General features: G+C 45.5%; 3 protein-coding genes and 1 long non-coding RNA gene across 9 annotated transcripts; all 4 read left to right on the forward strand.

The window, feature by feature from the left end:
• The first annotated feature begins 782 nt into the window (after positions 1-782).
• On the forward strand, positions 783-19,050 carry LOC142908269 (uncharacterized). The gene is made up of 4 exons (XM_076058746.1): positions 783-1,305; positions 3,655-3,729; positions 5,921-6,559; positions 16,784-19,050. Exons 3-4 carry the CDS (start codon positions 5,949-5,951, stop codon positions 17,736-17,738), a joined length of 1,566 nt encoding a protein of 521 aa, XP_075914861.1. The 5' UTR covers positions 783-1,305; positions 3,655-3,729; positions 5,921-5,948; the 3' UTR covers positions 17,739-19,050.
• LOC142908256 (uncharacterized) lies at positions 11,556-40,300 on the forward strand. 4 transcript variants are annotated; one of them, XM_076058721.1, is made up of 3 exons: positions 11,556-12,089; positions 13,883-13,956; positions 20,164-22,346. In XM_076058721.1, exon 3 carries the CDS (start codon positions 20,174-20,176, stop codon positions 21,167-21,169), a length of 996 nt encoding a protein of 331 aa, XP_075914836.1. In that variant the 5' UTR covers positions 11,556-12,089; positions 13,883-13,956; positions 20,164-20,173; the 3' UTR covers positions 21,170-22,346. The 4 variants fall into 4 exon arrangements, with proteins under 4 accessions (XP_075914836.1, XP_075914834.1, XP_075914833.1 ...); XM_076058719.1 differs by lacking the exons at positions 13,883-13,956; positions 20,164-22,346 and adding exons at positions 35,092-35,166; positions 37,861-40,300 and having other exon boundaries at positions 11,737-12,089; XM_076058718.1 differs by lacking the exons at positions 11,556-12,089; positions 13,883-13,956; positions 20,164-22,346 and adding exons at positions 32,167-33,427; positions 35,092-35,166; positions 37,861-40,300.
• Positions 40,301-45,169: 4,869 nt separating this feature from the next.
• LOC142908260 (uncharacterized) lies at positions 45,170-52,401 on the forward strand. Of its 3 annotated transcripts, none has more exons than XM_076058736.1 (3): positions 45,170-45,347; positions 47,667-47,741; positions 50,449-52,401. In XM_076058736.1, exon 3 carries the CDS (start codon positions 50,477-50,479, stop codon positions 51,344-51,346), a length of 870 nt encoding a protein of 289 aa, XP_075914851.1. In that variant the 5' UTR covers positions 45,170-45,347; positions 47,667-47,741; positions 50,449-50,476; the 3' UTR covers positions 51,347-52,401. The 3 variants fall into 3 exon arrangements, with proteins under 3 accessions (XP_075914851.1, XP_075914853.1, XP_075914852.1); XM_076058738.1 differs by having other exon boundaries at positions 45,170-45,305; XM_076058737.1 differs by lacking the exon at positions 45,170-45,347 and adding an exon at positions 45,360-45,510.
• An 11,074-nt stretch (positions 52,402-63,475) lies between these two features.
• LOC142908273 (uncharacterized) lies at positions 63,476-67,836 on the forward strand. The gene is made up of 3 exons (XR_012931668.1): positions 63,476-63,620; positions 64,016-64,079; positions 67,297-67,836. It is a non-coding gene; the product is annotated as an uncharacterized LOC142908273 (long non-coding RNA).
• The last annotated feature ends 4,253 nt before the right edge of the window (positions 67,837-72,089 follow it).

Genomic DNA, 72,089 nt, shown 5'->3' on the forward strand with positions numbered 1-72,089 from the left:
TACACACACAGTGTACACACACTGTGCACACACACACAGTGTACACACACAGTGTACACACACAGTGTACACACACAGTGTACACACACTGTGCACACACACACACACAGTGTACACACACACACAGTGTACGCACACTGTGCACACACACACACACAGTGTACACACACAGTGTATACACACTGTGCACACACACACACAGTGCACACACACAGTGTACACACACTGTGCACACACACACACAGTGTACACACACAGTGTACACACACAGTGTACACACACTGTGCACACACACACACACAGTGTACACACACACACAGTGTACACACACTGTGCACACACACACACAGTGTACACACACAGTGTATACACACTGTGCACACACACACACAGTGCACACACACAGTGTACACACACACACAGTGTACACACACACACAGTGTACACACTGTGTGTGTGTGTACACACAGTATACACACACACAGTGTACACACACACAGTGTACACACACACACACAGTGTACACACACTGTGCACACACACAGTGTACACACACACACAGTGTACACACACACACAGTGTACACACACACTGTACACACACAGTGTACACACACAGTGTACACACACTGTACACACACGCACTGTACACACACACAGTGTACACACACACATTGTGTACACACACACATTGTGTACACACACACAGTGTACACACACACAAACAGTGTACACACTGTTTGTGTGTGTGTACACAATAATGTACACGTTGTTGCTGAGCTCACACACCCAAGGGGTCTCTGTTCAAGGGAGGGAGCAATGGAAAATGAATCTAAATCAACTTAAACTCCAACCACGTTCTGTGACGTCACCACTCAGCATTACCTCATCGGCGTGAAACGCCAGGGGGAGGTGTACCTCGCTAGTGACGTAATGTCACCAAGGCGTTCACCCCACCCCATCCAACGTGCCCTTGAGCGTGACGTCACTCTTGCCTGGGTCACTTTCGTTATCTGTTTAAGTACAATCCTTATTTGGGCACAGCTACTCACGGTGACTGGCGGCTCATTAACATAATGTATTCGTGAAAGCCGTTGCGAGTTTATTGCGACGAGATCGGCACCCACGCCCAATCCCTCCACTTATGGGCCAGGCTCATTAACATAAATTATTTAAGTCCCAGAGCCGCTGATTGTGGGAGGGGCGTGTCTTGTTCCCCGCAAGTGACGTCATGTCACCGCCTCCTGCCGCGTGACGTCACGAGGTAACCGGAATCTGCCGCTCCGCGCGTAAACTGAAATCCGAGGTGAGAAATTCTCATCGCGGTTGTGGTGATTGTTGTGTTTGTGGTGGTTGTTGTGGTGGTTGTTGTGTTTGTGGTGGTGTTTGTTGTTTACCGAGGTAGAGCCTCGCTTTCTCTCTCGTAGGGATGTCAATTGAGTAGCAGCGAGCTTGGAAGCGATGTCCAGGTTGGAACTTTACAGCGCTGGGCCTAAGCACGTGGCGTCTTGCCTCCTACTCTCGCCTGATCGCGTTTGTTCAATTCTCTCGCTTAGTTGAGCAATCTTCGTAAGAAAGTAATCAACCAGGCTATGCGTTACTTGTGTGTTGACCGACTCTCTGTGTTGCATTGCATTAGATTTCGTAATTGTACTCAGTTTCGATTTAAAGCTTTCGTGACTGCAATGATTCATCTTCTTTGGTTCTTTCGGTAAAGTCATGTAGAATGAGAATAAAATAATAAATTGATAAAATAAAATAACACAATAATATTCTCACGACGTTTCGGCCACAACACAAGTGGCCTTCATCAGGTGAAGGGACGAGACTGTCTGGTAGGACAGCGCTGGAGTGAAAGAGCCACGTTCAGATCACGACCTTTAAGCTGTGTGAGAGGAAACAAAGCGCCTTGACAAAGGAATTAGCATATAATTTAGCATTGAAATGGCTGAGTGATTAGCTTGTGACTGCGGATGTGTATGCTTTAACTTTTAACATAGCTATTTCTGTGACCAGTCACAAGCTAATCACTCAGCCATTTCAATGCAAAATTATATGCTAATTCCTTTGTCAAGGCGCTTTGTTTCCTCTCACACAGCTTAAAGGTCGTGATCTGAACGTGGCTCTTTCACTCCAGCGCTGTCCTACCAGACAGTCTCGTCCCTTCACCTGATGAAGGCCGCTTGTGTTGTGGCCGAAACGTCGTGAGAATATTATTGTGTTATTTTATTTTATCAATTTATTATTTTATTCTCATTCTACGTGACTTTACCGAAAGAACCAAAGAAGATGTACTCTGTTTGATTAAGTGTGCTTTCTCTCTCTCTCTGTGTGTGTCCTCGTGTTATTATTATTTACTGCAATTACCAAAGCTCCAAATCTCTCATTGACACAAGGCCGTAATTATAATATATTATAATATATATTATTATAATAATATATATATTATAATAATAATTATAATATATTATATTAATTATTATATATATTGGGGGACACAACCCTCCCAATTATCAAATATGCTCAAAATGTCCCCCCCCCCCCCCAATATATTGCTATAGCAATATACAATATATAATATTGCTATAAAAATGTTTTCTAAATAATAATTGCTATGCTATGTTAATAAAAAGAACAATTTGCTAAACCTTGGCCACAAAATCTGGACTTGTCTTCATATAACAATGCATAGATTTCTGTTTATATGATTGCTTTATGAATCCCTAATCTCTGCCATTACATACTATGAAAGAAGAAAAGGTGTAAAAAGTAAAAACAGAGCAATGTAATACAATACACTCTTATACATTATTGTATCAAGTAAAATAAATTCCATCCCATGTGTTGGTGAATTTTAAAAATATTTTATGCAGGAAAATGGCAGGAAATTAGTTTTCAAATTTTTATTTTTTTCTGGGGGGGGGACCCCAGACCCCCTGGAAGATTTGGTCCCCCCCAATGTTGACTCCATGACTACGGCCTTGCATTGACTTGCTAATTTCTCTACCCTCCCCCTCTCTCTATTTAAGGCCTCGACACAGAGGCGTTGTTTCTCTGTGTGCCTATGTGTGTGTCTCTCTCTGTGTGTCTCTGTGTTATCTCTCTCTGTCTCCGTGTCTGTGTTTTGTCTCTCTCTCAAATTGAGCAATCTTTGGAAGAACGTTATCAACCAGGTGGGGTGTTGTTGACTGTTACCTTAGCCGACTCTCTGTGTTGTTATTGCATTACGTTTCTAAGTTTAACTAGGTTTAATTTCTCTTTCACTTGTACCTGATGATGATTGCTTGTGTTGCAATCGAAATGTCGCACGCTATTTGCGCACAGCGTTGGTGTACGGTGCTTTTTGTGGAATATTTTGCTGTTTTTCCCTGGGTTTTCTGTTTGCAGAGTCACATTGTCACTTCAAGATGTTTTCTTGTTCATGTTTAAGTTTTTTGATTGTTGCAGTTGCACCCGATTCAAGAGCCGAATGGCTCACAGGGCTATACCAAATAAATGAAACTGAAACTATTATTTAATTTATTTATTTTTTCTACGTGACTTTACTGAAAGAACCAAAGAGAATCTTGCTTTAGTTTAAATTTCTCTTCACCTGGCTCGCTACTCTGTAACTTTGTTTTAAATATTCACAGTCTTATTTTTATTTTTTTACCAGGCCACGCCCACGTTGAGCTGGTGAAACCGCTCTTGTTTTCAGAAGCGACCTGCCCACAACAACAATAACAACAAGGTGGGGCTTGTCAACAGCGTGGCGGTGTTCACTCTAGACGTGTGGCGGTGTTCACTCTGGGCGCGTGGCGGTGTTCACTCTAGACGCGTGGCCGTGTTCACTCTAGACGCGTGGCGGTGTTCACTCTAGACGCGTGGCGGTGTTCACTCTAGACGCGTGGCGGTGTTCACTCTAGACGCGTGGCGGTGTTCACTCTAGACGCGTGGCGGTGTTCACTCTAGACGCGTGGCGGTGTTCACTCTAGACGTGTGGTGGTGTTCACTCTAGACGTGTGGTGGTATTCACTCTAGATGCATGGTGGTGTTCACACTCTACATGTGGAGGGGAAACCCGGGTATTGGGTAGGAAATCCACGCAACCACGGGGAGAGAGAGAGAGACACGCAGCCTCGGCTGTGTTGATTGATCCTCAATGAATTACTTGGTGGGGTGAGGAACCATTAATACTGAGCAGGTGAAGGTGGCCAGGCGTGGGTCTGGACACACCACCACCTGTGAACCATGCCAGTGTGTGACAGTGGTGGAGCCAGTGGGGGTGGGGTGGCACGTTCCTCCCCAACAATCCGATTGAAATCCCTAATTTTGATAGGATCATTGGGGTTTATTAGTAACTAGCTTCACTTCCCAGCTTCGCCCAGGACTCGGATTCTTGTCTTGGATAAATTTTAAATTTCATATTCCCTTATCTTTCATTGAAAAACCCTGAAAAAATTGATGCTTGCAAGAAAGAAAAAAGCAGAAACAAATCAGGTTTCCTAAATCGGATGTTTTCACTCAAGGAAATTCAACCTTAACCCACTTCTACGTGAGGTCGATTTTGGCCACTCGGGAAGGGAATGACGTAGCGAGCTGAAAATAGTCGCGTTCACTTAGAAATTCCAAACAGCAGAAGCTGTGAAAATTTCATGACGCCAGATCTCAGCGTTGGAGAGGTTTTGCTGCTTCACACAAACAAGCTGATGTAATTTCTGCTTCATATTTAAGATAGCAGTTCTACCCGTTCTTCGCACGGATTTGTATTGAGACTCCGAGAAACCAATGGCTTCATCGGCCAGGAGCGAAGCGCCACCTAAAATCTCCCGGTACGCTGTTAACAGCTCTAGAAGTACGGCGCGCGAAGAGGCATATGGAAGGGGTAAGCATTGCAGAGCGCTTAACTCAGGTGTGTTGCGGGTTGACGTCACACACTCCATGGTCATTTCCCCCACTCCTCCCCCAAAATGACAAAGTTTATTTTCATACTTTTTACATTGTGTACAGTATGGAACCTCGCCACATGCCAAATTTCAAGTGTGTAGCCTGTTGGGAAGTTTGCTAAACATTTCGAACAGACACACGTATCCACACATTTCCCTTTTATATATAGATAAATCAGCATTTTGCGACCCCCACTGCCACCGTGTGACATATTATTACGTGCCAGGACTCCATAATTGGCAATAATTAATGGCAAAGCAGTTACAAACGACTCACAGAATTGTGCAGTTGCGTCTACAGTACACGACTTCCCTGATGACAAACACCTTCAGCGAGCGCGATGCCGATCACCCGCGTTGAATCAAAAGCAAGGGACAAGTCCTTACTTACTAACAACTCCTTACTTACTAACAACTCCCAACATTTTTCATTGCTGAAGGGGTTGCCCCATCTACCTGAAAATCCTGGCTCCACCTCTGAGTGTGTGACAGGGTCAAGTTTGTATTTGCATTAAAGTCTTTGTAAGAATGGAGTCAGGAAGTTATCACATAACACGTGCAGCTGAAGTCGGAACTGTTCATCCCAGCATTCAAGGACATCTGTGCCTGGCTTCACACCTCTAAGTTGCGATTGAACATTAATTTATGCATTTCTGCATAACACAAATAGTATTATTTTCAACACCCTTTGCTATGTCAGCTGAATTTAGCTTTAATAAATATTCCTTTTGAAGCCAGAAAGCCGAAATTGTTTGCTCGGAGTTTTGGGTTAACATTCATTTTGAAGATACGAGGGCTTCCAGGCACGATTGTGACATTTGCCCACTCATTGTGTGCCATAACAGCCCGTGTGATGAATTTGGGACGCTTTTTCACTATATCATGAATATATGAATAAGTATAGACATGTAAGTCACGTGTGACTGTGTGTATGCATTCCTCTGTGCATCGATACTGACGTGTAGATGGTGTGGATATTTTTTTCTCTCTCTGCAGCTGTCGCTTCCTCTGCAGAATTTGTCTGATGGAGCAAAGGCACTCGGCGCGGCTCGGTGCAAAAAGGCAGCAATGCGACCGGCGTGAAAACAGCCCGGATCGTACTGGAGATTTGACACGGCACCAGAGAACTCACACAGGAGATGAACCCTTCAAGTGCAGTGTGTGTGGGAAGGCGTTTACACAGTCATCAAATCTTCATGTACACCAGAGAACACACACGGGAGAGAAACCCTTCAAGTGCAGTGTGTGTGGGAAGGCGTTTGCACAGTCATCTACTCTTGTAGCACACCAGAGAACACACACAGGAGAGAAACCCTTCAAGTGCACTCTGTGCAGGAAGGCGTTTTCAAATTCATCTACTCTTGTAACACACCAGAGAACACACACGGGAGAGAAACCCTTCAAGTGCACTCTGTGCGGGAAGGCGTTTGCACAGTCATCTCCTCTTGTAACACACCAGAGAACACACACGGGAGAGAAACCCTTCAAGTGCACTCTGTGCGGGAAGGCGTTTTCAGATTCATCTACTCTTGTAACACACCAGCGAACACATACGGGAGAGAAACCCTTCAAGTGCAGTGTGTGTGGGAAGGCGTTTGCACAGTCACCAAATCTTAATGTACACCAAAGAACACACAAGCATCAGAAGATCCACAAGGAGTGGAGTCTGAAATCATCTTGTGGAAGTCAAAGTGCCGCAATGAGCCCACCCCTCATGAAACAAGAACCGGAAGAAAATCCCAGCCTGGACACTTTTAAAGGTATCGAGGTAAAATATGAAGAGGTGAAGGTGAAATGTGAAGAAGTGATGGTGAAGAGCGAAGAAGTGAAGGTAAAATGTGAAGATGAAGATTCAACTCCAAAATCGGACCTTCACATCGATGGAGGCAACGTGAAGCAGGAGGAGAATTCTGACTGTGAGGCAGAGCGAGGCAACTCCCAGCAGTTTGTGGAAGTGGAGGTGTGGGTGGACTTCCTCCGAGACAATACAAAGTCAAATGGAGACCCGGTAGATGTGTAAGCTGGAGACGATGTCGCTCCAATAGATGCACCTTTGTCACAGGCCTTTAATGACAAGAATGTGAAGTTGAACACTCAATTCCTAGGATCAACCTGCAGCGTAACAGTGGCCAGTCTTTGTGGACCTGTTGGTTGGATAGATCTCTAACCAGGAGCGAAAGCCAATAAGCTCTGAAGCGTTGACTATGTTATCATAATTGCATTTATATGGTGCTTGCTTAATCGCCTCGGCAACTCGGAGTTTTGTGTCGTATCTCGTCTCAAACACTCGAAGAGCATCCCCAAGTAGCAGCTGCCCCTGTGTGGCACAAGGTGGTGGTCCTGCACGGGCCTGCATGTGGACAAGAGCCTGTCAGTAGGGGGCGATGGTTAATGTGGCATCTCAGTTGTGGAGTTTGTGGGTAATGTTTAGAATCTGATCAATTTTGACCCAAACGCCAGCATGCAATGGCCTACTCGTTTTGAATGACACAATAATATGTTGTACATACACTGTTAAGCAGACGGTGTGTATTTTTGTAAATATCTTCATGTTCATACGATGTAACCTGATACAGCATATTTCAGTGCAGTAATACAATTTAGTTAAAATGACTCAATAATTTATAATTAATGCTTGTCTGATTGAGTGCCTACATGTAACATTTTGTCTATAAGGATCAAACATTGAATAAGTGATGTTAGGACAAATTGTTTTTTGGAAGTAACCTGTACAGATAACTCAGGTGAGACTCATTGTTCTTGTGATACAGGTCAAAGGGTATTTTTGTGTTTTCAGGAAGCATCTCCCTCTGGATGAACTCATTGTCTTTGAAATAGGGAGCACACTCGGATCATTCATCAGTTACAAGGCATACCACTCAAAAGTTACGTGTAGAGGAGATACATTCTCGACAACACGAATTATAATTTTGTATTACGTGTTGACGTAGATTTTGTCTAACTAGGACAAGAAATGGTCCTTGCTGATTAACGTCTGGATGTCCGTAACGGTTGAAGCAAGCCCGGCTGCTGTTGAGACGCTGTGCACCAATAAGGGTCCACATGTGGCTTGCACTGAATCAATGATGCACTCCCAGAAGGCTGTGCTAGTTATAGGTTGTGTAAAACATTCCTTTGTTCCGTGGAGAGATCAATAAATGAAAGATGTCGTGTCTGTTGATCTGCTTCATAGCAAGGAGGTAATTTTAAGAGCACATTTGGAATGCATTTTTGGTACAGATTTGTATTCGGTTACAAGGCAGAGCACATCCAGTAGATACATTCTCCACAACAACACTCATTAGAATTAGATAATTGTATTTCTTCATTGAAAGCTTATTAATTGAAATGGACATTTCGTGTGAATTTCCTCTCGTCGTTAAGTAGATGGCCTTGCCGGGGGTTCGGTTCGATGCGGACTTTCACCTGGTTGGGATCGCGGGATCGAGATGAGGCGACACAGAGCTGGCCGTGTGAGAAGACCGCCGTCTGCAGATCGATTCCAGCACGATCGAACGTCTGTCCCTGCGCCTCCGTCATTCATGCAGGGGGCGCGTAGGTGTGCAGCGTTCGTCACGAAGTTGTGCGTAAGCGCCATAACCAGGTGCTGTAAGCTGACCTGCCACCACGTTCACGGGTCAACAGGGAGCAGCCGAGAGAGAGAGCGAGGTGCGTAGGGGTCGACCAAAGGTTAAACCCCTGCTCCCCCCCCCACCCCCCGTGACCGGAGACTAACACCCCTGACCCCCCACCCGTCCCTAAGGCCCCTTAAGATAAGACCTTCCAGAAGGTTCTGAGAGGGGGGGTCAGGAGGGGATGGATGACCTTGACCTGGGGTTAAAAGCCCACCCCTTTGGACGGGCTGGGCAGTGTTCACCAACTCAAGCCTGAAGACATCCGAAGACCTGAAGACTGGACCAGCACCTGGGGACCCTCAACCGAGGCTCTTGTTAGAGCCGGGTTGTAGCGGACCAGAGGTGAGCTCCCGTACCCTGGCTGGAACGGGTCGTCCAGTCTTCCCTTAACGCCGGGCTAAGGGACCCGTGGGTAGCAGAGCCCGGAGTGTACAGGCTGCGATAGAAGGGAGGCTTCGATTTAAAGCTTTTGTGACTGCAAGGATTCATCTTCTTTGGTTCTTTCGGTAAAGTCACGTAGAATGAGAATAAAATAATTGATAAAATAGCACAATAAAAATTCTCACGACATTTCGGCCACAACACAAGCGGCCTTCAAAACGAACAAAATCATCTAATTCAACAGCATTAATTGATCAGACCAAAGAGTTATCGTTGAAACCCTCTGCTGCCAGACCACCAAGATTATATGGCCTTCCAAAGATACACAAAGAAGATACACCCCTTCGTCCCATCGTCTCTACTATCAACTCCCCCACCTATAAACTGGCACATTTTCTTACTGATATACTGCGACCTTTCACTGGAAAAACCACCTCTGCGGTACTAAATTCTACTCACCTGGTATCAACAATCAAAGGCATTTCCCTGTCCCCAGACGACCTGCTTGTCAGTTTTGATGTAGTTTCCTTATTCACCAAGGTTCCTGTACCTGACACCATTGCAATCATTGAAGACTTGGTTCATCAAGGACTAAACACTGAGGTACCCCCCCTGGTGAGACACTGTTTAACCAATACATACTTCACTTGGAATGGAACTTTCTACAAACAAACTGAGGGCACCCCAATGGGCTCCCCCCTTTCTCCAGTTATAGCTAACATTTTCATGGAGAAATTTCAGACTGACGCCATCCAGACTGCCACTCTGCGCCCAACCTTATGGAAGAGGTACGTGGATGACACGTTTGTCATCTGGCCACATGGCCGGCCTGCTCTAGACCAATTCTTCGACCACATCAATTCCATACACCCAGCCATCAGATTTACCATGGAAGTCGAAATAGATGGCAAGATACCTTTTTTGGATGTCCTAATTAAAAAGAGACCTGATGGTTCAATGAGCCACTCTGTCTACAGGAAAGCTACCCATACGGATGCTTATCTGAAACCGGATTCCCACCACCATCCATCACAGAAGAATTCTCTCATCAAGACTGTATCATAGAGCCCAATGCATATCCGACCAGGAACACAAGCAGTGAACTCAAGCACGTACACCAAGCTCTTAGGGCTAATGGTTACTCCGACTATACAATCCGCAAAGCTATCACTCAAACCATGAAGAAGAACCCTCTTGAGGAGCCTTTCAAAACCATCACTTTACCCTACATTGCTGGGATCACAAAAAAGATCTCCAAAATCTTGAATAAACACAAGATCCAGGTCCGTTGCAACACATTACATAAAATCCGTGATCTGGTTCCGTCTGTAAAAGATGTGATTCCGGACATACAATACCCTGGTGTCTACAAACTAAGTTGCCTCTGTGGTAGTAGTTACATTGGAGAAACCAAACGCCATGTCTCGGACCGCATTCGTGAACACAAAGCAGACCTTAAACACGGTAGGACCAACACCTCGGCTGTAGCAGATCATTGTTCTAATTCAGTAGGCTCACATGCCATTGACTTTTCCAAGACAGAGGTTCTTTGTAAGCCATCTGGCTTCCATGAGAGATTCGTTCATGAGGCTATCCACATATACAAGCACAGAGACAATTTCAACCGAGAAGATGGATTCTATCTTAGCAATCATTGGAAAGATTTGATAAACCATTTCAGTTCTTAATTGATTGTTCACGCTTACAGTGGCTTTCAGACAGCATACATTATAAAAAATTTCGTCTCCCCCCTCCTCTTTTCAAAATATAGATGGACTAGTCCTGGGTAAACTGCCAATCGCTGCGCGTGACGCTAACGTTTTTTATAAATAAATAAATGCGCCGTTTAAAAATAAATTTATGCAAACCAACACACCTGAAGATGACCGTTTGAGTTATGGTCGAAACGTCGTGAGAATGTTTTATTGTTTTATATATATATTATTATTTTGTTGTTTCTCTTCAACGTGACTTTACCGAAAAAACTAAGAATATGCAATGACCTGTGCGTTGTGAATGACACAACGCTGTTTTACAGCTGCCGTGAAACAGACTGCGCATATTGTGGTGAATGTTACTGGGGTAGCCAGATGTGTCTGTCGGATTTGAACCTTGAACCTCTGCCATAAATAGAGAATGTGCTACCATATTCTTGGTTCTTTCAGTAAAGTTACGCAAATAGAAAACAAAAAAGAAAAACATTTTTTGGGAAATAATAAATTGATGAAAAGATGCCATTGGTCAACTGACTGAGATGACTGCGTCCCCCCACAGTGTACACACACACAGTGTACACACACACACACACAGTGAACACACACAGTATACACACACACAGTGTACACACACACACTGTGAACACACACAGTATACACACACACAGTGTACACACACACAGTGTACACACACACACAGTGTACACACACAATGTACACACACACAGTGTACACACACACACACAGTGTACACACACACACAGTGTATACACACAGTGTACACACACACACAGTGTATACACACAGTGTACACACACACACAGTGTACACACACACACAGTGTACACACAGTGTACACACACACAGTGTACACACACACAGTGTACACACAGTGTACACACACACAGTGTACACAGTGTACACACACAGCGTACCCACACACAGTGTACATACACACACAGTGTACACACACACACAGTGTACACACACACACTGTGTGTGTACACAATAATGCCCACGTTGTTGTTGCTGAGCTCACACACCCAAGGGGTCTCTGATCAATGGAGGGAGCAATGGAAAATGAATCCTGCTCTGTGACGTCACCGTCACCACTCAGCATTACCTCATCGGCGTGAAACGCCAGGGGGAGGTGTACCTCGCTAGTGACGTCATGTCACCAAGGTGTTCACCCCACCCCGTCCACCGTGCCCTTGAGCATGACGTCACCTCTGCCTGAGTCACTTCCGTTGTCTGTTCAAGTACAATCCTTATTTGGGCAAAGTTACTCCAACGTAATTTATTTAAATTAAGACCCGCTCGTTGCGAGAGGGGAGTGTCTTGTTCCCCGCAAGTGACGTCATGTCACCTCCTGCTGCCACGTGACGTCACGAAGTAACAGGAATCTGCCGCTCCGCGCGTGAACTGAAATCCGAGGTGAGAAATTCTCATCGCGGTTGTGGTGGTTGTGGTTGTTGTGGTGGTTGTGGTGGTTGTTGTGGTGGTTGTTGTTGTGGTGGTTGTGGTGGTTGTTGTGGTTGTTGTGTTTGTGGTGGTGGTTGTTGTGGTGGTGGTTGTGGTGGTTGTTGTGGTGGTTGTTGTTGTGGTGGTTGTTGTGGTGGTTGTTGTTGTTGTGGTGGTTGTTGTTGTGGTGGTGGTTGTTGTTGTGGTGGTTGTGGTGGTGGTTGTTGTGGTTGTGGTGGTGGTTGTTTGAGTAGCAGCAAGCTTGGAAGCGATGTCCAGGTTGGAACTTTACAGCGCTGGGCCTAGCCACGTGGGATCTTGCCTCCTGCCCTCGCCTGATCGCGTTTGCTTCAATTCTCTCGCTTAGTTGAGCAATCTTCGTAAGAAAGTAATCCACCAGGCTATGCGTTACTTGTGTGTTGACCGACTCTCTGTGTTGCATTACATTTCCTAATTGTACTCAGTTTTATTAAGTGTGCTTTCTCTCTGTGTGTGTGCTCGTTTTATTATTATTTACTGCAGTCACCAAAGTTCCAAATCTCTCATTGACACAAGGCCGTAATTATAATATATTATAATAATTATAATATCTTATAATTATTATAATATATATTGGGGGACATAACCCTCCCAATTATCAAATATGCTCAAAATGTCCCCCCCCCAATATATTGCTATAGCAATATATATAATATAATATTGCTATAAAAATGTTTTCTAAATAATAATTGCTCTGCTATGTTAATAAAAACAACAATTTGCTATACCTTAGCCACAAAATCTGGACTTGTCTTCATATAACAATGCATAGATTTCTGTTTATATGATTGTGTTGTACTTTATGAATCCCTGATCTCTGCCATTACATACTATGAAACAAGAAAAGTTAAGTTAAAACAGAGCAATGTAATACAATACAATATTAGACATGATTGTATCAAATAATACAAAATCCATCCCATGTGTTAGTGAAATTTGTTAATATTTTACGCAGGAAATAAGTTTTCAAATTTACATTTTTTTCTGGGGGGGGGGGGGGGTTCCCAGACCCCCTGGAAGATTTGGTCCCCCCCAATGTTGACTCCATGGCTACGGCCTTGCATTGACTTGCTAACTTCTCTACCCCCGCTCTCTCTCTAAGGCCTCATCACAGAGGCGTTGTATCTCTGTGTGCCTATGTGTGTGTCTCTCTCTGTGTGTCTCTGTGTTATCTCTCTCTGTCTACGTGTCTCCGTGTCTGTGTTTTGCCTCTCTCTCAAATTGAGCAATCTTTAGAAGAACGTTATCAACCAGGTGGGGTGTTGACTGTTAGCCGACTCTCTGTGTTGTATTGCATTACGTTTCTAAGTTTACTAGGTTTGTTTTCTCTATCACTTGTACCTGATGATGATTGCTTGTGTTGCAATCGAAACGTTGTATGCTATTTGCATACAGCGATGGTGTACGGTGCTTTTTGTGGAATATTTAGCTGTTTTTCCCTGGATTTTCTGTTTGCAGAGTCACATTGTCACTTCAAGATGTTTTCTTGTTCATGTTTAAGTTTTTTGATTGTTGCAGTTGCACCCGATTCAAGAGCCGAATGGCTCACAGGGCTATACTAAATAAATGAAACTGAAACTATTATTTAATTTATTTATTTATTTCTACTTGACTTTACCGAAAGAACCGAAGAGAATCTTGCTTTAGTTTAAATTTCTCTTCACCTGGCTCGCTACTCTGTAACTTTGTTTTAAATATTCACAGTCTTATTTTTATTTTTTTACCAGGCCACGCCCGCGTTGAGCTGCTGTACCGCTCTTGTTTTCAGAAGCGACCTGCCCACAACAACAATAACAACAAGGTGGGGCTTGTCAACAGCGTGGCGGTGTTCACTCTAGACGTGTGGCGGTGTTCACTCTGGACGCGTGGCGGTGTTCACTCTAGACGCGTGGCGGTGTTCACTCTAGATGCGTGGCGGTGTTCACTCTAGATGCGTGGCGGTGTTCACTCTAGACACGTGGCGGTGTTCACTCTAGACGCGTGGCGGTGTTCAATCTAGACGCGTGGCAGTGTTCACTCTAGACGCGTGGCGGTGTTCACTCTAGACGTGTGGCGGTGTTCACTCTGGATGCATGGCAGTGTTCACTTTGGGCGCGTGGCCGTGTTCACTCTCTACATGTGGAGAGGAAACCCCGGGGATCGGGAAGGAAATCCATGCGACTACGGGGAGAGTGAGAGAGACAGGCAGCCTCGGCTGTGTTGATTTATCCTCAATGAATTACTTGGTGGAGTGAGGAAGCATTAATACTGAGCAGGTGAAGGTGGCCAGGCGTGGGTCTGGACACACCACGACCTGTGAATCATGCCAGTGTGTGACAGTGGTGGAGCCAGTGGGGGTGGGGTGGCACGTTCCTCCCCAACGATCCGATCGAAATCCCTAATTTCGATCGGATCCTTGGGGTTTATTAGTAACTAGCTTCACTACCCGGCTTCGCCCGGGACTTGGATTCTTGTCTTGGATACATTTCATATGCCCTTATATTTCACTGAAAAACCCGGAAATGTTGATGCTCGCACAAAGGAAAAAAGCCGAAACAAATCAAGTAACCTAAATCGGATGTTTTCACTCAAGGAAATTTAACCTTAATCCACTTCTACACAAGGTCGATTTTGGCCACTCGGGAAGGGAATGACGTGGCGAGCTGAAAATAGTCGCGTTCACTTAGAAATTCCAGACAGCATGAGCTGTGAAAATTTCATGACGCCAGAGCACAGCGTTGGAGAGGTTTTGCTGCGTCACACAAACAGGTGTAATGTTCTGCTTTATATTTAAGATAGCCGTTGTACCCGTTCTTCGCACGGATATGTATTGAAACTCCGAGAAGCCAATGGCTTCATCAGCCAGGAGCGAAGCGCCACCTAAAATCTCCCTGCACGCTGTTAACACCTCCTAGAAGTACAGCGCACGAAGAGCCATATGGTAGGGGTAAACATTACAGAGCGCTTAACTCAGGTGTGTTGCGGGTTGACTCCACAAACGTCATGGTCATTCCCCCACCCTCCTCCCCCTCCCCCCCCCCAGAATTTAAAAGTCTATTTTTATTATTTTTACGTTGTGTACAATATGGAACCTACCGACATGCCAAGTCTCATGTGTGTAGCATGTTGGGAAGTTTGCTAAACATTTCGAACAGACACACATATCCACACATTTCCCTTTCATGTATATAGATAAATCAGCATTTTGCGACCCCCACTGCCACCGTGTGGCATATTATTACGTGCCAGGGACTCTATGAGAGGACAACAGTCCGAGTCCATAATTGGCAATAATTAACGGCAAAGCAGTTACAAGCGACTCACAGAATTGTGCGCAGTTGCGTATACAGTACACGACTTCCCTGATGGCAAACACCTTCAGCGAGCGTGATGCCTTTCACACGCATTGATTAAAAAGCAAGGGACAAGTCAAATTTTGATTTAAAGCTTTCGTGACTGCAGTAATTCATATTCTTAGTGCTTTCGGTAAAGTCACGTTGAAGGGAAACAAAATACTAATATATATAAAATAATAAAAATTCTCACGACGTTTCGACCATAACACAACCGTTTGTGTTATGGTCGAAACGTCGTGAGAATTTTTATTGTTTTATATATATTTTATTATTTTATTGTTTCCCTTCAACGTGACTTTACCGAAAGAGCTAAGAATATAAGGGACAAGTCCTTAGTAACAACTCCTTACGAACAACTCCCTACTTACTAACAACTCCCTACTAACAACTCTTTACGTACTAACAACTCCCTACTTACTAACAACTCCTTACTTACTAACAACTCCTTACTTACTAACAACTCTTTACTTACTAACAACTCCTTACTAACAACTCTCTACTTACTAACAACTCCTCTCATTTTTCATTGCTGGAGGGGTTGCCCCCCCTACCTGAAAATCCTGGCTCCACCTCTGAGTGTGTGACAGTGTCAAGTTTGTATTTGCAGTAAAGTCTATTAACTCTATTAGAGTATGGCGGTTATCGCAAAACAGTAGTTTATTTAGTTTTTCTCCGGAACTCTTTGTAAGAATGCAGTCAGGAAGTTATCACATCAAACGTGCAGCTGAAGTCGGAACTGTTCATCCCAGCATTCAAGGACATCTGTGCCTGGCTTCACACCTCTAAGTTGCAATTGAACATTAATTTATGCATTTCTGCATAACACAAATAGTATTATTTTCAACACCCTTTGCTATGTCAGCTGAATTTAGCTTTCATAAATGTTCCTTTTGAAGTCAGAAAGCCGAAATTGTGTGCTCGGAGTTTTGGGTTAACATTCATTTTGAAGATACGAGGGCTTCCAGGCACGATTGTGACATTTGCCCACTCATTGTGTGCCATAACAGCCCGTGTGATGAATTTGGGACGCTTTTTCACTACAACATGAATATATGAATAAGTATAGACATGTAAGTCACGTGTGACTGTGTGTATGCATTCCTCTGTGCATCGATACTGACGTGTAGATGGTGTGGATATTTTTTTTTCTCTCTGCAGCTGTCGCTTCCTCTGCAGAATTTGTCTCATGGAGCAAAGGCACTCGGCGCGGCTCGGTGCAAAAAGGCAGAAATGCGTCCGGCGTGAAAACAACCCAGATCGTACTGGAGATTTGACACGGCACCAGATAACTCGCACAGGAGATGAACCCTTCAAGTGCAGTGTGTGTGGGAAGGCGTTTACACAGTCATCAAGTCTTGTAGCACACCAGAGAACACACACGGGAGAGAAACCCTTCAAGTGTAGTGTGTGTGGGAAGGCGTTTGCACAGTCATCTACTCTTAAAAAACACCAGAGAACACACACGGGAGAAAAACCCTTCAAGTGCAGTGTTTGTGGGAAGGGGTTTGCGCAGTCATCTGTTCTTGTAACACACCAGAGAACTCACACGGGAGAGAAACCCTTTAAGTGCAGTGTGTGCGGGAAGGCGTTTGCACAGTCATCTGTTCTTGTAACACACCAGAGAACACACACGGGAGAGAAACCCTTCAAGTGCAGTGTGTGTGGGAAGGCGTTTACAGATTCATCTGCTCTTGTAGCACACAAGAGAACACACACGGGAGAGAAACCCTTCAAGTGCAGTGTGTGTGGGAAGGCGTTTGCACAGTCATGTACTCTTGTAGAACACCAGAGAACACACACGGGAGAAAAACCCTTCAAGTGCAGTGTGTGTGGGAAGGCATTTGCACATTCATCAAATCTTCATGTACACCAGAGATCTCAAAAGCATCAGAAGATCCACAAGGAGTGGAGTCTGAAATCAGCTTGTGAAAGTCAAAGTGCCGCAATGAGCCCATCCCTCATGAAACAAGAACCGGAAGAAAATCCCAGCCTGGACACTTTTAAAGGTATCGAGGTAAAATATGAAGAGGTGAAGGTGAAATGTGAAGAAGTGATGATGAAGAGCGAAGTAGTGAAGGTGAAATGTGAAGAAGTGATGGTGAAGAGCGAAGAAGTGAAGGTCAAATGTGAAGAAGTGATGGTGAAGAGCGAAGAAGTGAAGGTCAAATGTGAAGATGAAGATTCAACTCCAAAATCGGACCTTCACATCGATGGAGGCAACGTGAAGCAGGAGGATAATTCTGACTGAGGCAGAGCGAGGCAACTCCCAGCAGTTCGTGGAAGTGGAAGTGTGGGTGGACTTCCTCCGAGACAATACAAAGTCAAATGGAGACCCGGTAGATGTGTAAGCTTGAGACGATGTCGCTGCAATAGATGCACCTTTGTCACAGGCCTTTAATGACAAGAATGTGAAGTTGAACACTCAATTCCTAGGATCAACCAGCAGGGTAACAGTGGCCAGTCTTTGTGGACCTGTGGGTTGGGTAGATCTCTAACCAGGAGCGAATGCCAATAAGCTCCCAAGCGTTGACTATGTTATCATAATTGCATTTATATGGTGCTTGCTTTATCGCCTCTGGCAATTCGGAGTTTTGCGTCGTATCTCGTCTCAAACACTCGAAGAGCATCCCCAAGTAGCAGCTGCCCCTGTGTGGCACAAGGTGGTGGTCCTGCACGGGCCTGCATGTGGACAAGAGCCTGTCAGTAGGGGGCGATGGTTGATGTGGCATCTCAGTTGTGGAGTTTGTAGGTAATGTTTAGAATTTGGTACATTTTGACCCAGATGCCAGCAGGCAATGGTCTACTCGTTTTGAATGACACAATAGAATGTTGTATATACATTGTTAAGCATACGGTGTGTATGTTTTAAAATAGCTTCTTGTTAGTACGATGTAACCTGATGCAGTATATTTCAGTGCAGTATTTAAATTTTGTTAATATTCCTGTCAATAATTTAGAATGAATACTTGTCTGATTGTGTGCGTACATGTAACATTTTGCCTATGAGGGTCAAACATTGAATAAGTGATGCTTGGACAAAGTGTGTGTTTTGGAAGTAACCTGTACAGATAACTCGGGTGAGACTCATTGTTCTTGTGATACAGGTCAAAGGGTGTTTTTGTGTTTTCAGGAAGCATCTCCCTCTGGAGCAACTCATTGTTTTTTTAAATAGGCAGCACACTCGGATCATTTATCAGTTACAAGGCATACCACTCAAAAGTTACACATAGAGGAGATACATTCTCTACAACACGAATTATAATTTTGTATTACGTGTTGACGTAGGTTTTGTCGAATTAGCACGAGAAATGGTCCTTGCTGATTAACGTCTGGATGTTCACAACCAAGGGTTGGAGCAAGCCTGACCGCCTGCGGCGCCCCTCACAAACATTTACGGCCTTGAGCCAGGAAAGTCACAAAAATAATTGCACACGAACGACGCCTCCACGCAAGCTCCCGATGCTCCGTTTTTGAAGTTTGAAAATGAAACAACTTTGAATTGTATTATTTTTTTAAATTAGATAATTGTATTTCTTCATTAAAAGCTTATTCATTGAAAACGATATTTCGTGTGAATTTTCCTCTCGTCGTTAAGTAGGTGGCCTTGCCGGGGGTTTGGTTCGATGCGGACTTTCACCTGGTTGGGATCGCGGGATCGAGATGACGCGACACAGCTGGCCGTGCGACAAGACCGTCGTCTGCAGATCGAACGTCTGTCCCTGCGCCTCCGTCATTAATGCAGGGGGCGCATAGGTTTGCAACGCCTCCTGCATGAAAACTCTCTGCATGTGGAGTGGGATCCAGAGGGAAATCAACGCGACCACGGGGAGAGAGAGAGACACGCAAACTCCAAATATACAGCAAGCGTCAGGGTCGGGTTCGTACCCACGACTTCCTGTATGCCAGGAGAGGTAGTTAACATCTCACCACATGGAGAGAGAGACGCAGCCTCAGCGATGTTGATTGATCTTTAATTAATTACTTGGTGGAGTAAGGAAGCATTAATACTGAGTGGATGAAGGTGGCCAGGCATGCGTCTGGACACACCACCAACTGTTTACCATGCCAGTGTGTGACAGTGTGAAGTTTGCATTTTCAGTAAAGTCTATTAACTGTGTTGAGCACGGAGGTTATATCAAAACAGTTTATTTTAGTTTTCCTCTGGAACTCTTTGTAAGAATGGAGTCAGGAAGTTATCACAACACACGTGCAGCTGAAGTCGAAACTGTTCATCCAAGCATTCAAGGACATCTGTGCCTGGCTTCACACCTCTAAGTTGTGATTGAACATTCATTTATGCACTTCTGCATAACACATAGTATTATTTTCCACACCCTTTGCTATGTCACCTGAATTTAGCTTTATACATATTCCTTTTGAAGCCAGACAGCCGAAATTGTGTACTCGGAGTTTTGGGTTAACATTCATTTTGAAGATACGAGGGCTTCCAGGCACGTTTATGACCATTAGCCCTCTCGTGTGCCATAACAGCCCGTGTGATGAATTTGGGACACTTTTTCACTATATCATGAATATATGAATAAGTATAGACGTGTAAGTCACGTGTTACTGTGTGTATATGCATTCCTCTATGCATCGATCCTGACGTGTAGATTGTGTGGATATTTTGTTTCTGTCTGCAGCTGACGCTTCCTCTGTTGCTTCCTCTGCAGAATTTGTCTGATGGAGCAAAGGCACTCGGCGCAGCTCGGTGCAAAAAGGCATCAATGCGACCGTTGTGCATACAGCACGGATCGTACTGAACATTTGACACGGCACCAGAGAACACACACAGGAGAGAAACCCTTCAAGTGCAGTGTGTGTGGGAAGGCGTTTGCACAATCATCTACTCTTAAAAAACACCAGAGAACACACATGGGAGAGAAACCCTTCTTGTGCAGTGTGTGTGGGAAGGTGTTTACACATTCATTTAGTCTTGTAACACACCAGAGAACACACATGGGAGAGAAACCCTTCTTGTGCAGTGTGTGTGGGAAGGCGTTTGCACGTTCATCTACTCTTAAAAAACACCAGAGAACACACACGGGAGAGAAACCCTTCAAGTGCAGTGTGTGTGGGAAGGCGTTTGCACGTTCATCTACTCTTAAAAAACACCAGAGAACACACACGGGAGAGAAACCCTTCAAGTGCAGTGTATGTGGGAAGGCGTTTGCACAGTCATCTACTCTTAAAAAACACCAGAGAACACACACGGGAGAAAAATCCTTCAAGTGCAGTGTGTGTGGGAAGGCATTTGCACATTCATCAAATCTTCATGTACACCAGAGATCTCAAAAGCATCAGAAGATCCACAAGGAGTGGAGTTTGAAATCAGCTTGTGAAAGTCAAAGTGCCGCAATGAGCCAATCCCTCATGAAACAAGAACTGGAAGAAAATCCCAGCTTGGACACTTTTAAAGGGATCGAGGTGAAACATGAAGAGGTGAAGGTGAAATATGAAGAAGTGTTGGTGAAGAGCGAAGAAGTGAAGGTAAAATGTGAAGATGAAGATTCAACTCCAAAATCGGACCTTCACATCGATGGAGGCAACGTGAAGCAGGAGGAGAATTCTGACTGTGAGGCAGAGCGAGGCAACTCCCAGCAGTTTGTGGAAGTGGAAGTGTGGGTGGACTTCCTCCGAGACAATACAAAGTCAAATGGAGACCCGGTAGATGTGTAAGCTTGAGACGATGTCGCTCCAATAGATGCACCTTTGTCACAGCCCTTTAATGACATGAATGTGAAGTTGAACACTCAATTCTTAGGTGCAACCTGCAGGGTAAGAGCGGCCAGTCTTTGTGGAACTGTGGGTTGGGTAGATCTCTAACCAGAAGCGAGAGGCAGTAAGCTCCCAAGCATTCACTAGTCTAATAATTCCATTTATATGGTGCTTGCTTAATCGCCTCTGGCAATTCGGAGTTTTGTATCGTATCTCGTCTCAAACACTCGAAGAGCATCCCCAAGTAGCAGCTGCCCCTATGTGGCACAAGGTGGTGGCCCTGCACCGGCCTGCATGTGGACAAGAGCCTGTCAGTAGGGGGCGATGGTTGATGTGGCATCTCAGTTGTGGAGTTTGTAGGTAATGTTTAGAATTTGATACATTTTGACCCAGACGCCAGCATCCAATGGCCTACTCGTTTAGAATGACAATAGTATGTTGTACATACACTGTTAAGCAGACGGTGCGTATTTTTTAAAATATCTTCTTGTTAATACGATGTAACCTGATACAGCATAATTCAGTGCAGTAATACAATTTTGTTAAAATGACTCAATAATTTAGAATGAATACTTGTCTGATTGTGTGCGTATATGTAACATTTTGTCAATAAGGGTCATACATGAAATAAGTCATGTTAGGACAAAGTGTGTGCTTTGGATGTAACCTGTACAGACAACTCAGGTGAGACTCATTGTTCTTGTGATACAGGGCAAAAGGTATTTTTGTGTTTTCAGGAAGCATCTCCCTCTGGAGCAACTCATTGTCTTTGAAATAGGGAGCACACTCGGATCATTCATTAGTTACACGTAGAGGAGATACATTCTCGACAACACGAATTATAATTTTGTATTACGTGTTGACGTAGATTTTGTCTAACTAGGACTAGAAATGCTCCTTGCTGATTTAACGTCTGGATGTTCACAACCGAGGCATGAAGCAAGACTGACCGCCTGCGGCGCCCCTCACAACCATTTACGGCCTGGGGCCAGGAAAGTAACGAAAAAAAATTGCACATGAACGACGCCTCTACGCAGGCACCTGATGCTCCATTTGGAAGTTTTGAAATAACTTTGAATTGTATTATGTTTTGAATTAGATGATTGTATTTCTTCATTAAAAGCTTATTCATTTAAAACGACATTTCGTGTGAATTTTCTCTCGTTGTTAAGTAGATGGCCTTGCCGGGGGTTCGGTTCGATGCGGACTTTCACCTGGTTGGGATCGCGGGATCGAGATGAGGTGACACAGAGCTGGTCGTGCGAGAAGACCGCCGTCTGCAGATCGATTCCAACGCGATGGAACGTCTGTCCCTGCACCTCCGTCGTTCATGCAGGGGGCGCGAAGGTTTGTAGCGCCCCCTGCATGAAAACGACGGAACGTGCAGCGTTAGTCACGAAGTTGTGCGTAAGCGCCATAACAAGGCGCTGTAAGCTGACCTGCCACCACGTTCACGGGTCAACAGGGAGCAGCCGAGAGAGAGAGCGAGGTGCGTAGGGGTCGACCAAGGTAAACCCACGGCGCCCCCCCCCCCCCGTGACCGGGGACTAACACCCCTGACCCCCCCCCCCCCCGTCCCTATGGTCCCTTAAGATAAGACCTTCCAGAAGGTTCTGGGGGGTGGGGGGGGGTCAGGAGGGCAGGGGTGACCCCGACCTGGGGATAAAAGGCCGACCCTCTGGACGGTCCAGGCAGTGTTCACCAACTCAAGCCTGAAGACATCCGAAGACCTGAAGACTGGACCAGCACCCGGGGACCCTCAACCGAGGCTCTTATTAGAGCCGGGTTGTAGCGGACCAGAGGTGAGCTCCCGTACCCTGGCTGGGACGGGTCGTCCAGTCTTCCCTTAACGCCGGGCTAAGGGACCTGTGGGTAGCAGAGCCCGGAGTGTGCAGGCTGCGATAGAAGGGAGGCTGTCTCTCCCGGAGGCTATCGGGTGGAGGGGGCCGTACCCCTTCGTGTTACAGTAGTGTGTAGAGCCGAGTTCGAAAGAGTTATAATAAACGCGTTGCCTCAACCAGACGTCTCCATGTGGTTAGTTAAGGACACAACACTTATATAAAAGAGTGTAGCCAGTGGGTTTTGAATTTTTTTTAATGCCAATTCCTTTGATCAAGGCACCTTAATCCCTCTCACACATCTTAAAGGCCGTGGTCTGAGCTTGGCTCTGTTTCACTCCAGCGCAGTCTTCGAGACAGTCTGGTCCCTTCACCTGATGAAGGCCGCTTTTGTTGTGGCCGAAACGTCGTGATTTTTGTTGTTTTCTTTTTTACCGACGTGACTTTACCGAATAGAACCAAATAGTATGGATCCTTGCAGTCACGAAAGCTTCAAATCTAGAATTGATAGCCTCTACGGGGAGGGTTTTCACCTATCTGTTAGAGCTTTTAACAGACAACGGGACAAGAAGTCACAGCTCATCGAGACGCTCACCTTCCTCAAAAGATGTCGCGACCACAAGGTAATACCCATCGCCTTCACACTCACTTCTGCTGCTGTGTCCTCACCGAATTCTAAACAGATTCTGTTTAAGGCCAGCCTCTCTTTAATCTCAGAGAGGATAAGACTACTCCGTTTTGAACTCGATATTTTAGACAGGACTCTCCTACAAGCTCATTTAACGTTAATACAAAAAATGTCACCTGATTGGAACCACGTAGATAACATGAATGCTTCTTCTGCCGATTCACTTTCAATCAAATGCAAAGCTAACCTAATTGCTAAATTCAACCACCTATCAAAGAAAAAACCCGGTTCCACATATCACAAAACTAGACGCTGACAAAATTGTTATCAATCAGAGTAGCACCCCGAATTCGGACAATCTGAAAACAGCATTGGCTGAAGGACTAAATTTCGCTGTCACCGCAAAACATATACCGATAGATGATATCATTTCTCAGTTATAGATTTAAAGCTTTCGTGCCAGTGAAAGGTAGCAAGGTATCCGACAGAAAACGTGCTAGCTTATAGGTAGGGGAGTTGATCGTGGATACGATGGGTAGTAGTGGAGTGCCTTCTTTATGAATCTTTGGAAGACCATAGAATCTAGGGGGTCTTGCAGCAGAAGGTTTTAGGGAGGGACGTTTAGTTGGTTCGATTAGGGAGGTCGAACTTGTGATGATCTTGTTGATTTTAATAGGTAGGCTATTAGTAGGGTCATTTTTAATTTTTGAGTAACTACCATCATTGAGTAGGTCCTGAATTTTATTGTTGTATGAGTTTTTATCCATAATTACAGAGCGTTCATCTTTGCTGATGTTGCTCACGGGTTTCTTAGAATTCTTAAGAACAGGTCCTTGCAGGGTGGGCTGGTAGGAACATTGGATTTTTTTTTACACCCAACAGCAGCACGAGATTTCACTTCTAAAGTATTGAAAGGGGACGGACGGACGGACACATTAATCTATTGCAGGCTGGTAGACTCAGTTTACAACTTCGTTCCTACCAGTATAACGTAATCATCAACCTGACCTTGCGTTAATTGTATTTTGACCGTCTGTATTGCGTTATATGGTTTCCAAATCTTGCTAAAACCTGTTTGATTTAGTGTGCTCCCACGTGTCTCTCTCTCTGTATCCCCTGTTGTATCTGTGTCTGTATATACATCTGCGGTTATGTGTCTCCTCTCTCTCGTAAATTTAGCTCTTCTGTACCTGATGATGATTGCTTGTGTTGCAATCGAAACGTCGTACACTATTATGTTATTTTATTATTTGTACGTGGCTTTACCGAAAAAAAACAAAGAATAAAAGATTCCCCCTCTTTTTACTACAAGCTTTTATTTAGCTCACTGTCTGTTGTCCTTATTGTATCCTCAAATCTTGTAACTCAATTTTAACCCACTTCCCAATGTGGTATCGACTGCAAACTTGGTATACTTATGGCATACTGATGACAATTACTATATTCTATCATTAAAAAAATAAAAAAAGAAATATATCTTTTTAAACATTATTTGTGTTATATAAGTTATGTTTCGGCTTGGGTCTAATTGTCCACGCTCAACTGACGTTGGCTGTAATGGACCACGGTCCCTTGCGTCGTGGCCAAGCTTCGGGCCACTTCCTGGAGTCGTGGAGTTCTTTCATTACTTGTACGTTTCTTAAAAGCGTGTTAAATTTGTTTTTAATATTACTTATTCACCTGAAGAAGACGGTTACTTGTGTTGCGATCGAAACGTCGTGATAGATTTTTTTTCTACCTAACGTAACTTTACCGAAAGAACCAAGAATGTGAATCCCTGCAGTGACGAAAGCTTTAAATCTAAAGTTTTTACAGTAGTTTTATATCGATTTAAAGCTTTCGTGACTGCAATGATTCATCTTCTTTGGTTCTTTCGGTAAAGTCACGTAGAATGATAATATTATTGTGTTATTTTATTTTATCAATTTATTATTTTATTCTCATTCTACATGACTTTACCGAAAGAACCAAAGAAGTAGTTTTATAGTTTTAACTCGATCATGCCCGGTCAAGTTAATATTGTTATGATCACGGTATGCAATAATTGTGCATTCCACCAGTCCCTGCTATAGAGTATTTGACTGCTGCTATAATTTTCCACGCGATGATGATGATGATACTCTTTGGTCGAGCTATCATCTGTGATGATCAGGTCGCCTTCTCAAAAAAAGCTACAAAGCAGCTCAGTTGGGGAGGGCCTTACACCTGGTAAACTTAACATAGTTAAAAAAATAGTAATACCGTAGCAAGAACATGTATTGTGTCCACGCTACGTATTGTAATATCAATGTAAATAATAAAACAGTACACGGCAGTGTGTGTCATACGTTCGAGAAGCGTCAACCTTAACAATTTAAATCAACGCGCGCTTACGATTGCATTGAGAGACGGGGTACAATTAAAAGTTAAGCGGCAGAATGACGAGCACGCGTGGATTTAATTAGCTCACAAACAAATCACATCGGCCACGTAACCGTATTGGACCTACCACGGTCTCACCCGGACTCCGTCGCGCGGCAAGGCGCGCGAGTTCTCCGGCAGCGAAATCAGGCAAGGCAGGCCCTGGCGCGGGCCCGGGGAGCGCCGGGACGACGAGGGCTTTTGTCCGGCAGCGAAATCAGGCAAGGCAGGCTCTGCGCTTGCGCTTGGGCCCGGGGCCCGCCAGGACACGAGGGATGTGTGCCTGCGTGTTTTATTTTGCACTTTAAAAAATATATATCACGTAAATATATAAAATATATATCACGTAAATAAAAATATATATATCACGTAAATAAAAAAATATATATCACGTAAATAAAAAACGGTTAAATTATGAAGAGGATTAACATCACACGCAATGCAGCAATCACATTCAAACGCCACACACAGAGAGAGATTATTGCTGATTTTACACCCAACAGCACGAGATTTCACTTCGTTAAAGTATTGAAAGGGGACGGACGGACGGACACATTAATCTATTGCAGGCTGGTACACTCAGTTTACAACTTCGTTCCTACCAGTAATAGTAGCTATTTCAGCTCTCGTGACGTCTGCTTGGATGTGTCCTATACCTTTGAGGGCTACATCGACCTGAGAAATGATACTCTTTGGTTCTATTGGGTAAAGTTACGTAGGTGAAAATAAAATAACAAAAAATCACGACGTTTCGGCCACAACACAAGCGGCCTTCATCAGGTGAAAGGACGAGACTGTCTGGAGGACAGCACTGGAGTGGAAGAAGCCACGCTTAGATCACGACCTTTAAGCTGTGTGAGAAGAAAAAGACCAGGCGCCTTGACAAAGGAATTAGCATATAATTTAGCATTGAAATGGCTCATTGAAATAGCTAAGTTAAAGTATACACATCCGCAGAGGCACCCCTTGACAAAGGAATCAGCATATAATTTAGCATTGAAATGCACCTTGTTTGCTCGCATATAATTTAGCATTGAAATGCTAAATTATATGAGAGCAAACAAGGTGTTCTGACAAAGAATTAGCCAATCAAATACTAATTTGTATGTTAATTTCTTCGTCAGAACATCTTGTTTGCTCGCACACAGTTTAAAGGTCCGCTGTCTGAGCGTGGTTGTGTTTCGCTAAATTCTCCTGTTTGATGAGTACTAGGTGCCTCGGTGAATGTATATGCTCTGACTTTAACATAGCTATTTCTTTGACCAGTTACAAGCTAATCACTCAGCTATTTCAATGCTAAATTCTATGCTAATTCCTTTGTCAAGGGGGTACCTCTGCGGATGTGTATACTTTAACTTAGCTATTTCAATGAGCCATTTCAATGCTAAATTATATGCTAATTCCTTTGTCAAGGCGCTTGGTGTTTTTCTTCTCACACAGCTTAAAGGTCGTGATCTAAGCGTGGCTTCTCCCACTCCAGCGCTGTCCTCCAGACAGTCTCGTCCCTTCACCTGATGAAGGCCGCTTGTGTTGTGGCCGAAACGTCGTGATTTTTGGTTATTTTATTTTCACCTACGTGACTTTACCCAATAGAACCAAAGAGTATCATTTCTCAGGTCGATGTAGCCCTCAAAGGTATAGGGCACATCCAAGCATACGTCGCGAGAGCTGAAATAGCTACTATTACTGGTAGGAACGAAGTTGTAAACTGAGTGTACCAGCCTGCAATAGATTAATGTGTCCGTCCGTCCGTCCCCTTTCAATACTTTAACGAAGTGAAATCTCGTGCTGTTGGGTGTAAAATCAGCAATAATCTCTCTCTGTGTGTGGCGTTTGAATGTGATCGCTGCATTGCGTGTGATGTTAATCCTCTTCATAATTTAACCGTTTTTTTATTTACGTGATATATTTTTTTTTATTTACGTGATATATATTTTTTATTTACGTGATATATATTTTATATATTTACGTGATATATATTTTTTAAAGTGCAAAATAAAACACGCAGGCACACATCCCTCGTGTCCTGGCGGGCCCCGGGCCCAAGCGCAGAGCCTGCCTTGCCTGATTTCGCTGCCGGACAAAAGCCCTCGTCGTCCCGGCGCTCCCCGGGCCCGCGCCAGGGCCTGCCTTGCCTGATTTCGCTGCCGGAGAACTCGCGCGCCTTGCCGCGCGACGGAGTCCGGGTGAGACCGTGGTAGGTCCAATACGGTTACGTGGCCGATGTGATTTGTTTGTGAGCTAATTAAATCCACGCGTGTTCGTCATTCTGCCGCTTAACTTTTAATTGTACCCCGTCTCTCAATGCAATCGTAAGCGCGCGTTGATTTAAATTGTTAAGGTTGACGCTTCTCGAACGTATGACACACACTGCCGTGTACTGTTTTATTATTTTACATTGATGTTACAATACGTAGCGTGGACACAATACATGTTCTTGCTACGGTATTACTATTTTTTTTAACTATGTTAAGTTTACCAGGTGTAAGGCCCTCCCCAACTGAGCTGCTTTGTAGCTTTTTTTGAGAAGGCGACCTGATCATCACAGATGATAGCTCGACCAAAGAGTATCATCATCATCATCATCGCGTGGAAAATTATAGCAGCAGTCAAATACTCTATAGCAGGGACTGGTGGAATGCACAATTATTGCATACCGTGATCATAACAATATTAACTTGACCGGGCATGATCGAGTTAAAACTATAAAACTACTGTAAAAACTTTAGATTTAAAGCTTTCGTCACTGCAGGGATTCACATTCTTGGTTCTTTCGGTAAAGTTACGTTAGGTAGAAAAAAATATATCACGACGTTTCGATCGCAACACAAGTAACCGTCTTCTTCAGGTGAATAAGTAATATTAAAAACAAATTTAACACGCTTTTAAGAAACGTACAAGTAATGAAAGAACTCCACGACTCCAGGAAGTGGCCCGAAGCTTGGCCACGACGCAAGGGACCGTGGTCCATTACAGCCAACGTCAGTTGAGCGTGGACAATTAGACCCAAGCCGAAACATAACTTATATAACACAAATAATGTTTAAAAAGATATATTTTTTTATTTTTTTAATGATAGAATATAGTAATTGTCATCAGTATGCCATAAGTATACCAAGTTTGCAGTCGATACCACATTGGGAAGTGGGTTAAAATTGAGTTACAAGATTTGAGGATACAATAAGGACAACAGACAGTGAGCTAACTAAAAGCTTGTAGTAAAAAGAGGGGGAATCTTTTATTCTTTGTTTTTTTTCGGTAAAGCCACGTACAAATAATAAAATAACATAATAGTGTACGACGTTTCGATTGCAACACAAGCAATCATCATTAGGTACAGAAGAGCTAAATTTACGAGAGAGAGGAGACACATAACCGCAGATGTATATACAGACACAGATACAACAGGGGATACAGAGAGAGAGACACGTGGGAGCACACTAAATCAAACAGGTTTTAGCAAGATTTGGAAACCATATAACGCAATACAGACGGTCAAAATACAATTAACGCAAGGTCAGGTTGATGATTACGTTATACTGGTAGGAACGAAGTTGTAAACTGAGTCTACCAGCCTGCAATAGATTAATGTGTCCGTCCGTCCGTCCCCTTTCAATACTTTAGAAGTGAAATCTCGTGCTGCTGTTGGGTGTAAAAAAAATTCCAATGTTCCTACCAGCCCACCCTGCAAGGACCTGTTCTTAAGAATTCTAAGAAACCCATGAGCAACATCAGCAAAGATGAACGCTCTGTAATTATGGATAAAAACTCATACAACAATAAAATTCAGGACCTACTCAATGATGGTAGTTACTCAAAAATTAAAAATGACCCTACTAATAGCCTACCTATTAAAATCAACAAGATCATCACAAGTTCGACCTCCCTAATCGAACCAACTAAACGTCCCTCCCTAAAACCTTCTGCTACAAGACCCCCTAGATTCTATGGTCTTCCAAAGATTCATAAAGAAGGCACTCCACTACTACCCATCGTATCCACGATCAACTCCCCTACCTATAAGCTAGCACGTTTTCTGTCGGATACCTTGCTACCTTTCACTGGCAAGACCTCCTCAGCAGTACTTAACTCAGCCCAATTGGTTTCTACGGTCAAAGACGTTGTACTGTGCCCTTACGATATCGTTGTCAGCTTCGATGTGGTCTCCTTGTTCACCAAGGTCCTGGTACCTGATACCATTGATATAATTGAAAATTTGGTACAACATGGACTAAACCCCGAGGTACCTACGCTGGTCAGACACTGCCTCACCAACACCTACTTTACCTGGAATGGTTCCTTCTACAAGCAAAATGAGGGTACTCCCATGGGTTCCCCCTTGTCACCAGTGATAGCCAATGTTTTCATGGAGAAATTTGAATCGGACGCCATCCAGACTTCCACCCTCAGACCTTCCCTGTGGAAGAGATATGTGGATGACACTTTCGTCATTTGGCCACATGGCCTCCCAGCTCTGAACCTTTTCCTACACCACATCAATTCCAGACATCCCGCCATCAAATTCACCATGGAAGTGGAGAAAGATGGCAAGCTACCATTCTTAGATGTTCTGTTTGAGAGGAGACCTGATGGCTCATTGGGGCATTCTGTCTACAGGAAACCCACCCACACAGATTCCTACTTTAAACCTGATTCCCACCACCACCCAGCCCAAAAGAATTATCTCATCAAAACTTTATACCATAGGGCTCATTGCATTTCGGACCAACACCACCTGACCAGTGAATTAACACATGTACACCTGGCCCTCAAAAAGGAATGGATACTCTGACCGTACCATCTGCCAAGCTGTTTCTCCCTCCATACAGAAACAACCACTTGATACTCCGGTCAAAACCATCACACTACCATATATAGCAGGCGTTACTAAAAAGATTTCCAAAATTCTAAACACAAGATCCAGGTTCGGTTCAATACAGTACACAAAATTCGTGATCTGATCCCATGCGTGACGGATGTCATTCCTGACTTACAGTACCCCGGGGTTTACAAATTGAGTTGTACCTGCGGTGATTGCTATATCGGGGAGACGAAACGACATGTCTCTGACCGAATTCGCGAGCACAAATCAGATTTGAAACACGGCAAAACGGATTCTTCTGCCGTAGCTGATCATTGTTACAACGCTGTGGGTGATCACGATATAATTTCTCTGATACCAAGGTTCTTTGCAAACCCACTTTTTTTTATCAGAGATTTGTTCACGAGGCAATTCAGATCTACAAACACAGACACAATTTCAACCGAGAAGATGGTTTCAAATTAAGCAACCATTGGAAAGATGTTCTAAATCGAACCAAACATTAAACTAATTTCAATGGTACAGTATATTTTTTCAAGTAGTGGTACCCCTAACTTTCGCAGCACATGCGGGTGCATGTGCACCCGCATGTGCACCCGCATGTTCACCCTCTCTACACCTTTCATCATGCTAAGTCCGCCAATTAAATGCGATTTTTTTTTGTTTATGCTAATTCCTTTGTCAAGGAACCTTGTTTCCTCGCACACAGCTTAAAGGTCGCTGTCTGAGCATGGCTGTGTTTCACTCCAGCGCTGGCCTCGAGACAGTCTGGTCCATTCACCTGATGAAGGCCGCTTGTGTTGTGGCCGAAACGTCGTGATTTTTTGTTATTTTATTTTTACCTACGTGACTTTACGGAATAGAATCAAAGAGAATGGATCCTTGCAGTCACGAAAGCTTCAAATCTAGAACAACAACCACAAAAACTTAGATTTAAGGCCATCAGTCTAACTCCGTACGACAACAAAACAAACATGTCCAAACCAAAAAACGTTTTCCAAATCACCAAAAAATAAAGCCATAATTGCAACGTAACAGTGATCACAAGGACTGTGACCGAATTTTTACAATAAACTGCATAAATAACATGTAACACCAAACCCTAGAGCCATAGCTGGCTGCATGAGTTACTCCACAACAACAAAAGCATCGGTCGGAGTATCAAAATTTTCAATGCACCTTTAAGATCAGTACGCTAAGTCAAAATACGGATAAACATTTTATTTTACGCCAATGAATAGCAGTGGCAGCTTGGGGTGTACAACTCCTCTAGAGCAGTTTTGAGAGAATTTCTCATTGGTAGCGATTCAAGTTGCAGTTTATTGGCAATAGCATTCCAGACTCTGGGGGCATCAATAGCAAAGGCCCTTCCTCCAGTTTTTGTACGGCAATAGGGAATGTGAAGCTGGTAAATGAGCGAAGACCTGAGGTCAAATTTGTTCTTTGAAACGGAGAGGAGATCCAGCAGGTCGTCTGCGGATTTTTTTGTAAGTACATCGTGAATAAATAAGATCTGGTGCACAAGCCTTCGATTGAGGAATCTCTTTCAATGGAGCGAGTTAAGTGTGTTCGATTCAACATCTCTCTGTCCGTCTGTGTCTCTGTGCGCCTCTGTGTGTCTCTCTCTGCCTGTCTCTCTGTCTCTGTCTATCTTTCTGTCCGTGTGTTCCTCTTGTCTGTGTCTGTCCGCCTGTCTTGTCTGTCTGTCTGTGTTTGTCTATCAGCGTCTGTCCAACCATAGTCAACGACTGTCAGTAGCAGCAGGCGCCCGTTCAGCTCCCACGGCTACACGCCACTCAAACTTGCTCCCAACACACAAAGACAAAGATCCCCCGTGTAGCCTGCACAGAATGTTGGGGCAAGTGCTGTTAGCGAGCACCTAACACAAAGACAAAGATCCCCCGTGTAGCCTGCACAGAATGTTGGGGCAAGTGCAGTTAGCGAGCACCTATTAAGGGTGGGATGGCACACTTATTTGAGGCTGAGTCGACGTAGGGGAGGCTCAGGACCGGTTCAGAAAATCGCCACTGGCGGTGTTGGCCACGAGCGGGAATGGAACTCGGCTGGTCGGGAGCGGAGCGCTCAACACGTCACTGCCGCTCCTCTTCTGTCAACAAACTTGAACTCTGACCCCGCTCTCTGACGTCACCGCTCAGCGTGACCTCATCGGCGTCAAACGCAAGGGGGCGGTGGGCCTCGCTAGTGACGTCATGTCACCAAGGTATTCGCCTCACCCCCGACCTCCGCGCTCTTGGCGTGACGTCGCCTCTGCTCGGCCGCTGCCAATATCTGACCCAGTGCCAATCCTTATTTGGGCAAAGCTACGAACGGTGACTGGCGGCTCATTAACATAATGTATTCGTTAAAGCCGTCGTGAGTTTTTTTGCGACAGGTTCGGCACCCACGCCCCATCCAACCAGGATTGGGAGGGGAGTGTCTTGTACTCCGGAAGTGACGTCACATCACCTCCTGCCGCGTTACGTCACGAGGTCACCGGAAGCTACCGCTCCGCGCGTGAACTGAAATCCGAGGTGAGAAATTCTCATCGCGCTTGTGGTGGTGAGGTGGTTGTGGTGGTTGTTGTGGTGGTTGTGGTGGTCGTTGTGGTTGTTGTTGTTGTTGTTTCCCGAGGTAGAGCCTCGCTCTCTCTCGTAGGGATGTCAATTGAGTAACAGCGAGCATGGAAGCGATGTCCAGGTTGGGACTTTACAGCGCTGGGCCTAGCCACGCGGGGCCTTGCCTCCTGCCCTCGCCTGATCGCGTTTGCTTCAATTCTCTCGCTTAGTTGAGCAATCTTTGTAAGAAAGTAATCAACCAGGCTATGCGTTACTTGTGTGTTGACCGACTCTCTGTGTTGCATTACATTTCCTAATTGTACTCAGTTTTATTAAGTGTGCTTTTTCTCTGTGTGTGATCGTTTTATTATTATTTACTGCAGTCACCAAAGCTCCAATCTCTCATTGACACAAGGCCTTAATTATAATATATTATAATTAATTATAATATATTATAATAATTATAATATATATTGGAGGGGACATCCCCCCCAATAATCAAATATGCTCAAAATGCCCCCCCCCTCCCCAATATATTGCTATAGCAATATACAATATATAATATTGCTATAAAAATGTTTTCTAAATATTAATTGCGATGCTTTGTTAATAAATACAACGATTTGCTGAACCTTGGCCACAAAATCTGGACTTGTCTTCATATAACAATGCATAGATTTCTGTTTATATGATTGCGCTGTACTTTATGAATCCCTAATCTCTGCCATTACATACTATGAAACAAGAAAAGTAAAAAAAACTGAGCAATGTAATACAATACACTCTTTGACATTATTGTATCAAATAATGCAAAATCCATCCCATGTGTTAGTGAAATTTGTTAATATTTTATGCAGGAAATGGCAGGAAATGAGTTTTCAAATTTACATTTTTTTCTGGGGGGGGGTTCCCAGACCCCCTGGAAGATTTGGTCCCCCCCAATGTTGACTCCATGGCTACGGCCTTGCATTGACTTGCTAATTTCTCTACCCCCCCTCTCTCTCTATTTAAGGCCTCATCACAGAGGCGTTGTATCTCTGTGTGCCTATGTGTGTGTCTCTCTCTGTGTGTCTCTGTGTTATCTCTCTCTGTCTATGTGTCTCCGTGTCTGTGTTTTGTCTCTCTCTCAAATTGAGCAATCTTTGGAAGAATGTTATCAACCAGGTGGGGTGTTGACTGTTAGCCGACTCTCTGTGTTGTATTGCATTACGTTTCTAAGTTTACTAGGTTTGTTTTCTCTATCACTTGTACCTGATGATGATTGCTTGTGTTGCAATCGAAACGTTGTATGCTATTTGCATACAGCGATGGTGTACGGTGCTTTTTGTGGAATATTTTGCTGTTTTTCCCTGGATTTTCTGTTTGCAGAGTCACATTGTCACTTCAAGATGTTTTCTTGTTCATGTTTAAGTTTTTTGATTTTTGCAGTTGCACCCGATTCAAGAGCCGAATGGCTCACAGGGCTATACTAAATAAATGAAACTGAAGCTATTATTTTATTTATTTATTTATTTCTACTTGACTTTACCGAAAGAACCAAAGAGAATCTTGCTTTAGTTTAAATTTCTCTTCACCTGCCTCGCTACTTTGTAACTTTGTTTTGTTTTAAATATTCACAGTTTTTTTTATTTTTTTACCAGGCCACGCCCACGTTGAGCTGGTGAAACCGGTCTTGTTTTCAGAAGCGACCTGCCCACAACAACAATAACAACAAGGTGCGGCTTGTCAACAGCGTGGCGGTGTTCACTCTAGACGCGTGGCGGTGTTCACTCTAGACGCGTGGCGGTGTTCACTCTAGACGCGTGGCGGTGTTCACTCTAGATGCGTGGCGGTGTTCACTCTAGACGCGTGGCGGTGTTCACTCTAGACACGTGGCGGTGTTCACTCTAGACGCGTGGCGGTGTTCACTCTAGACGCGTGGCAGTGTTCACTCTAGACGCGTGGCGGTGTTCACTCTAGACGTGTGGCGGTGTTCACTCTGGATGCATGGCGGTGTTCACTTTGGGCGCGTGGCCGTGTTCACTCTCTACATGTGGAGAGGAAACCCGGTGATCGGGAAGGAAATCCATGCGACCACGGGGAGAGTGAGAGAGACAGGCAGCCTCGGCTGTGTTGATTTATCCTCAATGAATTACTTGGTGGAGTGAGGAAGCATTAATACTGAGCAGGTGAAGGTGGCCAGGCGTGGGTCTGGACACACCACGACCTGTGAATCATGCCAGTGTGTGACAGTGGTGGAGCCAGTGGGGGTGGGGTGGCACGTTCCTCCCCAACGATCCGATCGAAATCCCTAATTTCGATCGGATCCTTGGGGTTTATTAGTAACTAGCTTCACTACCCGGCTTCGCCCGGGACTTGGATTCTTGTCTTGGATACATTTCATATTCCTTTATATTTCAACTGAAAAACCCGGAAATGTTGATGCTCGCACGAAGGAAAAAAGCCGAAACAAATCAAGTAACCTAAATCGGATGTTTTCACTCAAGGAAATTTAACCTTAATCCACTTCTACGCAAGGTCGATTTTGGCCACTCGGGAAGGGAATGACGTGGCGAGCTGAAAATAGTCGCGTTCACTTAGAAATTCCAGACAGCATGAGCTGTGAAAATTTCATGACGCCAGAGCACAGCGTTGGAGAGGTTTTGCTGCGTCACACAAACAGGTGTAATGTTCTGCTTTATATTTAAGATAGCCGTTGTACCCGTTCTTCGCACGGATATGTATTGAAACTCCGAGAAGCCAATGGCTTCATCAGCCAGGAGCGAAGCGCCACCTAAAATCTCCCGGCACGCTGTTAACACCTCCTAGAAGTACAGCGCACGAAGAGCCATATGGTAGGGGTAAACATTACAGAGCGCTTAACTCAGGTGTGTTGCGGGTTGACTCCACAAACTCCATGGTCATTCCCCCACCCTCCTCCCCCCCCCCCCCCAGAATTTAAAAGTCTATTTTTATTCTTTTTACGTTGTGTACAATATGGAACCTACCGACATGCCAAGTCTCAAGTGTGTAGCATGTTGGGAAGTTTGCTAAACATTTCGACCAGACACACATATCCACACATTTTCCTTTTTATATATATAGATAAATCAGCATTTTGCGACCCCCACTGCCACCCTGTGGCATATTATTACGTGCCAGGGACTCTATGAGAGGACAACAGTCCGAGTCCATAATTGGCAATAATTAACGGCAAAGCAGTTACAAGCGACTCACAGAATTGTGCGCAGTTGCGTATACAGTACACGACTTCCCTGATGGCAAACACCTTCAGCGAGCGTGATGCCTTTCACACGCATTGATTAAAAAGCAAGGGACAAGTCAAATTTTGATTTAAAGCTTTCGTGACTGCAGTAATTAATATTCTTAGTGCTTTCGGTAAAGTCACGTTGAAGGGAAACAATAAAATACTAATATATATAAAACAATAAAAATTCTCACGACGTTTCGACCATAACACAACCGTTTGTGTTATGGTCGAAACGTCGTGAGAATTTTTATTGTTTTATATATATTTTATTATTTTATTGTTTCCCTTCAACGTGACTTTACCGAAAGAGCTAAGAATATAAGGGACAAGTCCTTAGTAACAACTCCTTACGAACAACTCCCTACTTACTAACAACTCCCTACTAACAACTCTTTACGTACTAACAACTCCCTACGTACTAACAACTCCTTACTTACTAACAACTCCTTACTTACTAACAACTCTTTACTTACTAACAACTCCTTACTAACAACTCTCTACTTACTAACAACTCCTCTCATTTTTCATTGCTGGAGGGGTTGCCCCCCCTACCTGAAAATCCTGGCTCCACCTCTGAGTGTGTGACAGTGTCAAGTTTGTATTTGCAGTAAAGTCTATTAACTCTATTAGAGTATGGCGGTTATCGCAAAACAGTAGTTTATTTAGTTTTTCTCCGGAACTCTTTGTAAGAATGGAGTCAGGAAGTTATCACATCAAACGTGCAGCTGAAGTCGGAACTGTTCATCCCAGCATTCAAGGACATCTGTGCCTGGCTTCACACCTCTAAGTTGCAATTGAACATTAATTTATGCATTTCTGCATAACACAAATAGTATTATTTTCAACACCCTTTGCTATGTCAGCTGAATTTAGCTTTCATAAATGTTCCTTTTGAAGCCAGAAAGCCGAAATTGTGTGCTCGGAGTTTTGGGTTAACATTCATTTTGAAGATACGAGGGCTTCCAGGCACGATTGTGACATTTGCCCACTCATTGTGTGCCATAACAGCCCGTGTGATGAATTTGGGACGCTTTTTCACTACAACATGAATATATGAATAAGTATAGACATGTAAGTCACGTGTGACTGTGTGTATGCATTCCTCTGTGCATCGATACTGACGTGTAGATGGTGTGGATATTTTTTTTTCTCTCTGCAGCTGTCGCTTCCTCTGCAGAATTTGTCTCATGGAGCAAAGGCACTCGGCGCGGCTCGGTGCAAAAAGGCAGCAATGCGACCGGCGTGAAAACAACCCGGATCGTACTGGAGATTTGACACGGCACCAGAGAACTCGCACAGGAGATAAACCCTTCAAGTGTAGTGTGTGTGGGAAGGCGTTTACACAGTCATCAAGTCTTGTAGCACACCAGAGAACACACACGGGAGAGAAACCCTTCAAGTGTAGTGTGTGTGGGAAGGCGTTTACACAGTCATCAAATCTTCATGTACACCAGAGAACACACACGGGAGATAAACCTTTCAAGTGCAGTGTGTGTGGGAAGGCGTTTGCACAGTCATCTACTCTTGTAGCACACCAGAGAACACACACAGGAGAGAAACCCTTCAAGTGCACTCTGTGCAGGAAGGCGTTTTCAAATTCATCTACTCTTGTAACACACCAGAGAACACACACGGGAGAGAAACCCTTCAAGTGCACTCTGTGCGGGAAGGCGTTTGCACAGTCATCTCCTCTTGTAACACACCAGAGAACACACACGGGAGAGAAACCCTTCAAGTGCACTCTGTGCGGGAAGGCGTTTTCAGATTCATCTACTCTTGTAACACACCAGCGAACACATACGGGAGAGAAACCCTTCAAGTGCAGTGTGTGTGGGAAGGCGTTTGCACAGTCACCAAATCTTTATGTACACCAAAGAACACACAAGCATCAGAAGATCCACAAGGAGTGGAGTCTGAAATCATCTTGTGGAAGTCAAAGTGCCGCAATGAGCCCACCCCTCATGAAACAAGAACCGGAAGAAAATCCCAGCCTGGACACTTTTAAAGGTATCGAGGTAAAATATGAAGAGGTGAAGGTGAAATGTGAAGAAGTGATGGTGAAGAGCGAAGAAGTGAAGGTAAAATGTGAAGATGAAGATTCCACTCCAAAATCGGACCTTCACATCGATGGAGGCAACGTGAAGCAGGAGGAGAATTCTGACTGTGAGGCAGAGCGAGGCAACTCCCAGCAGTTTGTGGAAGTGGAGGTGTGGGTGGACTTCCTCCGAGACAATACAAAGTCAAATGGAGACCCGGTAGATGTGTAAGCTGGAGACGATGTCGCTCCAATAGATGCACCTTTGTCACAGGCCTTTAATGACAAGAATGTGAAGTTGAACACTCAATTCCTAGGATCAACCTGCAGCGTAACAGTGGCCAGTCTTTGTGGACCTGTTGGTTGGATAGATCTCTAACCAGGAGCGAAAGCCAATAAGCTCCGAAGCGTTGACTATGTTATCATAATTGCATTTATATGGTGCTTGCTTTATCGCCTCGGCAATTCGGAGTTTTGTGTCGTATCTCGTCTCAAACACTCGAAGAGCATCTCCAAGTAGCAGCTGCCCCTGTGTGGCACAAGGTGGTGGTCCTGCACCGGCCTGCATGTGGACAAGAGCCTGTCAATAGGGGGCGATGGTTGATGTGGCATCTCAGTTGTGGAGTTTGTGGGTAATGTTTAGAATCTGATCAATTTTGACCCAAACGCCAGCATGCAATGGCCTACTCGTTTTGAATGACACAATAATATGTTGTACATACACTGTTAAGCAGACGGTGTGTATTTTTGTAAATATCTTCATGTTCATACGATGTAACCTGATACAGCATATTTCAGTGCAGTAATACAATTTAGTTAAAATGACTCAATAATTTATAATTAATGCTTGTCTGATTGAGTGCCTACATGTAACATTTTGTCTATAAGGATCAAACATTGAATAAGTGATGTTAGGACAAAGTGTTTTTTGGAAGTAACCTGTACAGATAACTCAGGTGAGACTCATTGTTCTTGTGATACAGGTCAAAGGGTATTTTTGTGTTTTCAGGAAGCATCTCCCTCTGGATGAACTCATTGTCTTTGAAATAGGGAGCACACTCGGATCATTCATCAGTTACAAGGCATACCACTCAAAAGTTACGTGTAGAGGAGATACATTCTCGACAACACGAATTATAATTTTGTATTACGTGTTGACGTAGATTTTGTCTAACTAGGACAAGAAATGGTCCTTGCTGATTAACGTCTGGATGTCCGTAACGGTTGAAGCAAGCCCGGCTGCTGTTGAGACGCTGTGCACCAATAAGGGTCCACATGTGGCTTGCACTGAATCAATGATGCACTCCCAGAAGGCTGTGCTAGTTATAGTTTGTGTAAAACATTCCTTTGTTTCGTGGAGAGATCGATAAATGAAAGATGTCATGTCTGCTGATCTGCTTCATAGCAAGGAGGTAATTTTAAGAGCACATTTGGAATGCATTTTTTTGGTACAGATTTGTATTTGGTTACAAGGCAGAGCACATCTAGTAGATACATTCTCCACAACAACACTCGTTAGAATTAGATAATTGTATTTCTTCATTAAAAGCTTATTCATTGAAAACGACATTTCGTGTGAATTTCCTCTCGTCGTTAAGTAGATGGCCTTGCCGGGGGTTCGGTTCGATGCGGACTTTCACCTGGTTGGGATCGCGGGATCGAGATGAGGCGACACAGAGCTGGCCGTGCGAGAAGATTCCAACGCGATCGAACGTCTGTCCCTGCGCCTCCGTCGTTCATGCAGGGGGTGTGTAGGTTTGCAGCGCCCCCTGCATGAAAACGACGGAACGTGCAGCGTTAGTCACGAAGTTGTGCGTAAGCGCCATAACCAGGCGCTGTAATCTGACCTGCCACCACGTTCACGGGTTAACAGGGGGCAGCTGAGAGAACGAGGTGCGTAGGGGTCGACCAAAGGTTAAACCCTCAGCCCCCCCCCCCCCCCCCCGTGACCGGAGACTAACACCCCTGACCCCTCCCCCCCCCCATGCCTATGGTCCCTTAAGATAAGACCTTCCAGAAGGTTCTGGGAGGTGGGCGGGGGGCAGGGGCAGGAGGGGAGGGGTGACCCCGACCTGGGGATTAAAGGCCGACCCTCTGGACGGTCCAGGCAGTGTTCACCAACTCAAGCCTGAAGACATCCGAAGACCTGAAGACTGGACCAGCACCCGGGGACCCTCAAGCGAGGCTCTTGTTAGAGCCGGGTTGTAGCGGACCAGAGGTGAGCTCCCGTACCCTGGCTGGGACGGGTCGTCCAGTCTTCCCTTAACGCCGGGCTAAGGGACCCGTGGGTAGCAGAGCCCGGAGTGTGCAGGCTGCGATAGAAGGGAGGCTGTCACTCCCGGAGGCTATCGTCGTGGTAGGGGCCGTACCCATTCGTGTTACAGTAGTGTGTAGAGCCGAGTTCGAAAGAGTTATAATAAACGCGTTGCCTCAACCAGACGTCTCCGTGTGATTAGTTACGGACACAACACTTATATTAAAGAGTATACTATGAGACCTTTACCAGTAGCAAGATATAGTAATAGGTTTTTACCCTTTTATCTGGCACAAAAACTGACACCTATATACAAGGGATCATGTGTGAAATAACCACAACACAAGCAGTCTGCTTGTGTTGTGGTTATTATATCTTGCTACTGGCAAAGGAGGTATCAGTGTAAATGCTTACCCCGAGCTCTCAATACTCTGATAGTGCGCTGTTTTTGAGTTGTACGCCTTTTGGCGTCTTCTGGTCCAACACCAGTGGAGACTAGGCTCTAAGAAAAGCCGTCTCGGGTGTGGACCAATCAAATTCTAGGACAGTGCATGTCATTATCAGAGTTGTCTCTTTTTGTTTGCATTTTGACTGCTTGTGTTGTGGTTCTTGCAAACATGATCCCTTGTATAAAGGTGTTAGTTTTCGTGCCAGATAAAAGGGTAAAAATCTATTTCTAAAAGAGTATAATCAGTGGGTTTTCTAAGTACCTTCGTCTTACAGAAATTAATTTCGCGTGAGCCCACCGCATTAAAACGATGCTCAGCTGAGCGGGTCGAGTCACGGACAGGGGGGGGGGTCACCTTATCTTTGTCACGTGACGTAGCTCACGTGACTTCTGACATGACAATGTCTGGATGTTTTCGCCTGTGGACGACCGCTCGTGTTGCGATCGAAACGTCGTGATTTATTTATTATTATTTTATTTTTCTACCTACGTGACTTTACTCAAAGATGCAAAGTGTATGAAAGACGTCTTGTCTGCTGATCTTGTTTATATCCTCGTACATCGAGATCCCGCATTGCTTACACGTACACACCACACACAATGAAATAAACAGAAACTAGATCGACTTCCGGGGATGGGAAAAGATTTAGGAATCTCTTTCAATGGAGCGAGTTAAGTTTGTTCGATTCAACATCTCTCTGTCCGTCTGTGTCTCTGTTCCCCTCTGTGTCTCTCTCGCTGACTGTGTCTCTGTCGTCTCTGTATCTTTCTGTGTTCCTCTTGTCTGTGTCTGTCCACCTCTCTCTTGTCAGTCTCTGTGTGTGTCTCTATCAGCGTCTTTCCAACCGTGTTCAACTACTGTCAGTAGCAACATGCGCCCGTTCAACTTTCACGGCCCACGACTGCACGCGACTCAAACTTGCTCCGAGTCTCTGTGTGTACGTTGAACTTATTTCGCACCATACGTAGCCAACCGTGCTAAATCTGTGGGGCTCTGTGTGAGTCTCTGTGTGTATCTGGAACTTCTTTCGCACCGTACGTAGCCGAACCTGCACAGTAGGAGCGGCTGGTATCTGTGGAGCTGTGGGCTGGGTACATCTGTCAGCAGGAGCGAGAGACAATGAAGCTCCCAAGCATTCACTACGTTACCAACATCATATTTGCACTCATAAGTCGCTTGCCTAATTGCCTCAGCAACTCAGTGTTTCGTATCGAATCTCATCTCAAACAATCGAAGGACCCCCCCTAAGTGGCAGCTGCCCCTGTGTGGCACAAGGTGCAATGACCTGTGCGTTGTGAATGACACAACGCTATGTTTTACAGCTGCCGTGAAGCAGACTGTGCATATTGTGGTGATTGTTACTGGGGTAGCCAGGTGTGCCTGTCGGATTTGAACCGTGAACCTCTGCAGTAAATAGAGAATGTGCTACAATATTCTTGGTTCTTTCGGTAAAGTCACGTAAATAGAAAACACAAATAAAACATATAATTTATTTTTATTATTTAAATTGTCATTTTGTTTCATTTACGTGACTTTACCGAAAGAACCAAGAATATTAATTCCTGCAGTCACGAAAGTTTCAAGTCAAAATAGAATTCGCCTCCACTCGACTCGCCTCAATCTGCGTGGAGGCGTTGGGGGGGTCAGCCTGAGAGAACTTCCTTCCAGACGGCTCCACGCAGCTTCGTGCGGAGCGACAGGCCAGGGAGCTCCCACACAGCGTGGTGCAGCTGATGAACATTTATATTCTGTAATGTTTTGCAAAAGCTCCCTTGTGTAGTTTGCAAAAGCAAAACATTACAGTAAGATTTGGTACAGTACACAAAATTCAAAAACTAGTATCTTGCACTAAAGACGCATTACCTAAATTATCAACAGAAGGTGTATATCGGATTAATTGTTTATGTGGCAGCTGATACATTGGGCAGACGGGACGTGACATCAGTGTAAGACTAAAAGAACATCAGAGAAATATTAAATTATCTCTAACACAACTGTCGGCAGTGGCAGAACATGCTTGTCAACAAGGACACTCAATTGATTTTGACAATGTTGCAGTGGTGTGTAAGACTAATTATTACTGGCAAAGACTAATTAGAGAATCCATTGAAATTGAGAGGAACAAGAATTACTTTAATCGCTCTGACAGCTACAGGCTTAGTGCGGCCTGGAAGCGTATTATTAAATAATACACATTACATTTTGATTTAAGAATTACTAATCTACAACTCATTACTAATCATAACCAATGACTGATTACTAATCGATTATATAATTACAATACCCCTCCCCTCCGCCTCTAATCACTGCACCTGATATGAGTTAAGTGATGACGTCACCCTGCTGCTCTATTTAAGACCGGAATCAAGTGAGGGCTTTACCATTCTGGCGAAATGCCCGATGATGCTGGATGTATTTACCAGCGAAACGTCGTACTCAAACTGTATATGTGGATTCACTCTTCAACACACCGGTGGGCTAAAGTAGTGAATTATTTGTCTTTTGTCAACGTGACACTTTTTGCTGATTGGCCGTGTCGGGTGGTGGAGGGTTACGACACATTTATAAATAAACGCGATCTAACCCAAAAAACCTTTATTATGAAAGTCACGTAGATAGAAAACAATAAAACATGAAAATTGGAAAATAATAAATTGATTAAAAGATGCCATTGGTCGACTGACTGAGATGACTGTGCCCACCACAGTATACACACACACAGTGTATACACACACAGTGTACACACACACAGTGTACACACACACAGTGTACACACACACAGTGTACACACACACAGTGTACACACACACAGTGTACACACACACACACAAAGATCCCCCGTATAGCCTTAACAGACTGTAGGGGCAAGTGCTGTTAGCGAGCACCTATGAAGGCCGGCACGGCACACGAGGGGGTGGGTGGCCAGCACCACGCCCGACCGCCTTTGACTCCCTAGTGGCGATGTTTACACACCGCACCAGGTACTCATTTGAGGCTGAGTCGACCTAGGGGAGGCCCGGGACCGGTTCAGATAATCGTCCCTGGTGTTGGCCGTGATCGGGAATCGAACCCAGGTCGCCAGGTTCATAGCGCAGCGCGCTAACCGCTACACTATCGCTCCCCTCACACAGTGTACACACACACACACAGTGTACACACTGTGTGTGTGTGTGTACACACAGTATACACACAGTGTACACACACACAGTGTACACATACACAGTGTACACACACACACAGTGTACACACACACAGTATACACACAGTGTACACACACACAGTGTACACACACACAGTGTGTACACACACACAGTGTACACACACACACAGTGTACACACTGTTTGTGTGTGTGTACACAATAATGTACACGTTGTTGCTGAGCTCACACACCCAAGGGGTCTCTGTTCAAGGGAGGGAGCAATGGAAAATGAATCTAAATCAACTTAAACTCCAACCACGTTCTGTGACGTCACCACTCAGCATTACCTCATCGGCGTGAAACGCCAGGGGTAGGTGTACCTCGCTATTGACGTAATGTCACCAAGGCGTTCACCCCACCCCATCCACCGTGCCCTTGAGCGTGACGTCACTCTTGCCTGGGTCACTTTCGTTATCTGTTTAAGTACAATCCTTATTTGGGCACAGCTACTCACGGTGACTGGCGGCTCATTAACATAATGTGTTCGTGAAAGCCGTCGCGAGTTTATTGCGACGAGATCGGCACCCACGCCCAATCCCTCCACTTATGGGCCAGGCTCATTAACATAAATTATTTAAGTCCCAGAGCCGCTGATTGTGGGAGGGGCGTGTCTTGTTCCCCGCAAGTGACGTCATGTCACCGCCTCCTGCCGCGTGACGTCACGAGGTAACCGGAATCTGCCGCTCCGCGCGTAAACTGAAATCCGAGGTGAGAAATTCTCATCGCGGTTGTGGTGATTGTTGTGTTTGTGGTGGTTGTTGTGGTGGTTGTTGTGTTTGTGGTGGTGTTTGTTGTTTACCGAGGTAGAGCCTCGCTTTCTCTCTCGTAGGGATGTCAATTGAGTAGCAGCGAGCTTGGAAGCGATGTCCAGGTTGGAACTTTACAGCGCTGGGCCTAAGCACGTGGCGTCTTGCCTCCTACTCTCGCCTGATCGCGTTTGTTCAATTCTCTTGCTTAGTTGAGCAATCTTCGTAAGAAAGTAATCAACCAGGCTATGCGTTACTTGTGTGTTGACCGACTCTCTGTGTTGCATTGCATTAGGTTTCGTAATTGTACTCAGTTTCGATTTAAAGCTTTCGTGACTGCAATGATTCATCTTCTTTGGTTCTTTCGGTAAAGTCACGTAGAATGAGAATAAAATAATACATTGATAAAATAAAATAACACAATAATATTCTCACGACGTTTCGGCCACAACACAATCGGCCTTCATCAGGTGAAGGGACGAGACTGTCTGGTAGGACAGCGCTGGAGTGAAAGAGCCACGTTCAGATCACGACTTTTAAGCTGTGTGAGAGGAAACAAAGCGCCTTGACAAAGGAATTAGCATATAATTTAGCATTCAAATGGCTGAGTGATTAGCTTGTGACTGGTCACAGAAATAGCTATGTTAAAAGTTAAAGCATACACATCCGCAGTCACAAGCTAATCACTCAGCCATTTCAATGCAAAATTATATGCTAATTCCTTTGTCAAGGCGCTTTGTTTCCTCTCACACAGCTTAAAGGTCGTGATCTGAACGTGGCTCTTTCACTCCAGCGCTGTCCTACCAGACAGTCTCGTCCCTTCACCTGATGAAGGCCGCTTGTGTTGTGGCCGAAACGTCGTGAGAATATTATTGTGTTATTTTATTTTATCAATTTATTATTTTATTCTCATTCTACGTGACTTTACCGAAAGAACCAAAGAAGATGTACTCTGTTTGATTAAGTGTGCTTTCTCTCTCTCTCTCTCTGTGTCCTCGTGTTATTATTATTTACTGCAATTACCAAAGCTCCAAATCTCTCATTGACACAAGGCCGTAATTATAATATATTATAATAATTATAATATATTATATTAATTATTATATATATTGGGGGACACAACCCTCCCAATTATCAAATATGCTCAAAATGCCCCCCCCCCCAATATATTGCTATAGCAATATACAATATATAATATTGCTATAAAAATGTTTTCTAAATAATAATTGCTATGCTATGTTAATAAAAAGAACAATTTGCTAAACCTTGGCCACAAAATCTGGACTTGTCTTCATATAACAATGCATAGATTTCTGTTTATATGATTGCGTTGTACTTTATGAATCCCTAATCTCAGCCATTACATACTATGAAAGAAGAAAAGGTGTAAAAAGTAAAAACAGAGCAATGTAATACAATACACTCTTAGACATTATTGTATCAAATAAAATAAATTCCATCCCATGTGTTGGTGAATTTTAAAAATATTTTATGCAGGAAAATGGCAGGAAATTAGTTTTCAAATTTTTATTTTTTTCTGGGGGGGGACCCCAGACCCCCTGGAAGATTTGGCCCCCCCCAATGTTGACTCCATGACTACGGCCTTGCATTGACTTGCTAATTTCTCTACCCTCCCCCTCTCTCTATTTAAGGCCTCGACACAGAGGCGTTGTATCTCTGTGTGCCTATGTGTGTGTCTCTCTCTCTGTGTGTCTCTGTGTTATCTCTCTCTGTCTATGTGTCTCCGTGTCTGTGTTTTGTCTCTCTCAAATTGAGCAGTCTTTGGAAGAACGTTATCAACCAGGTGGGGTGTTGACTGTTATGTTAGCCGACTCTGTGTTGTATTGCAATACGTTTCTAAGTTTTCTAGGTTTGTTTTCTCTTTCACTTGTACCTGATGATGATTGCTTGTGTTGCAATCGAAATGTCGCACGCTATTTGCGCACAGCGTTGGTGTGCGGTGCTTTTTGTGGAATATTTTGCTGTTTTTCCCTGGATTTTCTGTTTGCAGAGTCACATTGTCACTTCAAGATGTTTTCTTGTTAATGTTTAAGTTTTTTGATTGTTGCAGTTGCACCCGATTCAAGAGCCGAATGGCTCACAGGGCTATACCAAATAAATGAAACTGAAACTGTTATTTAATAAATTTATTTATTTCTACTTGACTTTACCGAAAGAACCGAAGAGAATCTTGCTTTAGTTTAAATTTCTCTTCACCTGGCTCGCTACTTTGTAACTTTGTTTTAAATATTCACAGTCTTATTTTTATTTTTGTTACCAGGCCACGCCCACGTTGAGCTGGTGAAACCGCTCTTGTTTTCAGAAGCGACCTGCCCACAACAACAATAACAACAAGGTGGGGCTTGTCAACAGCGTGGCGGTGTTCACTCTAGACGTGTGGCGGTGTTCACTCTGGGCGTGTGGCGGTGTTCACTCTGGGCACGTGGCGGTGTTCACTCTAGACGCGTGGCGGTGTTCACTCTAGACGCGTGACGGTGTTCACTCTAGACACTTGGCGGTGTTCACTCTAGACACATGGCGGTGTTCACTCTAGACGCGTGGCGGTGTTCAATCTAGACGCGTGGTGGTGTTCACTCTAGACGTGTGGCGGTGTTCACTCTAGACGTGTGGCGGTGTTCACTCTGAATGCATGGCGGTGTTCACTTTGGGCGCGTGGCCGTGTTCACTCTCTACATGTGGAGAGGAAACCCGGGGATCGGGAAGGAAATCCATGCGACCACGGGGAGAGTGAGAGAGACAGGCAGCCTCGGCTGTGTTGATTTATCCTCAATGAATTACTTGGTGGAGTGAGGAAGCATTAATACTGAGCAGGTGAAGGTGGCCAGGCGTGGGTCTGGACACACCACCACCTGTGAATCATGCCAGTGTGTGACAGTGGTGGAGCCAGTGGGGGTGGGGTGGCACGTTCCTCCCCAACAATCCGATCGAAATCCCTAATTTCGATCGGATCCTTGGGGTTTATTAGTAACTAGCTTCACTACCCGGCTTCACCCGGGACTTGGATTCTTGTCTTGGATACATTTCATATTCCCTTATATTTCACTGAAAAACCCGGAAATGTTGATGCTCGCACGAAGGAAAAAAGCCGAAACAAATCAAGTAACCTAAATCGGATGTTTTCACTAATGGAAATTTAACCTTAATCCACTTCTACGCAAGGTCGATTTTGGCCACTCGGGAAGGGAATGACGTGGCGAGCTGAAAATAGTCGCGTTCACTTAGAAATTCCAGACAGCATGAGCTGTGAAAATTTCATGACGCCAGAGCACAGCGTTGGAGAGGTTTTGCTGCGTCACACAAACAGGTGTAATGTTCTGCTTTATATTTAAGATAGCCGTTGTACCCGTTCTTCGCACGGATATGTATTGAAACTCCGAGAAGCCAATGGCTTCATCAGCCAGGAGCGAAGCGCCACCTAAAATCTCCTGGCACGCTGTTAACACCTCCTAGAAGTACAGCGCACGAAGAGCCATATGGTAGGGGTAAACATTACAGAGCGCTTAACTCAGGTGTGTTGCGGGTTGACTCCACAAACGTCATGGTCATTCCCCCACCCTCCTCCCCCCCCCCCCAGAATTTAAAAGTCTATTTTTATTCTTTTTACGTTGTGTACAATATGGAACCTACCGACATGCCAAGTCTCAAGTGTGTAGCATGTTGGGAAGTATGCTAAACATTTCGAACAGACACACATATCCACATATTTCCCTTTCATATATATAGATAAATCAGCATTTTGCGACCCCCACTGCCACCGTGTGGCATATTATTACGTGCCAGGGACTCTATGAGAGGACAACAGTCCGAGTCCATAATTGGCAATAATTAACGGCAAAGCGGTTACAAGCGACTCACAGAATTGTGCGCAGTTGCGTATACAGTACACGACTTCCCTGATGGCAAACACCTTCAGCGAGCGTGATGCCTTTCACACGCGTTGATTAAAAAGCAAGGGACAAGTCAAATTTTGATTTAAAGCTTTCGTGACTGCAGTAATTCATATTCTTAGTGCTTTCGGTAAAGTCACGTTGAAGGGAAACAATAAAATACTAATATATATAAAACAATACAAATTCTCACGACGTTTCGACCATAACACAACCGTTTGTGTTATGGTCGAAACGTCGTGAGAATTTTTATTGTTTTATATATATTTTATTATTTTATTGTTTCCCTTCAACGTGACTTTACCGAAAGAGCTAAGAATATAAGGGACAAGTCCTTAGTAACAACTCCTTACGAACAACTCCCTACTTACTAACAACTCCCTAACAACTCTTTACGTACTAACAACTCCCTACTTACTAACAACTCCTTACTTACTAACAACTCCTTACTAACAACTCTTTACTTACTAACAACTCCTTACTAACAACTCTCTACTTACTAACAACTCCTCTCATTTTTCATTGCTGAAGGGGTTGCCCCTCCTACCTGAAAATCCTGGCTCCACCTTTGAGTGTGTGACAGGGTCAAGTTTGTATTTGCAGTAAAGTCTGTTAACTCTATTGAGCACGGAGGTTATATCAAAACAATAGTTTATTTTAGTTTTCCTCTGGAACTTTTTGTAAGAATGTAGTCGGGAAGTTATCACAGCACACGTGCAACTGAAGTCGGAACTGTTCATCCCAGCATTCAAGGACATCTGTGCCTGGCTTCACACCTCTAAGTTGCGATTGAACATTAATTTATGCATTTCTGCATAATACAAATAGTATTATTTTCAACACCCTTTGCTATGTCACCTGAATTTAGCTTTCATAAATATTCATTTTGAAGCCAGACAGCCGAAATTGTGTGCTTGGAGTTTTGGGTTAACATTCATTTTGAAGATACGAGCGGCTTCCAGGCTCGTTTATGACATTTGCCCTCATTGCGTGCCATAACAGCTCGTGTGATGAATTTGGGAGACTTTTTCACTATAACATGAATATATGAATAAGTATAGACGTGTTAGTCACGTGTGACTGTATATATGCATTCCTCTGTGCATCGATACTGACGTGTAGATGGTGTGGATATTATTTTTTTTCTGTCTGCAGCTGTCGCTTCCTCTGCAGAATTGGTCTGATGGAGCAAAGGCACTCGGCGCAGATCGGTGCAAAAAGGCAACAATGCGACCAGTGTGCATACAGCATGGATTGTACTGAACATTTGACACGGCACCAGAGAACTCACAAAGAAGAGAAACCCTTCAAGTGCAGTATGTGTGGGAAGGCGTTTGCACATTCATCTACTCTTGTAGCACACCGGAGAACACACACGGGAGAGAAACCCTTCAAGTGCAGTGTGTGTGGGAAGGCGTTTTCACAGTCACCAAATCTTCAAAGACACCAGAGAACACACACGGGAGAGAAACCCTTCAAGTGCGGGGTGTGTGGGAAGGCGTTTGCACAGTCACCACATCTTCATGTACACCAGATAACTCACACAGGAGATAAACCCTTCAAGTGCAGTGTGTGTGGGAAGGCCTTTTCAGTTTCGTCTGCTCTTGTAACACACCAGAGAACACACACGGGAGAGAAACCCTTCTTGTGCAGTGTGTGTGGGAAGGTGTTTGCACATTCATCTACTCTTGTAACACACCAGAGAACACACACGGGAGAGAAACCCTTCAAGTGCAGTGTGTGTGGGAAGGCGTTTTCACATTCACCAAATCTTCAACTACACCAGAGAACACATACGGGAGAGAAACCCTTCAAGTGCGGGCTGTGTGGGAAGGCGTTTGCACAGTCACCACATCTTCATGTACACCAGAGAACTCACACAGGAGATAAACCCTTCAAGTGCAGTGTGTGTGGGAAGGCGTTTTCAGATTCATCTACTCTTGTAACGCACCAGAGAACACACACGGGAGAGAAACCCTTCAAGTGCAGTGTGTGTGGGAAGGCGTTTACACGTTCATCTACTCTTGTAGCACACCAGAGAACACACACTTGAGAGAAACCCTTCAAGTTCAGTGTGTGTGGGGAGGCGTTTGCACTTTCATCAAATCTTCAAGTACACCAGAGAACACACAAGCATCAGAAGATCCACAAGGAGTGGAGTCTGAAATCAGCTTGTGAAAGTCAAAGTGCCGCAATGAGCCCATCCCTCATGAAACAAGAACCGGAAGAAAATCCCAGCTTGGACACTTTTAAAGGTATCGATGTAAAATATGAAGAGGTGAAGGTGAAATGTGAAGAAGTGATGGTGAAGAGCGAAGAAGTAAAGGTGAAATGTGAAGATGAAGATTCAACTCCAAAGTCGGACCGTCACATCGATGGAGGCAACGTGAAGCAGGAGGAGAATTCTGACTGTGAGGCAGAGCGAGGCAACTCCCAGCAGTTCGTGGAAGTGGAAGTGTTGGTGGACTTCCTCCGAGACAATACAAAGTCAAATGGAGACCCGGTAGATGTGTAAGCCAGAGACGATGTCGCTCCAATAGATGTACCTTTGTCACAGGCCTTTAATGACAAGAATGGGAAGTTGAACACTCAATTCCTAGGTGCAACCTGCAGCGTAACAGTGGCCAGTCTTTGTGGACCTGTGGGTTGGGTAGATCTCTAACCAGGAGCGAAAGGCAATAAGCTCCCAAGCGTTGACTATGTTATCATAATTGCATTTATATGGTGCTTGCTTAATCGCCTCGGCAATTCAGAGTTTTGTGTCGTATCTCGTCTCAGACACTCGAAGAGCATCCCCAAGTAGCAGCTGCCCCTGTGTGGCACAAGGTGGTGGCCCTGCACCGGCCTGCATGTGGACAAGAGCCTGTCAGTAGGGGGTGATGGTTGATGTGGCATCTCAGTTGTGGAGTGTGTAGGTAATGTTTAGAATCTGATACATTTTGACCCAAACGCCAGCATACAATGGCCTACTCGTTTTGAATGACACAATAATATGTTGTACATACACTGTTAAGCAGACGGTGTGTATTTTTTTTAATATCTTAATGGTCATACGATGTATCCTGATACAGCATATTACAGTGCAGTAATAAAATTTAGTTAAAATGACTCAATAATTTAGAATGAATACTTGTCTGATTGTGTGCGTATATGTAACATTTTGCCTATAAGGGTCAAACATTGAATAAGTGATGCTTGGACAAAGTGTGTATTTTGGAAGTAACCTGTACAGATAACTCAGGTGAGACTCATTGTTCTTGTGATACAGGTCAAAGGGTATTTTTCTGTTTTCAGGAAGCATCTCCCTCTGGAGCAACTCATTGTTTTATTAAATAGGCAGCACACTCGGATCATTTATCAGTTACAAGGCATACCACTCAAAAGTTACACATAGAGGAGATACATTCTCTACAACACGAATTATTATTTTGTATTACGTGTTGACGTAGGTTTTGTCGAATTAGCACGAGAAATGGTCCTTGCTGATTAACGTCTGGATGTTCACAACCAAGGGTTGAAGCAAGCCTGACCGCCTGCGGCGCCCCTCACAACCATTTACGGCCTTGGGCCAGGAAAGTCACGAAAAGAATTGCACACGAACGACGCCTCCACGCAAGCTCCCGATGCTCCGTCTTGAAGTTTGAAAATGAAACAACTTTGTACTTTATTATTTTTTTGAATTAGATAATTGTATTTCTTCATTAAAAGCTTATTCATTGAAAACGACATTTCGTGTGAATTTTCTCTCGTCGTTAAGTAGATGGCCTTGCCGGGGGTTCGGTTCGATGCGGACTTTCACCTGGTTGGGATCGCGGGATCGAGATGACGCGACACAGAGCTGGCCGTGCGACAAGACCGCCGTCCGCAGATCGAACGTCTGTCCCTGCGCCTCCGTCATTAATGCAGGGGGCGCATTGGTTTGCAACGCCTCCTGCATGAAAACTCTCTGCATGTGGAGTGGGATCCAGAGGGAAATCCAAGCAACCACAGGGAGAGAGAGAGAGAGACATGAATACTCCAAATATACAGCAAGCGTCAGGGTCGGGTTCGTACCCACGACTTCCTGTATGCCAGGAGAGGTAGTTAACATCTCACCACATGGAGAGAGAGACACGCAGCCTCAGCGATGTTGATTGATCTTTAATTACTTGGTTGAGTAAGGAAGCATTAATACTGAGTGGATGAAGGTGGCCAGGCATGCGTCTGGACACACCACCAACTGTTTACAATGCCAGTGTGTGACAGTGTGAAGTTTGCATTTTCAGTAAAGTCTATTAACTGTGTTGAGCACGGAGGTTATATCAAAACAGTATATTTTAGTTTTCCTCTGGAACTCTTTGTAAGAATGGAGTCAGGAAGTTATCACAACACACGTGCAGCTGAAGTTGGAACTGTTCATCCCAGCATTCAAGGACATCTGTGCCTGGCTTCACACCTCTAAGTTGTGATTGAACATTCATTTATGCACTTCTGCATAACACATAGTATTATTTTCCACACCCTTTGCTATGTCACCTGAATTTAGCTTTATACATATTCCTTTTGAAGCCAGACAGCCGAAATTGTGTACTCGGAGTTTTGGGTTAACATTCATTTTGAAGATACGAGGGCTTCCAGGCACGTTTATGACCATTAGCCCTCTCGTGTGCCATAACAGCCCGTGTGATGAATTTGGGACACTTTTTCACTATATCATGAATATATAGACGTGTAAGTCATGTGTTACTGTGTGTATGCATTCCTCTGTGCATCGATACTGACGTGTAGATTGTGTGGATATTTTGTTTCTGTCTGCAGCTGACGCTTCCTCTGTTGCTTCCGCTTCAGAATTGGTCTGATGGAGCAAAGGCACTCGGCGCAGCTCGGTGCAAAAAGGCATCAATGCGACCGTTGTGCATACAGCACGGATCGTCATGAACATTTGACACGGCACAAGAGAACTCACACAGGAGAGAAACCCTTCAAGTGCAGTGTGTGTGGGAAGGCGTTTGCACAATCATCTACTCTTAAAAAACACCAGAGAACACACATGGGAGAGAAACCCTTGTGCAGTGTGTGTGGGAAGGTGTTTACACATTCATCTACTCTTGTAACACACCAGAGAACACACATGGGAGAGAAACCCTTCTTGTGCAGTGTGTGTGGGAAGGCGTTTGCACGTTCATCTACTCTTGTAGAACACCAGAGAACACACACGGGAGAGAAACCCTTCAAGTGCAGTGTGTGTGGGAAGGCGTTTACACATTCATTTACTCTTGTAACACACCAGAGAACACACATGGGAGAGAAACCGTTCTTGTGCAGTGTGTGTGGGAAGGCGTTTGCACGTTCATCTACTCTTAAAAAACACCAGAGAACACACACGGGAGAGAAACCCTTCAAGTGCAGTGTGTGTGGGAAGGCGTTTGCACAGTCATCTACTCTTAAAAAACACCAGAGAACACACACGGGAGAAAAACCCTTCAAGTGCAGTGTGTGTGGGAAGGCATTTGCACATTCATCAAATCTTCATGTACACCAGAGATCTCAAAAGCATCAGAAGATCCACAAGGAGTGGAGTCTGAAATCAGCTTGTGAAAGTCAAAGTGCCGCAATTAGCCCATCCCTCATGAAACAAGAACTGGAAGAAAATCCCAGCTTGGACACTTTTAAAGGTATCGAGGTGAAACATGAAGAGGTGATGGTGAAATATGAAGATGAAAATTCTACTCCAAAATCGGACCTTCGCATCGATGGAGGCAACGTGAAGCAGGAGGAGAATTCTGACTGTGAGGCAGAGCGAGGCAACTCCCAGCAGTTTGTGGAAGTGGAGGTGTGGGTGGACTTCCTCCGAGACAATACAAAATCAAATGGAGACCGGGTAGATGTGTAAGCTTGAGACGATGTCACTGCAATAGATGCAACTTTGTCACAGGCCTTTAATGACAAGAATGTGAAGTTGAACACTCAATTCCTAGGTGCAACCTGCAGCGTAACAGTGGCCAGTCTTTGTGGACCTGTGGGTTGGGTAGATCTCTAACCAGGAGCGAAAGCCAATAAGCTCCCAAGTATTCACTAGAGTCTATTAATTCCATTTATATGGTGCTTGCTTAATCGCCTCTGGCAATTCGGAGTTTTGTATCGTATCTCGTCTCAAACACTCGAAGAGCATCCCCAAGTAGCAGCTGCCCCTGTGGGGCACAAGGTGGTGGCCCTGCACCGGCCTGCATGTGGACAAGAGCCTGTCAGTAGGGGGCGATGTTTGATGTGGCATCTCAGTTGTGGAGTTTGTAGGTAATGTTTAGAATTTGATACATTTTGACCCAAACGCCAGTATACAATGGCCTAATCGTTTTGATTGACACAATAGTATCTTGTACATACACTGTTAAGCAGACGGTGTGTATTTTTTTAAATATCTTAATGTTAATACGATGTAACCTGATACAGTATATTTCAGTGCAGTTATAAAATTTAGTTAAAATGACTCAATAATTTAGAATAAATACTTGTCCGATTGTGTGCGTACATGTAACATTTTGTCTATAAGGGACAAACATTGAATAAGTGATGTTAGGACAAAGTGTATGTTTTGGAAGTAACCTGTACAGATAACTCAGGTGAGACTCATTGTTCTTGTGATACAGGTCAAAGGGTATTTTTGTGTTTTCAGGAAGCATCTCTCTCCGGATCAACTCATTGTCTTTGAAATAGGGAGCACACTAGGATAATTAATCAGTTACAAGGCATACCACTCAAAAGTTACACGTAGAGGAGATACATTCTCGACAACACGAATTATAATTTTGTATTACGTGTTGACGTAGATTTTTTTCTAACTAGGACAAGAAATGGTCCTTGCTGATTAACGTCTGGATGTCCGTAACGGTTGAAGCAAGCCCGGCTGCTGTTGAGACGCTGTGCACCAATAAGGGTCCACATTGGCTTGCACTGAATCAATGATGCACTCCCAGAAGGCTGTGCTAGTTATAGTTTGTGTAAAACATTCCTTTGTTTCGTGGAGAGATCGATAAATGAAAGATGTTGTGTCTGCTGATCTGCTTCATAGCAAGGAGGTAATTTTAAGAGACTACATTTGAAATTCATTTTTAGTACAGATTTGTAATCGGTTACAAGGCAGAGCACATCTAGTAGATACATTCTCCACAACAACACTCTAACCCCTAACCCATAACCCCTAACCATAACCCCTAACACTAACCCTAACATTGACCCTAATCCTCCCCTAATCCTACCCTAACTCCTAACCATAATCCCTAACACTAACCCCTAACATTAACCCAAACCCTAACACAATTTTGTCCAAAAACGGCATAGGCTAGTATACCAATTTGCTTTTTGGCCAAAAAAGGTGTGCCGATTTTTTTTCTCTGGGTTGAAAATTTTATTGTGAAATTGTAAATGTGTGTAATATGTAGCCTACTACAGCAAACACAATGTATGAATGCACTTTTTATTGAAAAATAAAGCTATAGAAACTTGGCTCATTTTGGCCATGAACTGCAGAGGTTTTATTTATTTTGCTTTAAAATTTCATGGTAAAATTTCCAACTTTTTATCGTAATAAATACTCAGGCGGAACACACCAGAGGATTGCACTTTTGTTGAAAAATAAAGCTGTAGAAATTTGCCCAATATTGACCAAAAACGGCATAAGTTAGTAATCCGATTTGCTTTTTTTTTACATGAAATGTTCATGGTGAGATGTCACACTTTTAATGTAATATAGAGCATAGTAATGCTAAACAAATGGGAGGAATTCACTTTTTATTGGTAAATGTAGCTATGAAAATTTGGATAATTTTGGCTAAAAAGTGCATAGGTGCTCTAACCCTAACTACCCCAACCCTAACCCCTAAACCTAAACCCTAACCACTAAACCTTAACCCCTAAACCTTAACCTTAACCCCTAAACCTAAACCCTAACCCCTAAACCTAAACCCTAACCCCTAAACCTTAAACTTAACCCCTAACCCCTAACCCTAACCTTAACCCTTAACCTAAACCCCTAACCCTAAAGCCTAACCCGCACCCTAACCATAACGCTAACACATAACCCTCACCCGTAACCCAAACCCTAACCCCTCACCCGTAACCCAAACCCTAATCCCTAACCCTAATCCATATGCCTTTAAACGCATCTCAGCGAGGTGAGTTGAATTGTTTATGGCGCTAATTGTCGAGTAGAGTCGAAAGGCAAACGCCACTTGCTTGTGTGACTTGGGCAACCGGGGTGGCAGTTTGCATTGAAGTCGATGAAGGATTTGATTGTTGCCGATATGAAGGGCGCAGTGAAACGCACTGCATTCCCAAGCAATTTCAGCAGCGATATTCACCAAATATTCAACGGGGTAAACGTATGGGACATGCTTGGCATGTCAACGCAGTAGTTTGTTACGTGAAAATCCGTGAAGAAATAAAGAATTGCAGAGCAAATCGGCCGCAGAGTTTCGTTTTTATTACCGGCGCTTGACGTGTAACGTGTGCCCTCTGGTGGACAGGTGCAGTACCACAGGTCAAGATTTAGTACCACAAGCATTCAATTCGTGGTTACGTCTGCCATCTGGTGGACAAGTGCTAAATTCTCCTGTTTGATTTGAACTAGGGGCCTCTGTGAATGTGTATGCTCTGACTTTAACGTAGCTATTTCTGTGACCAGTCACAAGCTAATCACTCAGCTGTTTCAATGCTAAATTAAATGCTAATTCCTTTGTCAAGGCGCTCTGTTTCTTCTCACACAGCTTAAAGGTCGCGATCTGAGCGTGGCTTTTTTCGCTCCAGCGCTGTCCTCCAGACAGCCTTCACCTGATGAAGGCCGCTTGTGTTTGTGGCCGAAACGTCGTGAGAATTTCATCGCGTCATTTTATTGTATAAATTTATTATTTTATTCTCATTCTACGTGGTGACTTTACCGACAGAACCAAAGAAGGAAAAGTGCAGTACCACAAGCATTAAATTCGTGGTTAAGTCTGCCCTCTGGTGGACAAAGTGCAGTACCGCAAGCATTCAATTCGTGGTTAAGTCTGCCCTCTGGTGGACAAAGTGCAGTACCACAAGCATTCAATTCGTGGTTAAGTCTGCCCTCTGGTGGACAGGTGCAGTACCACGAGCATTCAATTCGTGGTTAAGTCTGCCCTCTGGTGGACAGGTGCAGTACCACAGGCATTCAATTCGTGGTTAAGTCTGCCATCTGGTGGACAAAGTGCAGTACCACGAGCATTCAATTCGTGGTTACGTCTGCCCTCTGGTGGACAGGTGCAGTACCACGAGCATTCAATTCGTGGTTAAGTCTGCCCTCTGGTGGACAAAGTGCAGTACCACAGGTCAAAATTTAGTACCACAAGCATTCAATTCGTGGTTAAGTCTGCCCTCTGGTGGACAGGTGCAGTACAGGCCAGCACAGTACGACAGCAGTTGCCGCTGCCAGACGTCACCCGCTCATCCCCCCCTAGTTGTGAGTCGCTGGTGCTGCGGCGTCCTGGCGTTAGTCCCAAGCGCGGTTGGCTGCGAGGGAGCCGTGAAGACGCCGCTCAGTGCCGCTGCTGCTGAAAATTTGGCTTCTATGGCTAAAAACCGGCGTAGGTAAAAAAAAACTTTCGTGACTACAGGAAATACTTTTAGTTTTTTTAGGTAAAGTTATGAAGAAATAAAATAATTAAAATAATCGTCATCGGGTGGGACAAGCACAGCGAGAGATCTGCCGTGGCACGAGGCTATAGAGGCCTCGGCAGTAGGGGGGGAGGAAGAAGAGGGGTGGGGAGCAGAGCAGAACGTGGACCCCGCAGCAGCAGCGACACTACCCCAGCGCCCCCCTGTGGCCACCACGCGGTACTACCCCAGCGCCCCCCTGTGGCCATCAAGCGGTACTACCCCAGCGCCCCCCTGTGGCCACCACGCGGTACTACCCCAGCGCCCCCCTGTGGCCACCACGCGGTACTACCCCAGCGCCCCCCTGTGGTCATCAAGCGGTACTACCCCAGCGCCCCCCTGTGGCCACCACGCGGTACTACCCCAGCGCCGCGTGAATCAGAATATTTACACTGCATGAGAAATCTAATGAGCTACGATGCTCTTTTTTCACAGGGTCTCTGTGTTGAGTCTGTGGGTCTCTGTGTGGTGAGTCTGTGGGTCTCTGTGTGGTGAGTCTGTGGGTCTCTGTGTGTTGAGTCTGTGGGTCTCTGTGTGGTGAGTCTGTGGGTCTCTGTGTGGTGAGTCTGTAGGTCTCTATGTGGTGAGTCTGTGGGTCTCTGTGTGTTGAGTCTGTGGGTCTCTGTGTGGTGAGTCTGTGGGTCTCTGTGTGGTGAGTCTGTGGGTCTCTGCGTGGTGAGTCTGTGGGTCTCTGTGTGGTGAGTCTGTGGGTCTCTGTGTGGTGAGTCTGTGGGTCTCTCTGTGGTGAGGCTGTGGGTCTCTGTGTGGTGAGTCTGTGGGTCTCTGTGTGGTGAGTCTGTGGGTCTCTGTGTGGTGAGTCTGTGGGTCTCTGTGTGGTGAGTCTGTGGGTCTCTCTGTGTGGTGAGTCTGTGGGTCTCTGTGTGGTGAGTCTGTGGGTCTCTGTGTGGTGAGTCTGTGGGTCTCTGTGTGCTGAGTCTGTGGATCTCTATGTGGTGAGTCTGTGGGTCTCTGTGTGGTGAGTCTATGGGTCTCTGTGTAATGAGTCTATGGCTTTCTGAGTGCGATTCAGGTAACTTGTAGAATTCAAAGTTCAAGTGTTTTACAACTCTCAGCTACCCCCCTCCATACTCTCTGTTCACTCTCCCGCTCATCCTCACACTCCTACTCACACTCCCACTCAGGAAAGCAAGGTGATGGTAGGAGTCCGGTTTCAGATAAGCATCCGTATGGGTAGCTTTCCTGTAGACAGAGTGGCTCATTGAACCATCAGGTCTCTTTTTAATTAGGACATCCAAAAAAGGTAGCTTTCCATCTTTTTCGACTTCCATGGTAAATCGGATACCCTACATTGCGGGGATCACGAAAAAAAAGATCTCCAAAATCTTGAATAAACACAAGATCCAGGTCCGTTTCAACACATTACATAAAATCCGTGATCTGGTTCCGTCTGTAAAAGATGTGATTCCGGACATACAGTACCCTGGTGTCTACAAACTAAGTTGCCTCTGTGGTAGTAGTTACATTGGAGAAACCAAACGCCATGTCTCGGACCGCATTCGTGAACACAAAGCTGACCTTAAACACGGTAGGACCAACACCACGGCCGTGGCAGATCATTGTTATAATTCAGTAGGCTCACATGACATTGACTTTTCCAAGACAGAGGTTCTTTGTAAGCCATCTGGCTACCATAAGAGATTCGTTAATGAGGCTATCCACATATACAAGCACAGAGACAATTTCAACCGAGAAGATGGATTCTGGCTGAGCAATCATTGGAAAGATTTGATAAACCATTTCAGGTCTTAATTTATTGCTTACGCTTACAGTGGCTTTCAGATAGCATACATTAATTTTTCGTCCCCCCCCTCCTCTTCTCAGAACATAGATGGACTAGTCCTTGTAAATAAACTGCCAAATCGCTGCGCGTGGCGCTGACGTTTTTTTATAAGTAAATACATACACCGTTTAAAAATAAATAAATGAATGCGAACTGACACACCTGATGACGACCGTTTGTGTTATGGTCGAAACGTCGTGAGAATTTTTTATTGTTTCATATATATTTATTTATTTTATTTTTTCCCTTCTACGTGACTTTACCGAAAGAGCTAAGAATATAAAAAGGAATGGATACTCTGACCGTACCATCCGCCAAGCTGTTTCTCCCTCCATACAGAAACAACCACTTGATACTCCGGTCAAAACCATCACACTACCATATATAGCAGGCGTTACTAAAAAGATTTCCAAAATTCTAAACAAACACAAGATCCAGGTCCGGTTCAATACAGTACACAAAATTCGTGATCTGATCTCATCCGTGAAGGATGTCATTCCTGACTTACAGTACCCCGGGGTTTACAAATTGAGTTGTTCTCTCTCGGTTGATTGCTATATCGGGGAGACGAAACGACATGTCTCTGACTGAATTCGCGAGCACAAATCAGATTTGAAACACGGCAAAACGAATTCTTCTGCCGTAGCTGATCATTGTTACAACGCTGTGGGTGATCACGATATTATTTTCTCCGATACCAAGGTTCTTTGCAAACCCACGGTTTTTTTTTTATCAGAGATTTGTTCACGAAGCAATTCAGATCTACAAACACAGACACAATTTCAACCGAGAAGATGGTTTAAAATTAAGCAACCATTGGAAAGATGTTCTAAATCGAACCAAACATTAAACTAATTTCAATGGTACTGTATATTTTTTCAAGTAGTGGTACCCCAAACTCCTCTCTACACCTTTCATCATGCTAAGTCCACCAATTAAATGCGAATTTTTTTTGTTTATGCTAATTCCTTTGTCAAGGAACCTTATTTCCTCGCACACAGCTTAAAGGTCGCGGTCTGAGCGTGGCTGTGTTTCACTCCAGCGCTGTCCTCGAGACAGTCTGGTCCCTTCACCTGATGAAGGCCGCTTGTGTTGTGGCCGAAACGTCGTGATTTTTTTGCTACTTTATTTTTACCTACGTGACTTTACCGAATATAACCAAAGAGTATGGATCCTTGCAGTCACGAAAGCTTCAAATCTAGAACAACAACAACCACAAAAACTTAGATTAAGGCCATCAGTCTAACTGCGTACGACAACAAAACAAACATGTCCAAACCAAAAAACGTTTTCCAAATCACCAAAAAATAAAGCCATAATTGCAACGTAACAGTGATCACAAGGACCTTGACCGAATTTTTACAATAAACTGCATAAATAACATGTAACACCAAACCCTAGGGCCATAGCTGGCTGCATGAGTTACTCCACAACAACAGAAGCATCGGTCGGAGTTTCAAATTTTTAAATGCACCTTTAAGATCAGCACGCTAAATAAAAATACAGATAAACATTTTATTTTATGCCAATGAATAGCAGTGGCAGCTTGGGGTGTACAACTCCTCTAGAGCAGTTTTGAGAGAAGATCTCATTGGTAGCGATTCAAGTTGCAGTTTATTGGCAATAGCATTCCAGACTCTGGGGGCATCAATAGCAAAGGCCCTTCCTCCAGTTTTTGTACAGCAATAGGGGAATGTGAAGCTGGTAAATGAGCGAAGACCTGAGGTCAAATTTGTTCTTTGAAACAGAGAGGAGATCCAGCAGGTAGTCTGCGGTTTTTTTGTAAGTACATCGTGAATAAACAAGATCTGGTGCACAAGCCGTCGATTGAGGAATCTCTTTCAATGGAGCGAGTTAAGTGTGTTCGATTCAACATCTCTCTGTCCGTCTGTGTCTCTGTGCGCCTCTGTGTCTCTCTCTGCCTGTCTCTCTGTCTCTGCCTATCTTTCTCTGTGTTCCTCTTGTCTGTGTCTGTCCGCCTGTCTTGTCTGTCTGTCTGTGTTTGTCTATCAGCGTCTGTCCAACCATAGTCAACGACTGTCAGTAGCAGCAGGCGCCCGTTCAGCTCCCACGGCTACACGCCACTCAAACTTGCTCCCAACACACAAAGACAAAGATCCCCCGTATAGCCTGCACAGAATGTTGGGGCAAGTGCAGTTAGCGAGCACCTATTAAGGGTGGGACGGCACACGAGGGGGTGGGTGGCCAGCACCACGCCCGGCCGCCTTTGTCTCCCTAGTGGCAATGTTTACACACCACACCAGGTACTTATTTGAGGCTGAGTCGACGTAGGGGAGGCTCAGGACCGGTTCAGAAAATCGTCACTGGCGGTGTTGGCCACGAGCGGGAATGGAACTCGGCTGGTCGAGAGCGGAGCGCTCACTACGTCACTGCCGCTCCCCTTCTGTCAACAAACTTGAACTCTGACCCCGCTCTCTGACGTCACCGCTCAGCGTTACCTCATCGGCGTCAAACGCCAGGGGGCGGTGTGCCTCGCTAGTGATGTCATGTCACCAAGGTATTCGCCTCACCCCCGACCACCGCGCTCTTGAGCGTGATGTCGCCTCTGCTCGGCCGCTGCCAATATCTGACCCAGTGCCAATCCTTATTTTGGCAAAGCTACGAACGGTGACTGGCAGCTCATTAACATAATGTATTTGTGAAAGCCGTCGCGAGTTTTTTGCGACAGGTTCGACACCCACGCCCCATCCATCCAGGATTGGGCCGGGCTAATTAGCATAATTTATTTAAGATACAGAGCCCCTCGATGTGGGAGGGGAGTGTCTTGTACTCCGGAAGTGACGTCACATCACCTCCTGACGCGTGACGTCAGGAGGTAACAGGAGGTTGCCGCTCTGCGCGTGAACTGAAATCCGAGGTGAGAAATTCTCATCACGGTTGTTGTGGTGGTTGTGGTGGTGGTTGTTGTGGTGGTTGTGGTTCTTGTGGTGGTGGTTGTGGTGGTTGTGGTGGTTGTTGTGGTGGTGGTTGTGGTGGTTGTTGTGGTAGTTGTGGTGGTGGTTGTTTCCCGAGGTAGAGCCTCGCTCTCTCTCGTAGGGATGTCAATTGAGTATCAGCAATCATGTAAGCTATGTCCAGGTTGGAACTTTACAGCGCAGGGCCTAGCCACGTGGGGCCTTGCCTCCTACCCTCGCCTGATTGCATTCGCTTCCATTCTCTTGCTTAAGTTAAATTTGTCTTGACCTGGCTCACTACTTTGTCACTTTGTTTCACTTTGCATATTCACACAGTGTTTTATTCGTTTTTTATCAGGCCACTCCCGCGTTGAGCTGCTGTACCGCTCTTGTTTTCAGAAGCGACCTGCCCACCACACAAGGTGAGGCTTGTCAACAGCGTGGCGGTGTTCACTCTGGACGCGTGGTGGTGTTCACTCTATACGCGTGGTGGTGTTCACTTTAGACGCGTGGCGGTGTTCACTCTATACGCGTGGTGGTGTTCACTCTGGACGTGTGGTGGTGTTCACTCTAGACGCGTGGCGGTGTTCACTCTAGACGCGTGGTGGTGTTCACTCCAGACGAATGGTGGTGTTCACTCTAGACGCGTGGCGGTGTTCACTCTAGACGCGTGGCGGTGTTCACTCTAGATACGTGGCGGTGTTCACTCTAGACGCGTGGTGGTGTTCACTCTGGACGCGTGGCGGAGTTCACTCTAGATACGTGGCGGTGTTCACTCTAGACGCGTGGTGGTGTTCACTCTATACGCGTGGCGGTGTTCACACTCTACATGTGGAGGGGAAACCCGGGGATTGGGAAGGAAATCCAAGCGACCACGGGGAAAGAGAGAGACACGCAGCCTCGGCTGTGTTGATTGATCCTCAATGAATTACTTGGTGGAGTGAGGAACCATGAATTCTGAGCAAGTGAAGGTGGCCAGGCGTGGGTCTGGACACACCACCACCTGTGAACCATGCCAGTGTGTGACAGTGGTGGAGCCAGTGGGGGTGGGATGGCACGTGCCCCTTCAACGATCCGATCGAAATCCCTAATTTCGATAGGATCATTGGGGTTTATTTGTAACTGGCTTCACTACCCGCCTTCACCCGGGACTCGGATTCTTGTCTTGGATAAATTTCAAATTTCATATTCTCTTATCTTTCACTGAAAAAAATGATGCTTGCAAGAAAGAAAAAAGCAGAAACAAATCAAGTTACCTAAATCGGATGTTTTCACTCAAGGAAATTCAACCTTAACCCACTTCTACGTAAGGTCGATTTTGGCCACTCGGGAAGGGAATGACGTGGCGAGCTGAAAATAGTCGCGTTCACTTAGAAATTCCAAACAGCAGAAGCTGTGAAAATTTCATGACGCCAGAGCTCAGCGTTGGAGAGGTTTTGCTGCTTCACACAAACAAGCAGATGTAATTTCTGCTTCATATTTAAGATAACAAGCAGTTCTACCCGTTCTTCGCACGGATTTGTATTGAAACTCCGAGAAACCAATGGTTTCATCGGCCAGGAGCGAAGCGCCACCTAAAATCTCCCGGCACACTGTTAACAGCTCTAGAAGTACGGCGCGCGAAGAGGCATATGGAAGGGGTAAGCATTGCAGAGCGCTTAACTCAGGTGTGTTGCGGGTTGACGTCACACACTCCATGGTCATTTCCCCCCACCCCTCCCCCAAAATGCCAAAGTTTATTTTTATACTTTTTACATTGTGTACAGTATGGAACCTCACGAAATGCCAAATTTCAAGTGTGTAGCCTGTTGGGAAGTTTGCTAAACATTTAGAACAGACACACGTATCCACACATTTCCCTTTTATATATATAAATCAGCATTTTACGACCCCCACTGCCACCGTGTGACATTATTACGTGCCAGGGACTCCATAATTGGCAATAATTAACGGCAAAGCAGTTACAAACGACTCACAGAATTGTGCGCAGTTGTGTATACAGTACAGGACTTCCCTGATGGTGTGGGAGCTACCGTCCCCCGCCATCACTGAATTGTCGGGGCCGTTTCCCACCGACTCCCCCGTTCCATTCATACCGCTACCCCCCCGGCTGCTCTGTCAGGTCCAGACTACCGACCCCTAATGCCTCGCCCCCCTGTACCTCTGCCTGGGATGTCGACCGCGTTTGCGTAGCTTAATTAGCGGCTCGTATGCTTTGCGCTCGCGATGCGCTACCCTGTTCAACGGCGGCGTGTCGCGGTGAGCACGCTCGCAAAGTAAAACCCCGTCCTGCACGGGAATAAACAGGCGCGGCGTGCCCCTGTGGGATTCCCTCCCACCCACGCTCCACTCGCTTAAGCAAAAACAAACACGCCGCGATTACTTTGCTCTGATTTAACGGGCTGTTTACACAGCTGCGTATTCGCACACGCCAGGCGCTTAATTCGCTATTAGACAATCGCGCGAGTGCACGCCCGCCACCCCGCCACCTCGTCACACAGGCGCGCGAGCGCAAAGCTCTACTGTAGGCTATTGCTACTGTAGGCTATTGCTACTGTAGGCTATTGCTACTGTAGGCTATTGCTACTCTAGGCTATTGCTACTGTAGGCTATTGCGCAGGTACACGAGCGCTGGGCACCTCCGAAGATATTCGTGTAGGCACGCGCGCGCTGAACAATACTGTAAACGATCGTACAGGTACGGACACTAAGCACGTTCTACTCCCTTATTCGCTGCAAACAGCCGCGTATGCGCGCGAACACAAAACACTCTGTACACACTCGTACCGGTATGCGAACACCAAACACTCCGTCTCCCTCCTCGCACTCACAGTGACCACGACACAGCTTTATCCTATTAGTGGTTTTATTCCCCGCGAGTATCGAACTAGACTGTGTGTGTCAGTACGGACCAGCAGGACAGGTCTAACCTATCTCGCTGCTGCCTGATACTTAATGGACCTGTCTGCCCTCTATTTTCTCTCCGAATTTCGTCCTTTTGTCTTACCTCTCTCCCTCGTACTTACGGTCCGACCTCGCAGTGATGGAGGTCGCGGATAGATGATGCTGTAAACAGAATCTGGCTGTTCTCTGCCCCGTCTCACGGACGTGCGAGTAACAGTCAGGTGACGGCTCCCCGATCCCTCCCTCCTGTTGATCTCCAGTCAAATAAAAAAAATGGTCCCTTGCTTCAACAAAGCGTCCCTTTTTATGCTCCTTTCAAAGCCCTCGCAGCGCCCATCCGCGGTGCATCACGGGTCAGGCCGTTAATCCGCAGTGCATCATGGGTAGGGCCGTTAATCCGCGGTGCATCATGGGTAGAGACGCTAGCCCGCGGTGCACCATGGGTAGAGACGGTTAACCCACGCTGCCCCTCTCCCCACCTGTCTGCTGGTCCGTGTGTGTCTTGAGCATCTCCTCACTGCGGTTCTCAGTGAGTTCGCCGTGGTCATTTAATTCTAAGTTAAGCCACGGCGCCGCAGTGCCATTTGGCCTGGGTGGGGGGGGGGTTGCCTGCCAATTCCCTGACCCTGAGAAACCGTGGAGCACCCCCACGAGGGGGGCTCTCGGGTAAATACTCAGGGCAGGTGCCCCCCTCCCTCCCCATGAGGCCCTACTTGAGTGTGTGTGTGTGTTTAGGTGGGGGGGGTGGCGGGGGAAGTGCTGTGATGGGAGCCGGGTGGCTTCTCGGTCGCAGCAGCACAGCGACGGCTCCGGTTTCGACGGAGCGGCTTCGCTGTTGTGGCACCACATTGTCGATTTGTAGCGCACTGTTTGGGAATGAAGCGCGTTTCACTACTTCAGCACCGATGTTCACCAAATATTCAACAGAGGAAACGTATGGGACAGCTTGGCATGTCAATGCAGTAGTTTGTTACTTGAAAATCCGTGAAAAAAATAAAAAAATTGCAGTGCAAATCGGCCAGTTTCGTTATTACCGGCGCTTGACGTGTTACTTGTGCCCTCTGGTGGACAAGTGCAGTACCACAAGCATTCAATTAGTGGTTACTTCTGCTATGTGGTGGACATGTGCAGTACATGCCAACACAGTAGGCCAGCAGTTGCCGCTGTCAGACGTCACCCGCGCATTCCCCGCAGTTGTGAGTCGCTGGTGCTGCGGTGTCCTGGCGTTAGTGCCAAGCGCGGTTGGCTGCAATGAAGCCGTGAAGACACCGCACAGTGCCACTGCTGCTGTTACCGCGCCAGGCACTGCAGTTGTACCATGTGACCACACGGTGGCGATACAGCACCATGTTGGTTAAGTTGTTTAGCGAGTGTCCATAATGGTTAGGTTATTTAGCGAGTGTCCATGATGGTTAGGTTATTTAGCGAGTGTCCATGATGGTTAGGTTATTTAGTGAGTGTCCATGATGGTTAGGTTATTTAGCGAGTGTCCATGATGGTTAGTTTATTTAGCGAGTGTCCATGATGAATCCTTGCAGTCACGAAAGCTTTAAATCGAAATTTAACCGCCTCTACGGGGAGGGATTCCGCACAACCTAAAGATCATTCAACAGACTCCGGGATAAGAAGGCTCAACTAATCGAGTCTCTCACCTTTCTGAAGAGATGCCGCGACTCTAACCCTAATCCTAAACCCTAACCCCTAACCCTACCCCTAACCCCGAACCCTAACCCCTAACCCTAACCCCTAACCCCAACCCCTAAACCCTAAACCCTAACAATTAACCCTAACCCTAAATCCTAACCCTAAACCTAACCCTAACCCTAAACTCTAACCCTAAACCCTAACCCTAGCCCTAACCCTAACCCGAAACCCTAACCCTAACGCTAACCCTAAACCCTAGCCCTAAAACCCTAACGCTAACCCGTGACCCTCACCCCTAACCCAAACCCTAACCCCTACCCCTAATCCTAACCCCTAATCATAACCCCTAATCCTAACCCTAATCCATATGCCTTTAAACGCATCTCAGCGAGATGAGTTGAATCGTATACGGCGCGACTCTGTCGAGTAGAGTCGAAGGGCAAACACCACTTGCTTGTGTGACTTGTGGAACCGGGGCGGCATTTGCATTGAAGTCAATGATGGGTGTGATTGTTGCGGATTTGGAGCGCACTGTTTGGGAATGCAATGCGTTTCACTACTTCAGCACCGATGTTCACCAAATATTCAACTGTGTAAACGTATGGGACAGCTTGGAATGTCAATGCAGTAGTTTGTTACTTGAAAATCCGTGAAGAAATAAAGAATTGCAGTGCAAATCGGCCAGTTTCGTTTTTATTACCGGCGCTTGACGTGTTACTTGTGCCCTCTGGTGGACACGTGCAGTACCACAACCATTCAATTCGTGGTTACGTCTGCTATGTGGTGGACATGTGCAGTACAGGCCAACACAGTAGGCCAGCAGTTGCCGCTGTCAGACGTCACCCGCGCATTCCCCGCAGTTGTGAGTCGCTGGTGCTGCGGTGTCCTAGCGTTAGTGCCAAGCGCGGTTGGCTGCAATGAAGCCGTGAAGACACCGCACAGTGCCACTGCTGCTGTTAGCGCGCCAGGCACTGCAGTTGTACCATGTGACCACACGGTGGCGATACAGCACCATGTTGGTTAAGTTGTTTAGAGAGTGTCCATAATGGTTAGGTTATTTAGCGAGTGTACATGTTGGTTAGGTTATTTAGCGAGTGTCCATTTGGTTAGGTTATTTAGCGAGTGTCCATGTTGGCGCCGATGATGGCAGCCTCGGCCGGTTAGTGCGCCCTGTTTTGTCCAGTTTTGTATGGAGAGGGGCCTGCTGTCCATCACACCCGTGCTGGTGAGAGAGGCCTGCTGTTGAGGGGCCTGCTGTTCAGCACACCCGTGCTGGTGAGAGAGGCCTGCTGTTCAGCACACCCGTGTTGAGGGGCCTGCTGTTCAGCACACCCGTGCTGGTGAGAGGGGGCTGCTGTTGAGGGGCCTGCTGTTCAGCACATCTGCGCTGGTGAGAGAGGCCTGCTGTTGAGGGGCCTGCTGTTCAGCACACCCGTGCTGGTGAGAGAGGCCTGCTGTTAAGCACACCCGTGTTGAGGGGCCTACTGTTCAGCACACCCGTGCTGGTGAGAGGGGCCTGCTGTTCAGCACACCGTGTTGGTGAGAGGGGCCTGCTGTTCATCACACCCGTGTTGGTGAGAGAGGCCTGCTGTTCAGCACACCCGTGCTGGTGAGAGGGGCCTGCTGTTCAGCACACCCGTGCTGGTGAGAGGGGCCTGCTGTTCACCACACCTGTGCTGGTGAGAGGGGCCTGCTGTACAACACACCCGTGCTGGTGAGAGGGGCCTGCTGTTCATCACATCCGTGTTGGTGAGAGAGGCCTGCTGTTCAGCACACCCGTGTTGAGGGGCCTGCTGTTCAGCACACCCGTGCTGGTGAGAGGGGCCTGCTGTTGAGGGGCCTGCTGTTCAGCACACCTGCGCTGGTAAGAGAGGCCTGCTGTTGAGGGGCCTACCGTTCAGCACACCCGTGCTGGTGAGAGGGGCCTGCTGTTCAACACACCCGTGCTGGTGAGAGGGGCCTGCTGTTCAACACACCCGTACTGGTGAGAGGGGCCTGCTGTTCAACACACCCGTGCTGGTGAGAGGGGCCTGCTGTTCAGCACACCCGTGCTGGTGAGAGAGGCCTACTGTTCATCACACCCGTGCTGGTGAGAGGGGCCTGCTGTTCATCACACCCGTGTTGGTGAGAGGGGCCTGCTGTTCAGCACACCCGTGCTGGTGAGAGGGGCCTGCTGTTCAACACGCCCGTGCTGGTGAGAGAGGCCTACTATTCATCACACCCGTGCTGGTGAGAGGGGCGTGCTGTTCATCACACCCGTGTTGGTGAGAGGGGCCTGCTGTTCACCACTCCCGTGCTGGTGAGAGAGGTCTACTGTTCATCACACCCGTGCTGGTGAGAGGAGCCCACTGTTCAACACACCAGTGCTGGTGAGAGAGTCCTGCTGTTCAGCACACCCGTGCTGGTGCGAAGATGGCGCCGATGATGGTAGCCTCAGCCGGTCGGTGCGCCCTGTTTTGTCTTGTTTTGTCTGTCAATTCAGTGTTTTGCCAAGATTTTCGGAGTTCTCTAACAAGAGACGAACTTTTAAATATCAGAGAAACAACTCCTGTGGATTTAATTCTTACTTTTCTGCTTCCAGCGGCAGAATTAGTAGGCATTCTAGTCAATGCCGCGCTAGGCTTTGCTCAAGCAGCGAAACGCCGCCCAAGGGGTAAACGGTCGGGGGCTCTAGTACGGCTACGCAGACGCGGGATCCGAACAGTGCTTCCGAGCTTTTTCCTCTCCAACGTACGTTCACTGTACAACAAAATGGATGAACTTCAGCTACTGATGGTAAAAAACAAAGACTTTCAGCTTCTGTTTTGTGCTTCATGGAAACATGGCTGTGTGATTTGATTCCGGACACTTCGCTACAACTAGCAGGATTCCATCTTGTAAGATCGGATCGTGACATAGCACTCTCCGGCAAGACGAAAGGCGGTGGTATTTGTTTTTACATTAACAGTGGCTGGTGTGTAGATGTCACAGTGATTCTGCAACATTGTTCTCCACTCCTTGAATCAATTTTTATAACCTGTAAACCGTTTTACTCGCCTCGCGAGTTCGCGTCGCTCATTTTGGTCGGAGTTTATTTGCCGCCTTGTCCTCAGGTTAAAGAGGCCCAACGCATGCTCGCCGATCAGATTCTGAGTGTGGAGCGAGCAAATCCAGATTCGTTGGTTATCGTACTTGGCGACTTTAACAAAGGTAATCTCAGCCACGAACTCCCCAAATACATACAATTCATTAAATGCCCAACCAGAGAAGGGAACACTCTGGATCACTGCTACACTACAGTCAGTAGAGCCTACCACGCCGTCCCCCGAGCAGCACTAGGACACTCTGACCATGCCATGGTCCACCTGATTCCTGCATACAGGCAGAAACTAAAACTCTGTAAACCTGCTGTGAGGACATCTAAACAGTGGACCAGTGAGGCTGTGGAAGATTTGCGGGCGTGCTTAGACTGTACTGACTGGGATATGTTCACGACTGCTACCAATAGTCTGGATGAACTCACAGAGGCTGTGACGTCCTACATCAGCTTCTGTGAGGACTGCTGTATCCCAGCACGTACCAGGGTGAACTTTAACAACAATAAGCCCTGGTTCTCAGCAAAGCTCAGAAGGTTGAGGTTGGAGAAGGAGGAAGCGTTTAGGAGTGGGGATAGAGACAGATTCAAGGAGTCGAAGAACAGGTTTAGCAAAGCGGTGAGAGAGGCTAGACGACTGTACTCAGAGAGACTAAAACACCAGTTCTCTACTAACGACGCTGCTTCTGTCTGGAGAGGGCTCAGGCAGATCACCAACTACAAACCCAGAGCCCCCCACACCACTAACGACTCCCGCCTAGCCAACGACCTGAACGAGTTCTACTGTAGATTTGAAAGACAATTGGACTGT

This window comes from Petromyzon marinus (genome assembly GCF_048934315.1).
Source record: "Petromyzon marinus isolate PM22_M1 ecotype Great Lakes invasive population chromosome 78 unlocalized genomic scaffold, UKy_Petmar_22M1.pri1.0 chr78_unloc.1, whole genome shotgun sequence".
In the NCBI taxonomy this organism is placed as follows: domain Eukaryota; kingdom Metazoa; phylum Chordata; class Hyperoartia; order Petromyzontiformes; family Petromyzontidae; genus Petromyzon; species Petromyzon marinus.

Bases quoted from the DNA above. Each gene is read 5' to 3' on its own strand.
- LOC142908260 (XM_076058736.1), top strand. From the start codon at position 50,477: ATGGAGCAAAGGCACTCGGCGCAGATCGGTGCAAAAAGGCAACAATGC.
- LOC142908256 (XM_076058719.1), top strand. From the start codon at position 37,889: ATGGAGCAAAGGCACTCGGCGCGGCTCGGTGCAAAAAGGCAGCAATGC.
- LOC142908269 (XM_076058746.1), top strand. From the start codon at position 5,949: ATGGAGCAAAGGCACTCGGCGCGGCTCGGTGCAAAAAGGCAGCAATGC. The intron at 6,560-16,783 runs CAAGCATCAGAA...CCAGATAACTCG, and splicing joins AATGTACACCAAAGAACACA to CACAGGAGATGAACCCTTCA.